This window comes from Silene latifolia, chromosome 6 (assembly GCF_048544455.1).
Source record: "Silene latifolia isolate original U9 population chromosome 6, ASM4854445v1, whole genome shotgun sequence".
Taxonomy (NCBI): Eukaryota; Viridiplantae; Streptophyta; class Magnoliopsida; order Caryophyllales; family Caryophyllaceae; genus Silene; species Silene latifolia.
In genome coordinates this window covers 17,783,329-17,854,096 of record NC_133531.1, presented here as the reverse complement: position 1 = coordinate 17,854,096, position 70,768 = coordinate 17,783,329, and the positions used below count along the sequence as shown (strand labels likewise).

At 37.2% G+C, this 70,768-nt stretch overlaps 5 protein-coding genes, 1 long non-coding RNA gene and 1 other non-coding gene across 11 annotated transcripts; all 7 read right to left on the bottom strand.

Moving 5' to 3' along the window:
* Nucleotides 1-10,298: 10,298 nt before the first annotated feature.
* LOC141586465 (pentatricopeptide repeat-containing protein At2g01390-like) lies at nt 10,299-16,480 on the bottom strand. Its single transcript, XM_074407681.1, has 5 exons — nt 16,409-16,480; nt 14,749-15,596; nt 12,663-13,917; nt 12,200-12,339; nt 10,299-10,809 (listed from the first exon to the last, which is right to left on the bottom strand). The coding sequence occupies exons 2-3, from the start codon at nt 15,509-15,511 to the stop codon at nt 12,917-12,919; spliced, it is 1,764 nt and encodes a 587-aa protein (XP_074263782.1). The 5' UTR covers nt 15,512-15,596; nt 16,409-16,480; the 3' UTR covers nt 10,299-10,809; nt 12,200-12,339; nt 12,663-12,916.
* A 46-nt stretch (nt 16,481-16,526) lies between these two features.
* Nucleotides 16,527-16,598, bottom strand: TRNAD-GUC (transfer RNA aspartic acid (anticodon GUC)). Its single transcript has one exon. It is a non-coding gene; the product is annotated as a tRNA-Asp (tRNA).
* A 3,352-nt stretch (nt 16,599-19,950) lies between these two features.
* On the bottom strand, nt 19,951-21,201 carry LOC141587675 (F-box/kelch-repeat protein At3g23880-like). The gene has a single exon (XM_074409149.1). It carries the CDS (start codon nt 21,199-21,201, stop codon nt 19,951-19,953), a length of 1,251 nt encoding a protein of 416 aa, XP_074265250.1.
* A 3,623-nt stretch (nt 21,202-24,824) lies between these two features.
* On the bottom strand, nt 24,825-25,799 carry LOC141587674 (uncharacterized). Its single transcript, XM_074409148.1, has one exon. It carries the CDS (start codon nt 25,797-25,799, stop codon nt 24,825-24,827), a length of 975 nt encoding a protein of 324 aa, XP_074265249.1.
* Nucleotides 25,800-46,306: 20,507 nt separating this feature from the next.
* On the bottom strand, nt 46,307-48,975 carry LOC141586464 (uncharacterized). Of its 5 annotated transcripts, none has more exons than XR_012519538.1 (5): nt 48,695-48,975; nt 48,371-48,422; nt 47,383-47,470; nt 46,851-46,927; nt 46,307-46,742 (listed from the first exon to the last, which is right to left on the bottom strand). It is a non-coding gene; the product is annotated as an uncharacterized LOC141586464 (long non-coding RNA). The 5 variants fall into 5 exon arrangements; XR_012519541.1 differs by having other exon boundaries at nt 46,307-46,660; XR_012519539.1 differs by having other exon boundaries at nt 46,851-46,923.
* Nucleotides 48,976-52,858: 3,883 nt separating this feature from the next.
* On the bottom strand, nt 52,859-54,899 carry LOC141587673 (uncharacterized). The gene is made up of 3 exons (XM_074409147.1): nt 54,849-54,899; nt 54,317-54,736; nt 52,859-54,274 (listed from the first exon to the last, which is right to left on the bottom strand). The coding sequence occupies exons 1-3, from the start codon at nt 54,897-54,899 to the stop codon at nt 52,859-52,861; spliced, it is 1,887 nt and encodes a 628-aa protein (XP_074265248.1).
* Nucleotides 54,900-63,238: 8,339 nt separating this feature from the next.
* On the bottom strand, nt 63,239-64,444 carry LOC141587672 (F-box/kelch-repeat protein At3g23880-like). Its single transcript, XM_074409146.1, has one exon. The coding sequence runs from the start codon at nt 64,442-64,444 to the stop codon at nt 63,239-63,241; it is 1,206 nt and encodes a 401-aa protein (XP_074265247.1).
* Nucleotides 64,445-70,768: the final 6,324 nt, after the last annotated feature.

Sequence of the window (70,768 nt, the reverse complement as noted above, 5' to 3'; positions counted from 1 at the left end):
ATTTGGTGTCCCTAGGGTCGTCATTAGTGATGAGGGAATGCACTTTAAAGAAAAGAAACTTACCTCTATTTTGTCTAAGGTTGGTGTCCAACACCGTCGTGGTTTGGGGTATCGTCCCCGAACTAGTGGGCAATTTGAGGTCTCTAATCGAGAGATTAAAGAGATTTTGGCTAAGGTAGTTTCTAAATCACGGAAGGATTGGAGTCTAAAACTGGATGACACATTATGGGCTTATCGTACTGCCTTTAAAACACTGATTGGTGCATCACCATATCGGTTGGTTTATGGGAAGTCCTGTCATTTACCTGTTGAGTTAGAGTGTAAGGCTTAGTGGGATATTCGTGAACTAAACTTTGATCCTAAGTTGTGTGGTCAGAACCGTTTATTGCAGCTAGATGAGCTGGAAGAGTTTAGGCTAAATGCATATGATAGCTCACGCATCTACAAAAAAAAGACGGAGAGATGGCACGACAAGCGGATCATACCTCGAGAATTTCATGTCGGGCAGAAGGTGCTGCTGTTTAATGCCCGACTGCGCTTATTTCCTTGCAAGCTGAACTCCAGGTGGAGCGGACCTTACACAGTGACTTGTGTCACTAAATTTGGGTCCGTTGAACTAGAAAGTTCTGAGGGCAACAAGGTAAATGGCCAATATGTGAAGCATTACCATGAAGCAAATGATACAGATAGCCGAGTTGAAGTCCTGTACTTCGACAATCCTGATGAGCCAGTTAATTGAAGCCATAAAGGTCGTGCGGGACCTCTTAAACCTGCGCTATCCGAGAGGCAACCCGGATTGTTTTATTGTACTTTCGTTCGAACTTGTTGTTTTATTTTATGTTGTGTGTTTAGACTCTAGTTATGAACAAACGCTGCACTATGCGTATTCTTGTTAGTCTCGTGGTCTTGTTTTTTATTGAAATCCAATGATCATTTTCCAATCCATTGTTCTATTTTGAATGCTTTCAAGCCTTTAAATCATTTTTTGTTTTCCATCAAATATTTTCTTCTAGCACTCTCAATATTTAATTTTTTTGCTTGTATATATTTTTGTTTTCTCATAGTCAATTGTTACGAATATTTTTTAATTATCACCCCACTTCTCTTTTTTTGTCCATTTCTATATTATCACCCTTTTTCTTTAATTTCTACTTTGGGACTTACTTTTTACCAACGTTTCTTATAACTTTTTTTTTTTAAAATTACAAAATAATGTCATCGTTTAAGGGTAGAATTCTCACATTACTCCACCAATTGCAAACTTTTTCCTTTTATTTTCAATTGCTTTTTATCTTTTCTTAATCTTAATTATTGCACACAAGCAAATAAGGTGATAATTTAAAAAATGGAAGAAGTATAATAATACAAATGGTGTATTCTTATTTCTTTGAAAATCATTGGGATAGGCGTTAAAGCTCCTCACATAAAAGTTTGCCAACAGCAAAAGATATAGAGATGACTCTAATTGACAAGAGATATAGTCGAAATGGAACTAGAATGATGTCCATTGTTTAACAAATACATTTTCTCGTGTATCCTCTCAAAAATTGCTCACATAAAATTTATTTTTAAAATTATTGAATACGTATTTAGTCTAAAGTTTTATTTGTATAAGTCACATGTCATCAACTCCTTGCTAATAATTTAAGTATATCACTTAGGTATTTCGTTATACAAAAATCATTTCAATAATATTTTTCCCAATACGTTGGAAATCAATTAAATTTACAAGGACAATGTTGCAAGACCGACGAGCCGACAAGAATTGTAAATGTATTATTTGTTAAAAGTTTAACAAACTCCATTGCATTTAAGAAAATAAACTTGTAATTTTAACCTAATTAGTAAGATAAACATAAGTTGTATTTTAACATAGCGCTTTCTCATTATTATTCATATCGTCTCTAATTGACTAAAGGCAATATGTAAAATTCAGTTATAAAATATCATTACCATCCATTCATTTATATATTTTACATATTTACTTTATTTTACATTTCTTTTTTCATTAGAATACCTTAGGTAATAAGGAATAGAATTAGATGTCCAAGTGTTCAACATTTTGTTTCTTTGTCGGATAGAAATAGGACCAAGGTTCTCCGAACGCACCAAAACAACACTAAAAATAATTTATCAAGTACTAGAATGCCAAAAGTCGTCAATGTTGAGTAAACTGAATAACCACCATGACAAAGCCAAGCGCCCTCGAAATCCAAAGACAATCTAAACACCGTAAAAAGAAAAGTACAACAAAAACAAAAAGGGACTAACAAAGAATTAACACAACAAGACAACATTGAATAAAAGGACAAAGACAATGAGGACCGTAGAAAAATAAGAGTAGTTTTCAAAGTTAATATTCCACTGTTTGAATGCAATTTTACGTTTCCCATAATTTGTGTTGACTTTCCTTATAGGCTTTGAGAATAAGTTGTTTAAAGTGCTCTAATGAAACAAAAGGCAATACAATTTCCCATTTAATTTATATGCAATACCAGTTTTCAAAATCAGATAATGGACATTCGTATATTCTTTAAAATGAGGGATTCAAGTAATTACGATAAATATAGCCTTGTTGCTGAATATAGCCTTGTTGCTGGGTAAGATTATCGTCGTCGGACCTAAGATAGTGAATAATGGTGTTTGAATGATGAATATAGCCTTGTTGCTGGGTTATTGAGGGTGGGCAAGGGAATGTCACGGTCCGCTACTTTTGCCGGATCGTGGCGCACACCCTTGCCCGTCTCAAGGCAAGATGCAAGCGACAAGGATCTTCGTACTAATGAGGGATCGCCCACTAGCACGATACTCGGGTCTCGGGTCGGTGTGTGTCGGGAATCCTAGTCACGATTATCAAGTCCGGCACACGAAAGCAATAAAAGTAAGCAATACGATTATTGAAAGCAAGCAACAAGCTTTTGGATGAGAAGCGGTTTTTCATTAACTAGCACCTCTCATAGAGGCAAATTTGATAGTTTGGTCCTGGTAGCAGGAAACATTGAATTTACAAGTTTAGTGTAGAATAGCGATATACCTATTTATGGAAACCTATTCTAAAACTACTAAGAAAATACTTACTACAAATGTACAAGGAAAATGAAATTACATAAGCATAAATAAATCTAAGGGTTCGAAGTGTGCGGATTGTCACACAAGGGCACTGAATTTAGCCATTGTTCCCGGCCGGTCTGCGGTAGTTTGGGTGCTATAAACGTATTGGTCGCTTGGTCTTTGGCCTTGAGGAAGGAACGAAGGGTGCATTAAACTCAAGTTGCTGTTTCAATGATTTGCTTTTTAAATCTACACAAATTCTCATTGAAGACATGACATATCCGTCACAAGCTGAAGACGGATACCATTTTACCTCACAATGTACCCACTTTTTCTCTCTCTGCAACACTATTCATGTGTTCCCCTTTCTCCACTAACCCATTTTGTTACCATTTTATCTCACAAAATATCCGTCACAAATGGTAACCCGTCACAAGGAAGACCAATTGTTAAATCTAATGAATGACGTGTCCATTGTTCATTTGTGGGTAACACCACATCACACATATGAGGTGGTGTTGCCGTAACACAGGAAATTTACTCGGAGATGGGTGATTGGTGTGGTCCAAAAACATTTTCACATGTTTCCTTAATCTTTGTGTCAAAAGAAATAGATAACTATTGAGTGGGACGGAAGGAGTAAATATTAGTTAGAAGTTATACTTCATGGTTTATTATTGGGTAAATATCAGCCGATATAATAATAGTTATATAAAGGTTTTATGAGTTATGATTAGTACCTAAGTTACTAATATTTTTATATTCTTAGTCCCTTCATTTTCTATAGGCGTTTTTAGTACGCTTTATATACCTAGTTTTAAACTCGTGTAATTTTGCACAGGAATGAATAAGCATCTTGGTTGTATGACCCCCTGCATGTGCACACATACATGTAAGGCATTTTTACATATGTTCTATTATACAATCGCACCTTCAAGTACCCACCATTATCTTACGCGTTGCATAGTATGGTATTCAGGTCTTTACAAATCACAATATCATAGTGTACAACCATTTTACTAAATACTTGTTATACATCAATCACGGGCACATGACCAAACCATGATAGCGAAACATGTATTCCGTTGTATTGTAGTGCAGATTCAAACAAATTTTAAAAACGTCATGAGAAACATCATCAATTTCGGTGGGCATACAACTATCACCAGATCTTTGATCGATAACTACAAATCTACAATCCAACAAATAATTCTAACAAGAAACAAAGACACCAATTGAAGCAGTGTTATACATAATACGCATGCATCAGATGCCATGATACACACCTAGTGATTTAACCAAACATCACAAGATATAGTAATACAATTATACAAATACATAATATGTACTTCTATGAATCAATTTGCAATTCACTTGAGTTTACGCGAATTGGGCAACCCTTTTACCACACTGAACCATACACCCAAACATTATTTAGATACACATATAATTCTAAGAACACATCAAATTGCTTGAAATGTCATAAATGTGAAGAAGGGAACCTAATCACCAGCCAAACAAACCCAAAAAAAAAAAGCTCAAATAAATAACAAGTCAGCTCATTGAAGACGGCGATATCCGTCACAAGCTTGTGACGGATATCATTTTCTCTCATAAAATACCCATGAGAGGTGAGTGCGGAAGCACATGGGGGTGCCCCACCTTATCCCCTCTCCCTTTTTGTGAGAGGTCTTCAGCTTGTGACCGGATTAGCCCGTCACAAGCAAGACGCTTTCATACAACACAAATTAAACAAATTTAACACAAATTCTCATTAAAGGACACTTTTCGACACTTTAAAAACACATCTCACACGCTGCAAGTGGGAGAGCAAGTGGGAAGGGATTGGGAGAAGTCTTTTTGAAAAGACGGTCACAAGTGAGACTTATTGCAAATTCAATCACAGCAGCGTAATCTACATAGTATAAAAGCCAAGTTTTTTCTTGTCATTTAATTGGCTACTGAATTTATATATGTGGGTCCCCCCATATTTCATATTCTATTTAATTAGTCCCTCTCCTTAACCTAATTCTTATTCATATCTTCTATTCATATTTTAATTACTTATGTTTAAGTTTATAAGTTAAAATGTTACAATTTACATAAAATGTTACAATTTACATACATTCAACGAGTCTAACATGTCAAATACCTTTAATATAATTCTAATAAAATACGGTTGTATATTATCTAATATTTATCAAATATTCGAATCTCAAATATGGACCATTTATATTGTCACGTTATTGAACACTTAATCACGCTCAATTATATGTTCATGTATCTAATGATAGCGCATGTTATTACGACCCGTGCATTTTTTGCACGGGTCTAAAACTAGTAATGAACTAAAATGCAACAAATATAAACTCTGCAAATAATTAAACCAGAATCAATCATCGTAAAGCAGTTAATTACGGTTTCTATTCTTTGTGAGAGGTATTTTAATCAAAGGTAAGCAAATGATCGAGATCGGAGTTAGTACATTTAGAAGCAAGTGGATTTACGAGTTTCTACTCACATTTGAAACCACCATTAATTCCATAGGAATGTAAATGATAATGCTGAAAATACCGTTGAGAAATTAAGGATGATGATTAGAAAATTGAGAGGGGGTAAATTTGCCAAAGATTAAATTTCAATCATCGTCAGATTCGTCACTCTTGTCGAGTGAGGGGGAGGGTAATGGGTAGAGAGAATAATAGATTAGGAAAAAAATGGAGTGTGTTCATTGGGCCGAGCCGGTTCGGGCCAAGGGCGTGGCGGCTGGCGAGATACGGGTTAAGCAGCCCGAGCACCACACTAACATATTTTCGGGCTGGGCTGGGTCAGTGCTTGGTTGGTTTGGTCTAGCACTAGCCCAACCCACTTAATAGCGAGCCAATATCAGCCCGGGCCGGACCTTCATAATTTTTTTTCAGCAACTCTCCTATAGGACCGCCCTATGTTATAGGACGGATCCAATAGAAGATTTAGCCCATTAACAACAATGAAAACCGCGAACAAAATATAACCCACGCCACCTTCTGACCTTCCCCTACCTCATATGCTTCATTAACTCCATTCAATCTCACCTCCATTAACCCCATCCCAGCCCTCTCCTCAGTCCCTGCCTCCATCACCCCTGTAATCACCGAATTTTTGCCCATTACCTCCCCCCTACGAACTACCCCATCACCCTTCCATAGAAGAACGTTGACGCACTCGACGGCAACGATCGTCTTTTCACCTCCGAGCCATTGTGATGACGATTAACAACAATCAGGTTTGAAATATAATGGTTTTAACTTGATTAATCATGTATTTATATTGAAAACTTTTGATTTATCATATTATGGGTTTTCTATTTGAAATGAATTACTGCAAAAATAGCTTTTGATTTAATGGGTTTCAGATTTTAAAATTAAAATTCAATGCTTCTAAACTTAAATACGTATACTTTTATATTACAAACTCGGAATTTTAAGTTGAAAACTAATAGGTTCCAAATTACTAACACTCATACTTTTATGTTGCAAACTCTGAATTTTAAGTTGACAATTGATGGTTCCAAATTACTAGCACTCATACTTTTATATTGCAAACTCTGAATTTTAAGTTGAAAACTGATGGTTCCAAATTACTTTTATATCACGACTACATTTAACTCTGGATTTTGACTTGCTCATAATACAACCAAAATTTTAAATTTGAGAATTCCTAATTTTATACAGTAGTATTTTGTTAAGAATATTGCTTTATTTTTATCATATACTAAGGCTTTTTTTTTTATTTTTTGAAGGAAAATGCCTAAATGGCATTACTCAATAGAATTACGATCGGAAATTACAGCAGCATTCGCAGATGGCGGCAATCCCGCGTCCCAAATAACCTTACCTATAGTACGTGGAAATAAATGAGCTAACTCGTGCGCAACACAATTGTTTGCTCGACTAACATGTAAGCAACTAAACGATTCGAAACGTAAACTAAGTTCTATAATATCATCGATAACTAACGCAAAGGCACTTCGACCAGTCCTCCGCTCTCTTATAACATCCACCACGGGCAGGCAATCGCTTTCGACTTCGATTTTGGTAATCCCACGGCTGACAGCTTCTTCGAGCCCATCCATGATAGACATAACTTCCGCATAGTGAACCTCCCATTCCTGCATGCGATGAACAGACAAACCCCATAGCACCAAGCCTCTCGAATCCCGACATACCACTCCCGTCCCAACCCCTTCACCCTCTTTCACACCCGCGTCCACATTGAGTTTCACATGGCCTTCTTTTGCTGGTTTCCAGCCTTGCTCCTCTCCAATGTTCCTCCCTCTTCTTCGTTGTGCAGCACGCATCCCAAAGGTCCCCTCCCCCGAGTCTCCCACACCCTCAGTAATCACGTCCCTAGTACGTCTCACAATCAGCTCCGGATCCACAGCCACATTATCAAACACTACTTTGTTACGGAATTCCCACATTGCCCAACAACCGGTCAAAAACTTCACACAACCATCTTCATCCATGTTCCTCCAACATTCCTCCACCCAGGATTTAATATCCCCCCTGCTGCCGTCACTCCCTCAACGCCCAACCCATCCCACACCAAATTAGCGACCCCACAATCTCTAAATAAATGAACACTCGACTCAATATGTGAAAGACACAAAGGACAAGAAAGGAACTCACCTCCAAGTCGAGCTGCAATATTCGCCCTTGTCGCTAAAGCTTCATTACACAGCTGCCAGGCGAAGAGTTTGATTCAGGGCCAAACCGGAGTGCTCCATAGTCTGTTCCAAAGCCAACGTTCTCGTTCCCAACTCGATCCACCCGCCATATCCCCCGGGTCCCTAGCAAGCATTTTGTAAGCACTACGAACCGTGTAAATCCCATCTTTTTCGAGGCTCCAGTACCATATGTCCCTCCGACTCACATTGCTAATACGGATATTGAGGACCCGTTCCCGTTCGAACGGTAAAAGGAAACCCAGTTTCTCTAAGTCCCAGCCCCCTCTATTCGGTAAAAGCAGCTCTGCCACCTTCATGCTCTCATTGCCCGGTAAACACGGTGAAATTATCCTCCCCGATTGAGTATTAGGAATCCAGGCATGCCCCCACACCATCGTCTCCATCCCGTCACCAATTCTCCTTCTCAAGCCTCGGCTCAAAGCTTCCCTCGCCTCCAAAATACTACGCCATGTGTAACTTGGGTTGTGTTCCAAATTAGCAGTCATAAACTCTCCGGTTGGGAAGTATTTAGCTCGCATCAATCTCGCCCATAGGCTGTCCGTATTAGTGGCTACTAATTTAATTTGAAACTGAATGTTTTAAAGGAGAAATTCATGGCCGGAGTTACGCCAAGGGGTAGTCTGGAGTTACGTCAAGGGGGTAGCAGTCTGCATCACTGAGGTGGTATCACTGGGATGACGTACCATGAGAGCAAACATTGAAAGGTTGAGAGAAGGGAAGTTAATGTAAAATCGAGGGGTGTTGGTTTCGTGATTTTGTTTTTTATATTGGGCTATTGAAAAATGGGCTGGTCTTATATTAAGAGACCGCCTTATACAACAATTTGTGATTTTTTTTATTAGTGTCTTAACCGGGCCGGGCCAAGGAAATTGCGGGCCTAGCCCGGCCGGAGGGGATATATGGGCCGTGCCGGGGCAAGCTTAGTGTTGGTCGGGCTATTAGATGTCGCCCCACAAAACAGTGTTGGGCCGGGTCGGGCCGGGCTAGCTCGCTATGTTGTACACCTCTACGTGGAAGCGATAATCGAAAACAAAAGTCAAGCACCCACCACCAACCTCTAGAGGTGGTCAAAAGTGCGGGTCACCCCGTCCCGACTCACCTACCGGGTCACTTTTGTCCCGACCCGACCCTACTCACCCTCTATCTCGGGGAAATTTTGGGTCCCCCGTGTCAAGTTGCACCAGCTCCGACCGGACACGCCATATGCCCACCAAAAAACCTGCCCCTCGAGTCACCTTTTGTCTGCCCCGCCACCAGCTCGACCAGACCTGCCCCTATCTCGAGCCGATTCCGAGTCCATCAAAGACAACCCCGACCAACCTACTAACCTATACCACTTCACACTACCACAACCGTGACTTGAGTCCATCCCCCGAGCATTCAACTGACAACCATCCCAACTATAAACCACCTCACTAGTCACTCCCAAAAAAAAAAACCTAAAGCATGCTGATGAGTGGTCATTTGGCCTCGCTTTCCCCCTTCTTCCCTATACATTTTGTCCTAAATTTAGACGGTTTTGACCTCTTTAGCTTGCATTTTGTAGCTTTAGTCCCGCACTACGAGTTTATATCTTTTCATGCAGGTTTGGGACCCGAGAGGACTAAAGAAGCTAGTTAAGAACATCACGGGACAAGTATGAGAAAGAAGATTGAAGAAAGGCGAAAAAGGGCTCCCAGCCGGTCGGCCGGCTGAGAGTCCCTCCTAACAGCCGGTTCAGAGCCGGCAGCCGGTTGACTGGCTCATCATACCTGGCATCTCAATTTTGGCTGAAAGTTACAGCGGGTTTTGTGCCGGTCCAGGACCGGCGGCCGGCCAACCGGCCGAGACTCCTTTCCCCGCATTTCTATTTCCTTGTAATTTTCGGCCCATTTGTTTGTAAAACTATAAAGTAGAAGCGAAATGTGGGTGGTATCTATAAAATGTCATCTACAATTTAAAAACCTATCCTACATAAATTCTAAGAATATGTATCACTCTGCAGTCTGCAATACTGAAGATTCAAAACAAAAAAGAAGCAACCAGTAAAACTAAGCAACTACACCTGTAATTCTGTAACTTCACCTATTTAGGTTGCAAAACAAAGGAATTCCTCTAGTAAACTCCGGTATATTTAGTTACTCTTGGTACAAACAGGTATAAAACTCCTTCGTACTTTAACCTCAAGCCGGAAATCATAACTCCGTAAAAACTAGAGTAAGGTATAGACTGAGAGGGCGGTTCTCAGAATTGGATGTGTTATGTGCTCCACTTTCAAGACCTTTTATGCGTTGCCTTGATCCTTGCATTCTTTTGTTCTTAAGGTGTCAAGTCATGCAAGTACGGAAAATACAGAAGGTGAGCTGACACTTGTCGACTTTCCACAGTTTGAAAAGTGAAAATTGTACATTCTTCTTACTCGGAAATCTGGGTGTAAATTTTCACATTTCACAACTTAACAACGCTGTTGCAGCTTGTCAGTAGAAACCGCTCAAAGGATGATAATATAATCTGCAACATTTCAAACAATTTGTGCGAGTTTCTCAAAATTCTCTTCATTTTCAACGTTAATTGTAGGATTAACATATATAAAAGCCAACCACCAAACACTGATACACACCATCTCTAAGCTCCGTAATCCCATAACAATTAGTGATTGGAGACTCGGAAAAACTGTCAAATTATTCATCGTGGGTCCATCAATAATACATCTCATATCATTGCAGTAAAAAAAAAGGCCAGGAGAACAGAGGTTCCTTAGATGTTCTAAGGAAGAATGTATAACCGAGCATGAAGTAGGCGGAAATCACGTAGAAACAAATGGGCTCCATCACATCCCATGAAAGTTCCCAGAATGTTAACCTCATAAAGCCTGCAGTTTGGACCACCATGTAGCCCAACCCAGCCCATAGTTCCCGACGAACTAATGCATCTGCCTTTTGGTTAATTTCGGCTTTCTGCTCCTCCATTAGCGCCAGCTCTTTCCTGCGAGGGTCGTTGGGGTCTGCAGACAAGGGAGGCGTGACTAGGCTATGAATGGCTTTAGCTACCTGTAATCAAAAGATACGGCACAAAAAATATTTGGGTGAAACCTGTCTAAACCTACATTAGCAATATGTTGTTAAAGCCTAATTGCCTTTGCGGCTATGGACTCCGTATGATTTAATGTTATCGGCTGACCAAAAGACACGCAACAAATAACAAACGCCAATAATGAATGTGAATGTTTTACATGCCTCCATGGACGTCACCTAACTACCGAGAAAATCCTTGACTATTGATACCTGTACGGCTGTACCTAAGTAGAAACCTGTCGACATTAGACTACTCTTGTAAGTTGTAATCCTCTCTAAGAAGACACGCATACACGATGAATTTATCCCGTACCTCTACCTGTCTGCCTTCACTCGTCCAAGACGGGTAGAAGAGTCAAATGAATGGATGAAATAATTAAATATGGAATGCATGAACGAGGACGAAATAATGGGGTAGATTACAACATATCAATTGTCGCCATACTGCAACAGGACCAAGTTCATTTTCAATGAAAAAGGTCTAGTAAATTTGGCAAAATCATGGAGAAGATGATGACATATTATTATGTTTACTCCCAAAACTGGTAATTTTTTAGTCTCCTTTTCCTCCAAATCTCGAAAATTCATCTCATTCGATTTTTTTCACTCTCATAAGGTTAAAAGAATCAATCATTTTCCACCAAATAATAGAAGATTCAATATTTTCTTTCCCTCATATTTTTTTACCTCCCTCCCTCTTTCTTTCTTCAATTCATTTTCTTTTCTCTCTCTGTTTTTTTTTTCTTTCACCATCCAATCCAAAAACTAAACTTTGTCGAACAAAGGAATGAATGTGAGATCTCAAATCCGAAATCGGAATAGCCTTTATGAACATTAGCGACCAACAAAGGAATGAATGTGACTAATTTTACGCTTACGAGAATGTCCAACAAAGCCAGTTACGCAAGTTTCTGGGCACATAAATCGTATGGACTATTTCCATATATTGGGAGAAAAAAAAATGTGTAAAATATGTGTGGTTTACAAGACCTATTTGTCCCACCCAAAACACAGAATTGCAAATTGCTAATGTAGTAAAATGTTTGCAAAACAAACTTTCTAAAACCCAGGTCCGGCGGAGTTGTACGATATTACCCTGAACTCGACTCAATCCGTCACTTGACTTATTGGCGAATCGCATTGCTAGGCAACAAGCATGGGAAAAGGCAAGTGCCAAATGCTTACATCAGTGACTGGAGTCCATCCATCAACTTGTAACGCAAGCCAACGATTCAACTAATAATGCATGTTAATCAACACCATCCCCCTGACAATGCATGCTTACAGAGTTGCAGTTGATAAAATTATCGGTACAAACCGAAACCTTAAGCTATCTAAACTGAACATAGTTTGGTGGAATCAATACCGTATAGGCGTATACCCTTGCGTTTCAATCATGCAATCATCTGCAATTTCTTATCCTCGTCCATTCATCACTTCACTGGCTTCTTTAGAAGCAACCTGGACCGCCCAGTTTTGCAGGCCCGTTTTACCTCGTACCTAGCACTGGCACAAATAAATAGGGTTAGCCGGTATTACTTCCACCTCGTGTATATTATACTCCGTTTGTCTCAATCATTTGTATATCTTTGATCAAAATAGCTCTCGAATAATATAAAAGGTAAGCAAAAAAAGTTATCATTTGACTTTGATGGTTAACTTCATAATTATTTCAAAAATAAACGTAAATGTATAGAGACAAATTTGGACGTTTAATTTACAAAAAAACAGTTTTTATATTATAAAGTTGCACATGCTGTATACTAGAACTGATTTATCCATGAAGCAAATGACATTAACAATGTTAATCAATTGATTAAATTCCTTACCAAGAGTTAGTGGTCTCCGGTCAGCAATCAAGAAAATAATCACCGGGTCCGGGTGTATGACAGATCCACTTGGCGCTTTTCATGTGGCTAAGAATGCGTGTTGCTATTTTGATATCAGAGAAGGATTTCACCCATCATGTCTTTCAAGAGTTTACTCCGACTCTTTATATTATGGGCATCTGACACTTAAGAAATGCATCCGACATACTCTGTGAAGTTATAACCGAGTCTGAGTAACATAGCCAATCAGTGTTTTATGACACCATGTAACCTGCAAATAAGGTATCACATAGTTTTTCCTCTATAGAAACAGCATTCGGAACATGATGTTTTGTCTCCATACTTCTCTTTTCCCTTCTGTAGAATTGTGCTTCATCAGCTCGGCCACACATTTCAAGACCCCTTATGAGAACAGTGTACGTTGCTGACGCTGCCTGAATATCTTTCCTTGTCATGGCTTTAAATGTTTCAATAGCTTTATTCCGCTCTCCAGCTGAGAAGTAGACGTCAATTAATGCAGTATATACAGAAGTGGTCTTGATCTCCTCCGCCAATAAACTGAATATTTTTACAGCAATATCAAGCTCTTTGGCTTGACCAAGCCTATAAATCAGAGAAGCAGAAAATGCTGGTTCTAAAAACGATTTGAGAGAAACCATTTGCTCTACCAGCTGCAATATCTTTGAAAACTCACTGGTTCGCATCAGAACCCCGATTATTGAAAGAGAGGCTATCTGCTCAATGACAATTCCCATTATTTTACTGTATTCAAAGGCCAATAAAGCAGCATCTATCCTGCCATGATCACAATTTACCTCTATAATTTCTGAAACCAGCTTGGAGTCCAACAATTTACCATGAGATATCATCCCGGTAAAAATGCAGTCAATGGCACCAAAATTCTTCTTTCTCAAAAAAGCAATTAGGAGTCCCTTATCTATGACAGAGTTGACATCAGACTCCATCTCCTCTGGTTCTAAAGTTACACTCTCATCATAAATAGTGATATGGGGATTAACTTGTCGAAGAAGCATATCATCCTCACCGGCCATTTTCAGAGTTTCTTGAGCTTGAAGATATATAGGATATCGTAGAACAACAGAATTTTCCTTCATATAATGAAGGATTTGGATAATGGCCCACGCCTCTCCAGCTTTGCTAAATTGCTCTACCAAAATATTGCACATGGCTTTGTCAGGTTGCACTCCAGTTTCTTGCAATTTTACAAAGACCTCTAGAGCTGATTTGCATTTGCCTGAAACAAATTGATTATTAGCTTTGTACGATAATGCCAGAAATGCATCACATTTGTGATCTTTAGTTAAAAATGTTATTAGAAGTGTAAAAAATATCCTAACAACTAAGCACCTAATAATATGTAAGATGTCACTGAACAACATGAAACCCATCCTATCCTACCTGGTGACTCGAAAATAGCCGTTATTGCAGTTTGTCGCTGGACTTCAAAAACTACCGTCAAACTAGGGGTCCACACTGGTAAGAAATTTTTAACGATAACTAATACCGCCATTATGCCATCAAATTAAGCTTCAATCTACCAATAGAGAAAATTGTACTTACATATGAACACATCTGAGTAAATCCTCTATGCCAAAAGGATACTATAAGATCTCTATGTATGAGCTACCTGAACATCACTAAATAAGTGCATTTTGCTTTTGATTTTCCACACATATCCTAATAATAAAGAACTCTTGAGTTGGGCGATCAGTATTGGGTGCTTTGACCGCTTTCTAAAAAGCTAGGCAAATCATCAAATTCAATAATCCATACAATGAATTATCAAATGATTCAATAAAAATTATCATTTTTAACCAGTAAATATATCTTCCATCACAAGTGCGTTGAGCAGGAGGGCCTCAGAGAAACCTCTGTACTGTAAAATGTACTCCGTAAATGCCATTTGACAATCAAGAGATGCTTAAATAAATTAAGGTGATAATACATATACAGTTCGCCAACAAGTAAGCTTATGCCTAAAAGACGGTAGCATGCAACTCGGCAGAAAAACTCAATAATGTACACCAGAAAGAAAAGGTAAAACCAATTCTTTACACCAGCTTACCAGAAGAGATGAGATGCACCATTAAGATTGTATAAGTGTGACAAGTAGGAGTAAGTCCAGACTGAAGCATCTCCTTGTACACCTCAGTGGCCTCTTCAGCTCTGTTATTATCAAACAGAACCTTCATGAAGGCGGTATAAGAAACAGCAGTAGGATGACATCGCTTAGCTTTCATCTCCTCCCATATCTTCACAGCCCCATCAAAGTCTCCGCTTTTTGAAAGCCAATGGAGAACTGACGTGTAGGTAACGACAGTAATCTTTATTCCTTTCTCCTGCATCATCTGAAGGACATACTTCATCGAACTTATCCTATTTGCCTCTCCAAAAATATCAAGCATGGTCGTGTAAGTAAACTGATCATGCTTAAAACCCTTCTTAGAAACCCAATTAAAGAATAACCAAGCCCTTTCCATCGGTGGGTGCGTTTTTAAAACTTGATTTACAGTAAAAGAATCCCATTTGACACGGAACTCTTGAAGCCGTTCTTGCGCAGATTCCCAAGAGGAATCCCTGAGTATATTTGAAATTTTCCTAACGACATCTCTCATGTATACTTTCGGATATAAACTAAGGTCTTCTTTAACTTTAACCTTTTTATTTATACCTCTCCAAACTGATTTAGAGGGCTTTCTAGATCTTAATGCAGGACAGATATACTTTCTAGACGAACTTTTACATCCTTGAAAGTTTAAACTCCCACACCCAGGCACCAACGATGCATATTTTCGGAAAAGTCCTCTACTAGCAAACTGTCGCAACATGAATAACAAACAGCCTTGACAGAGAAACAGTTCATACGTATAGCTTATACATAGCGCTAAACATCAGTAATATTTGAAACTCAACCTGCACAAACATACATTTCATAAGATCAAATGACATAAAGCAAAATAAGAGGCAACTGGTTTCACGACAGAGAGTCTCTGAACATCACAGGAAAACTACGCCAGTTCAACAAAAACCAGCATTACCCCAGTACCTCAAGAGATCCCACTGATTACTAGGTAAAGGGGTAGGAAAAACGCAGCCTTAATTGTATTAGGAACACATATAGGCTGTTTCCAAATGACCATTGATGAAAATTGCGCAGAAAATTGCATCAGATGACGACTACTTCACAATAAAAAGAAGTGCAACCAATTTAGATAACTACTCCCTCCGTCCCGGTTATTTGTTGTCCTTTGGTTTTGGCACAAAGACCAAGGAAAGGGGGAGGGGGCCAATTACTAAATGACAAATGGAATAAATTGAGTGTAAATGATCAAATTACTCATCAAATTCATTCTTAAAATAGAAAGGACAACAAATGACCGAGACAAATGACCGGTACAGAGGGAGTATTTTACTTTAATTTCCCACCAACAACAAGATTACCCCCAAAGCCTTGTGAGTTCCCGCCTAAGACGGGGTAAAGGGTCGGATGTACGCAACCTTAGCGTTTTGTTACGAAACACAGAGAATGAAACTAGAAATAACTCAAACAAGCCGTGCCAATTAGCTATTAGTATGCTGGTGTTTTACAATGTTGTGGTGGTTTATCAGCAAATCCAAATTAATTTAAATAACATAAAACTATTAAATAAAAATGAACTTGAGAAATAATAAATTAGGGTTTAAATAATTTGGATATGGATTGAAACAACAAGTAGAGAACTTACCCAGATTTTTGGGGATAACACGAGAGAAGGAGAGAAGGAGAGTTCCTGTTAAACTGCTAAAAAAATTAACACAAAATGCTATTTTCAAAGTAAAGAAAAGCAAAATTAAAAATTAAAACGCCGTTGCCGGGGATCGAACCCGGGTCACCCGCGTGACAGGCGGGAATACTTACCACTATACTACAACGACTTTGTTAATTACTATGATAAAGCTCGATTTTAAACTAACGGTCCGTTTTTCTTAAGACCATTGCTTTTGGTCTGAAATAAGACGGGTAACATGTCATCATTTTACAATAAAATGTTGTTATTTTTTTATAACATGTTACCATAATTGTTCACATCATTTTCAGGGTAAAAAATGACACCTCTAGTCATAACATTTTGTGAATTAATTGGTTACATTTTCTTAAAAAATGGCAACATTTTATCCGTCTGACAAATAAGACCAAAAGTGTCCGTCTGAAACAAGAATTTGTGTTAAACTAATTACCTGTAACCTATTAAAGCAGAAAACTAACCCAAATCTACTCTTTTATGAGAAGTATTTTGACAATATGCATATTTGAATTTAAAGGAGAACGAATAAATTAAATTAAGAGCAAATCTTTATTTGTGACAATACAATTTACAGTGAAAATGGTACTAAAAGTAATTAAATATACATGTAATTTAAAATGGTGTACTGTTAAAAGTATTATAGAAACATAATAAGGGTACCAAAATTTGTAATATGCAAGCTCTTAATAATAAGCTAGATAATGTCACTCACAAGTCCTTAATTAAATACACGAACAAAAGGTGTAAAATAAAAATCTAAACCACATATTAATTTAAATGCCTCGCTATTATGTGTTGATAACTTGAGCTGTTGAGCATGATTCATAATATGAGTGATAAATAATTAAATATCTTTTTTTTCATATTGGCAGTCGCGTAAAGGCAGAGTTTGGTTGTCATGAGCTTATTGATTGAGGATTTGGGGTCTTGTTATTATGGGCCAGAAAGAGTGGAACGGGAAAATATGAGGTTGTTTCTGTTTATTATATTGTATAGTTTATGGGTTAGGTAATTGTTAGGGTGTAAACCCTTGTCCCATGATACATGCAATTTATATAGACTTTTTAGCCTCTTATTGCACGCATATCTATGCCTTTTTGTATCGCTTTATATTGCAAAATGCCCCGAATTGGCTACGTTTGTTATGTCTTAATTGCATATATGGACCCAAAAGTAGTGAAACCGCGCCTTATTCATCCCATTTAGCATACGTAAAAATAAAGAAAGTGACAATTAGACCTAGGCCTCGTTTGGTTTCCCGTTGGAATACAACTCCACCGGAATATCGAATTCATGAGAATTAATCTCCCACATGAAATTCATGTAAATTAGCTATATCCGTTTGGTTGTCGACGTAGGAGTTCAATTACACAGGAGTTTGCAATTACCTAGGGGGCCTAGGTAATTCAACTTCTCCATTGTGGAGGAGTTGGAAACTCTTTGGAAAATTGAATTTCTACATTATGGCATAAAGTAGGCAACCAAACAAGTCCTAGTTTTGTAATTCATGGGATTTTGCAACTCCCATGATTTACAAAGGGCAACCAAACGAGACCCTAGTAAACAGGTTAATCCAGGCCGGTTCGGGAGGGTCAATTTCAGGTTCTCGACAGTTTGAATCGAGTCGGGTTATTTATGAAAAAAAAAATTCCCAACAATAAATATTTGGGTCGAGTTATAGTGAGTCGGATTAATTCGGATTCGAGTACGGGTGTTGGGTCCGGTTATTCGTGTCGGGGTCATTCGAGCAGATCAGTTTTGCTGGGTCTAGACGGGTAAAAATGGTAATGGAGTATAGAATAGATTTCATTATTAAATTATTTAATTGCAAAATAAAATATAAATATATGTTAAATTTGGGCCATTCTTAATTTGGATTAGTCATATGTCAAAGGACGGTTTTATAAGAGAGAGGTATAAATATATTCGAACCATGAATAGATGAGAATTTGTGTGCTTGGATATACTCAATATGTGAGTGGTTTGAATTACAGTTTTACACCAAGAAGTTAGTGCACAATATTTGAGTATTAGCTTTGTGTTGCGATTTGCGAACACTTCATCCATAATGAATGAAGCCAAGCAGTAATAACTTAGTCCCACAACAAATATAGTTCTCGTCAATCCTCTTATAGGTGGAGTCAGAATCTTTTACATGTGAGGTCTATTTTAATGTAATTGTTAATCATTTTTTATTACGGGGTTTTAAAGACATAAAATTTTCAAAACGGACAAATTTTAATGGTAAAAAACGTCAATTGTCGGAAAATTGTGGGATCTCAAGACCCCACAACCATATATGTGGTTACGCCACTGCAGTTATAAGTCGATATAGAATTAACTTTAAATACCAAACATCATTTACTTGGACGTCTTGGAAACCTAAATTGAAAAAGACGCAAAAAATATCGTCAACCTAAAAAAGCGGTGTTGAAATTCGAGGGGGTTGGTTTATAACCAACAACAATAAAACGAAAAACATTAAAGCCAAACAACAAGACGGCCGTAACAATTGCTTTCACCTTTGGGCTGCAAACACATACTGACATACATAAAGATTATTGTCGGAAAAACCAACAATGAATAAAGCGTAGCAGTAACAAAATAACAACATTATGATAGAAATAACAGTAATTCAAGCTAATGACTGCCATATCCATTGTTTCCGAACAGAGGGTCTTCTTAAAGCCAAGCAATGAATCAAGCAAGCAGTAACAAACTAACAATAGTCGATTACTGAGTTTCTAAATAAACAACCTTATCCACTGACGTGCTACATTGCTACCTAATATAACGATATTGTCAATGAGGTGACCACGGAATACTAAAGATGGCAATATCGCAGACTTGCCCGTTTACATTGCTTAATAGACGTTGTGTACTCCCACTCTCGTAATTCTCGCTTCATATTGTGAAACTTCAAACAGTCATTTGCAACTTAGATATGCAGGGAACAATCATAACATTAGGAAACTTCAGACCGTCAAAATGAGTACACAAAACATCCTAAGTAACCAATTCAGATCATTTGTGCCAATATTTATACTCCTAATACTCAGCATGTATACACATTCATTCCACATAAGAAAGTTTCGCAGATGTACAACAATTTATCGGACTTCATGTTAACTCTCAATAATGACAGCTAGTTTCATATATATCACAGAGCTAGAGCATATGCAGCAAATATTCAGTAATGGTTTTAACATAGGCAGCTGTTTAATTGTGAAAATGGGTGAAGAATTCTATTAGAAATCAACAATCACGAAGGAAAAAGAAGCTAAGGCAAAAGTACCTATGCATACCATAATGTAAATATGTATCTGAAATATTCAAGACATACACAGACAAGGAATGCCAAGTAAAAAGAAGCTAAGGCAAGATGCTAGAAATAACACGAATTCTAGCTTCTCAAAGAGCAAGAGGCATCATCACAATTGATACGTTCAAGGTTGGTTAACTAACAGCCAGAAATCTCTTATTCATGAGAAGGACCTCAAATCACGGGCTCCGTATGCATTGGACAACACCAAGCTCTCCGAATACGTTTCCAGTTTTAAATGAGAGCTCATATATCTTTTGAACGGTTGTACTTTGCCACTAGCTATATTATAAGCCTTGTTCCCGCAAACTAAATAGCCACCATCACTCTCACAATAGAACACCTTGATCATTCGCTCTTTTGCTTCTTTTTCCGGGGAAAGGCTAACGAGCCTGGCCTTTTCAAGATTAGCAGAGCACAACTCGAATGCTTTATAACCATCCAGAGTTGATTTCCCTGAAAACCATAGAGTCCACGGCCTCTTTTGGTTGTCGAGGTCTAGCATCCATATGCTGGAAGTTACTTCAGAAATACTGAAAACGGCTAGCGACCCCCGAAGAAAAAACAGAAACCTCAAGGTGCCTTTTTCTTCGCAAGTAAATGGCAGTTCCAAAAAGGTTATTTTTTCGTGATCAAAGTCAAAGGAAGCAAGATGAGTAAATGCATGCGTTAGGTTATCAATTATTCCAAGCCAGTGTACTGCACCTCGAAAGAAAACAGCTGTTGATACAGAGTCAAATAGCCTACACCTATAATAATTATCGAGAATAGGGACAGTGAGGGGATCATTTCTGATGGTCCATTGTTGATTACTGAGTGTATAAACTGCAATATACACATTTCCAGAATCTTGATACTTGTCAAATGCGAACTTAACAACTTTATAATCCTGAGTATGAGGGGCGAACCCTAACACATACCAAGTAGTGTCATCGTTCAAATAGGAGCGAAGTGGGCAAGTAGGAAGTATCAACAATTTGCGAATACAAGGGTTCCACAATCTCAATTCGTGGTGACAAGTACTCCTATAATTAGATCGTTCAACTAAAAGCAAACCACTACAGCTACCTAAGATACGGTACCTGTCCGAATGAATTCTAGCAATTCGATCAATTTTAGCAAGAGTTTGAGCATCACAAACTGTCAACACACACCCTTCATTTCCATAGTGTCCCATACCCTCAAGGGTTAACAATAATTTATTACTCATATTATTTTCAGAATTGATTTGGGAATGTTGAAAATGCATGTGAACGAAATCAGGGTTATCGATAATAGAACGCCAAGATTTACATACGCACCTGAATCGTAAAAGGGTTTTCGCCGGTAATGTTGGGAAAATCTGAATCCAAATTTCGGATGGGATATACGGCAATTTTGATGATGATGTTGGATTCTTGCTGCTGCTCATTGTTGTTTTTACAGCACTAATGTTGTTATTACTCAGTAAACGTCAAAAAAATTGAGGATGGTGGTAAACTCTCAGATCTAGAGATTTGAGGAATAGCGTGAGGTGCCGGTGGTAAATGGTAACTGTATGGTTTAAAAATAAAGAGGTCGGTGGTTGGTGACTTGGTGTTGGTGGTAATTGTGTGGTGTAATTAAAGGGGTGGTTGGTGGTATTTGTTTTTTTTTTTTTTTGACAATGATGGTGGTATTTGTTACGCCACCTTCATTTGACTTCTCAGTTCTCACCTCTTCGGCTCTTCAACACTTATCCTATTCACTTTGGGTTAAATGGGTCGAGTTTATCTTAATATGGGTCGTTTTTGGGTTAATGATTAAGAGAAAAACAAATATTTTTTGAATTTGTGATTTATAATTTACTATTAAGTGTGATTTTTTCCTCAAAAAAAATAAAATATTAAGTGTGATTTTAAAATGGATTACTTACTCCGTACGGTTATTTGTTGTCATTTTTTATTTTATGGTGTCTCAATCAATTGTTGTCATTTCTATTTTAGGTTTACATTTGATGAGCAATTTGATGTTTCAAACTCAATTTAGTCCACTTGTCATCTTACAATTGGCCTTCTCCCCTTTCCTGGGTCTTTGTGCCAAAACCAAAGGACAACCATTGACCAGGACGGGGGAGTATTTCATAGAAATAATTCATACTCCTTCAAATAGTCCGAATTACATATTAACTTAAAATAATCCCAACTTTATATACCATTCTTAAAATAGACTCGACTAATTTTTAGTTGTTATATCAGATGACCCGATACTGACGTAGCAGTAATAAATAATTATAATAACAAACAAAAATAAAAGTAAAATAAAAAATCTTCCCACCACTTTAGCATACAAAACGTTCAAAAAACTAATATTCGGCTCAATATACTCCCTCCTATTCGGGGTTTTCTTTATAATTCGGAGAGTACTTTTTTTATTAATAATTCGGTTAATGACATGATTAAACAGAGACAGTTGTTTCATACCCGACTCAATATAGTACCTTTTTGATAGCTTTATGCCTGCTGAAAAAAAAACTTGTGTAAAAAATGTTCTGCCTTATCTGACATTATTCGTTACCTCAAGCCATAATGAGAATTCTAATAGAAACAAATGTCAAACCAGAATCAAATGTATCAGTATTACTCCCTGTGAGTCTCTGACCTTACTAGTCCCTGCTACCTGATACGGAGCATTGGACGGTGACGTGACTTACAAGCGACAGAATCACCTGTTATCTACTAGTCTTGTGCAGTTACCGCCTTATCGGGGAGAACGTAATAGTCCGGACAGCATATCCACTACTTAACATCAAGCTTTCCATAACTAGACTACTCTGAAAACCAGAGTCTCCTTAATCACTATTGGCCACCCTTTTCTATCATCCACATACGCCAACTGACTGACGAAATACTAGATCGCTAGTGACTCCCCAAGAAGAAAATGACATCGAGCCGTTTCCATGCATAAAACTGTTGACACCAACTAGGCAAATCAAGTATAGCTCAGCTCCTCGGTATCAAAGTCAAAGAAAGCAAGATCATGATCACACCAATATTCACCACCTACAGATTTTGGTCCTCCACAAATAACAGAGGAGTTCCGAAATTTCAACTAGTGACCAAATCCCGGCAAAACCAACGCATTTCTACTCCTGAGAACCTGCATAATTCTGGTTTTGAAGAGATGAATACCTTTCCTGAATGTGATAGTTCTACGAATTGTAAACCTAATTCCTCTGAAACCATCATACTCCAAGCATCCCATGGCGAGATTTTATTTCTTCTCGCAATTGTCGTATAGTTTTAGAAGAATGTAATAAAAAAGTGTCATCAACTATAGAGCATCAGTATTTACAGACACACCTGAATCTCAGCAGAGTTTATTTGACGGATGGCCAGCCTTGGGAGAATTTCCTGAGCCCACAGCTTCTCATCACCATACAATACTTAACTACTCGGCAAAACATAATAAAATACTCGTACAACGGTATACAAAGTACTAAAGAATAGACTACACATTTGAATTCTGTTACTCTTGCTTTTAACTAAACTATGCCCTTTCTGAAAAATGAAAAAGACGCAATAAATATCGTCAACATAAAACCTAAGTAATGGAGGTTCATCTAGGCTAACCAGACATCACAAAGTGAAGAAACGATGTTAAAATTCAAGGGGGTGGTTTAGGACCAATAGCAATATAAAGAACAACATTAAAGCCAAACAACAAGGCCGTAACCCAGGATATGCAAAATCTATCATATCAGCACAATTAAACAACGATGTGGACTAACATTGATTAATATAGGACCCAGAGCTGTCATACTGAGAAACCAAAACATGATTGCCTAGAAAGGACAAAATGAGTGATCTTCTAAACTGCAGTACTGCACTACCCGAGTGTCAGCTCATGACTATGGTGGAGTACGATACGATATGTACAGCCTTTACCTTTGTGCTGCGGAGTGTGAACACATAAAGACTATTCTCGGAAAAAAAAGCATAATGTATAAAGCCAAGAAGTAACAAACTAACCAGTATGACAGAACTAACAGCAAATTCAAGCTAGCGGAACAGCAAGAAGAGTGTAGTAGCGACTGCTAATATCCATTGTTTCCCAACCGTGGGTCTTCTCAAAGCCAAGCAATGAACCAAGTAAGCAGTAAAAAGCTAACAATAGTCGATCACTGAGTGTCTAAACTGCCACACTCACCTTTTGTAGCCTCTAGATCCTCACTTCCTACAGTCGTGATCGCAACGACTTATCCTTTCTTTGAAAAGCAAATCAAAATGCACATCTAAATAGACAACTCCAAAGAGATAGGAAATGGGCAAGGGGAAAATAGCAAGGATTTTCTCATTTCTCTTAAAAAAACGCACATTTCAACATGGCATCATCGATCATGAAGCAAGTAGTTCACACTTGACTTCACATAAAGTGATGAATTAGGACAGCAGAGCAGGTTTTGAATTGAACCACAAGCTACAAACAAACCTGAAGAAAATGTTTTGTATAACTGGTAATTTGCACTTAGAGAGGCAGAGAACAATCGTAATTTTAGGAAGCTTCAGACCGTCAAAATGAGTACCAAAAACATCTTAAGTAACAAATTCAGATCATTTGTACCAATATTTATACTCTTGCTACTCAGCATGTATGGGTCATTCATTCATATAAGAAAGTTTCGCAGATGTACATCAATTTATCTGACTTCATGTTAACTCTAAAGAATGACGGCGAATTTCATATATATCAGCTTATGCAGCAAATACTCAGCGGTGCTTTTAACATAGGCAGCTGTATAATCGTAAAAATGGGTGAAGAATTCTATTAGAAATCAACAATCACGAAGAATCTCTAAATAAATGGGAGAAAGGAAGATAAAAATACCTATGCATACCATAATGTAAACACGTATCTGAAATATTCAAAGACATACACAGCCAAGGAATGCCTAAGGAAAGAGCAGATAAGGCAAGATGCTAGAAATAACACGAATTCTAGCTTCTCAACAAGCAATAGGTATGATCGCAATTGATATATTCAAGATAGGTTGACTAACAGCCAGAAGTCTCTAATTCATGGGAAGGACCTTAAATCACGGGATCCGTATCCTGTGGACAATGCCAAGCTCTCCGAATACGTTTCCAAGTAAAAATTAGAACTCATTGATATTTTCAGCGGCTCCACTTTGCAACTAGCTATATTATAAGCCTGGTCCCCGCAAACAAAATAGCCACCATCAGTCTCACAATAGAGCACCTTTCGACATTTTACATAGCACAAATTGAATACTTTAAAACCATCCCAACTTGATTTTCCTGAAAACCGTAGAGTCCATGGCCTATGTTTATTGTCCTGATCAAGCACCCATATGCTGGAAGTTATCGGAGAAATACGGAATATAGCTAGTGATTCCCAAAGAAGAAACAGAAACAGAATGGGACATTTTTCATCCAGACTAAAAGGTAGTTTCAAACAGGTGATATTTTCCGTATCAAAGTCAAAGGAACAAAGATGAGTTAATAATCTCCTTTGTTTATCATTATTTCCAAGCCAGTATGTTGCCCCTCGAAAGAAAACAGCAGTTGATAAATTACAAAACAGCCCATCCATACTAATAATGTTGAGATTAGTGAAATTGACGGGATCATTCCTGACAGTCCATTGTCGATTACTGAGAGTATAAACTGCGAATAACATTTTTTTACCCTCTTCACCCAAAGTATCATCAATCTTAAACTTAAATGCAACCACATTATAATCCTTACTACGAGGCGCAAACCCAAACAAATAGCAACTAAGGCCGTCAAGTAAATAGGGGCGAAATGGGCAAGTGGGAAGTAACAACGATTTGCGAATACAAGGGTTCCACAATCTCAATTCTTCCTCCTGGTTACAATTATATCTAAATTGTGCTACTAAAAGCAACCCATTACAGCTAGTTATAATACGGTACTTGTACGAATGTGTTCTAAAAATGCGATCGAATATACCAAGAGTTTGAGCATCGCGAACTGTCAATAAATACCCTTGATCCCCAGAGCATCCCATACCCTCGAGGGCTACCAATAATCTATTATTTTCAGAATTGAATTGGGAATGTTGGAAATGAATTTGAACGAAATTAGGGTTATCAATAATCGAACGCCAGTATTTACATACGCACCTTAATTTTAATAGGGTTTTCGCCGGAAATTTTGACAAGATCTGATTCCAACTTCAGGTGGTAAAAATTTGGATGACGTAGTGGTATTTTTACTTCTCTTCATTGTTTTTACAGCAATTAGTTTCGCAGTAAACGGCGAGAAGCTGGGGATGGGTATTGAGTTTAATGCCAATAAAGAAAGTAGAAGACTGCATTCATTGTTGGAAGAGTTTTGGTTGAGTTTTCTGATGATGAATTCAATAATTTTAAAAGTGTGTTTGTACAATCCTAAAGACTTGAGTATATACTCCTAAAGTAGGGTAATAACCATTGAACAACTAAGTTAATTAACTAGTCTAATCGAGTTGATAAAGTTGATGGAGGACAGACTAAGTACAACTAAGAATCATCTATTAACCACCGTCCTTCTTTCTTCTTCTCAGATAAATGCCATGGACTGATGGTCCATGATACTTGCTTGTTACTTACCAGGACCACTTAAGGTATGGAAGTGCTACCATCTCGGTTACCCGAGGCAATGATAATCATAAGACAATAAAGAAATGTACTTTAAAAGTAAATATAGTTTAAATGATTACATGATCAAAACCAAAACTGATAAACTGAAATGCAACATCCTCAGACGGTCTACTACAGAAACTAACAAAGCTTTAAAACATCGTCTCACACAAATGCGGAAGACTTCTAATCGCCACATGATGACTCATCCAGCTATCCCATGCGCGTCATACAATACCGCTCAATAACTCGCTCACCACCCCGAATGGATCACCACGCTTTTAAAACATTTAAACGGGGTCAAGATTAATCACACAATTTATATAAATCAACAACACAGTAAACAAGCAGCTCACACGGTCACACACACAATCACACCCACTCCAATCAATCTCCGTCACCGACTGTTCACTGGACCAGCCTGCCAGTGGGGGACCGCAGCCGTACCCACCAAATCCCCGCTCATCCTACCGAGCGATAACCCTGTCCCATTAATGTGCACATCGAACTAGAGCGTGAAGTCACTCCCGCTGAAGCAAAACAAATCACCTTAGGCATGTTTTTACCCGGTTTTGGTCCCTTGACCAAAATAGGGTCCAAATAAGAAATCCGTCTAAGAAATATGGAGCTTTTTTGGCTTGAAAGTATTCCATGAAGAGTCTAGAGTATTTTTGTCCAAGAGCTTGTGCCTTGGGAAGGAGATAATCAAAGAGAAAAGCAAGGAACAAAACCGGTGGGGCTAGGACTACACGGTTTGCAATGGTAAGTACAAGGGTCGCTTTCAAGTCCCTTTCGCCCTTCCTAAATTAACCAAGACATCCACAAGGCTCCTTTTGTTGCTCTACTACTCTTGCACAAGAATGGCCGAACCTCTTTTGAAGCTTCCAAGAGTCCTAATTATCATTGTCCTCATTAGTTTACTTTCTTTTTTTTCCTTTAAGATTTTTAACTTGTGTAAGGCCTTGGGCCACCTTTTGAAACCGGTTTCCTAGGGGTCTTTTGGGCCGTTAGATTACTAGGTTAGATGAATGGATAGGATTATTTTGCTTAGTCTATAAAAGCAAGGCAATCCTTAGTGTAAAAATCAGAATTTGATGAATGAACAAACACAAGTTAGAAACCATGATTTCTACTAAACCTCTTTTGCTTAGTGCTTAGAGTCGGGTATTCTTCTTTGCTGTGTGCTTGAAGATAGTCCTTGGGTATTTTTCTTTGTTGTGTGCTTGAAAATTATCCTTTAGTCTTAACCTAGTGGCTGTGTGCTTGGGTTAATTCATATCCCAATCGCATCCTCTACTCTATTCGATTGTAGAGTTCTGGAACCGTGATTTTTAAACAGTTAAATCTGTTTGTTGATTGCGCCTTCACTGCTTTGTTGAGTTTTTATTCGTTTTTATCACAATTAAACAGTCCCTTTTACTGTCCAAATCGTGTCCTTTTTAATCAAAACCCGAGTCTTGAAGATTTCACTTCAAATTGGTTATCAGAGCTTTAGGTTTAGCACAATTCCATTGTTGTGCTAGTCTTGGGTTCAACCTTTGTGAGTTCATCTTCCTACCTACATCACAAACACAAAAACAACCATGAGTGAAGAAATGCTACTTGGAATTGAGACTCAAGTAACACAACTCTCCGAGAAATGCGACCTAATGATAGATTCCTTCAATGCTATCATGGCTAACATTCCCACACCACCAAGGGGCCGAGGAAGACCTCCACCTTACCGTGGTAGAGGACGTGGCCGAGGGTTTGGAGTAAGAGACCACGAAGCCAACCATGAAGAGGAGGACGTGCACTCGGATGAAGAGGGTTCTTTCATGGAGATCGAGCATGAAGAGCATCCTAAAGACCTAAAGGTAGAAATTCCGGACTTCCATGGTAGTTTAAATCCCGATGACTTACTAGATTGGTTTAGGTCAATTGAAAGAGTCTTTGAATTTAAGTCATACTCGGATGCTAAGTCTTTCAAGGTTGCTATTTTAAAATTCAAAGGTTATGCATCTCTTTGGTATGAAAACATGAAGAGTCAAAGGAAGAGGGATGGTAAAGAGCCCATAAAATCTTGGTCGAAATTGAAAAAGAAGCTTAGTGACAAGTTTATTCCTAAAGAATATACTCAAGACATGTTCATTAAACTTACTCAACTAAAACAAGATCAACAACCACTTGAGTCTTACATTAGGGATTTCGAACAACTCACTTTGCAATGTGAAATCAATGAGAAACCGGAACAAAAAATTGCTAGATTTGTTGAAGGGTTGGATGATAAAATTGCTAGTAGGGTCCGAATGCAACCATTGTGGTCTTTCAATGAAGCCGTGAACTTGGCTTTAAGGGTGGAAAATGGGGCAAGGGGAAACCGTCCACTTCAAAATTGCCGACCAAAACAACCACCAAGACTACCTATGCCGAGACCAAACCCAAAGAAATCCACACCCCAACCGTGACCCCCACACTTGACAAAGGAAAAGGCATTGACTACTCACAAAGAAAGACCTTACCCCTAAAAAAATGTTTCAAATGTCAAGGTTATGGTCATTTTGCCAAAGAATGTCCAACTCAAAGAACCCTTAGTAGCTTTGAAGTGGTTCATTGGGGAGAGGATGAGATTCTTGTGTGTGATGAGGATGAGGAAACCGAGGAAACTAAGGATGAGGAGGTAGTGTTGCCGGATTCCGGGATGAGTCTAGTCACTTGGAGAGTGTTGAGTGCTCAACCATTGGAAATGGATCAAAGACAACAACTTTTTAGGTCTAGGTGTACCATTGGAGGGAGAGTTTGCAACCTAATCATTGATGGAGGTAGTTGTACTAATGTGGCCTCTAGTGTCCTTGTTGAGAAACTTTCCTTAACCACCCAAAACCATCCATGTCCTTACAAATTAAGGTGGCTTGACAAGGGAGCCGAATTGAAGGTTGACAAACAATGCCTAGTATCTTTTTCCATTGGCAAGAATTATGTTGATAAGGTTCTTTGTGATGTTCTACCCATGGATTCTTGCCATCTCCTACTTGGTAGACCTTGGGAGTTTGATAAGAGTGCGGTGCATCATGGAAAGGATAACACTTATTCCTTTGAATTTGACAAGAAGAAGATCACTCTAGCACCTCTTCCACCATCATCCATGCTTGAACCTTGCAAAGAAGTGATGCTAATCAAGGAGGCCGAAATGGTCCCCGAAAGGAGTAATGAGAAAGGTGTTCATGTTCACTTTGCCGAGGGTGTACCCAAGGAACAAGATGAAACAGTCCCTAGCATGGTTCAAAAGCCGAACAAGTTCTTTCAAGGTGATCCACCTAATGTCGGGCATGTGTCCAAGGAGCAAGATGAGCCGTTCACCAAAATGGTTCGAGCAAGGGTCGAGGTCCATGAAAATGTTCCTCCAATTGCTAATCCAAGAATGAAGGACGAGACCTCAAAAAATCCTTGGTTCGACTATGGTATCCATAAGTTCAAAGGCAAACTAGGGGAGTGTTCGGATAGGAAAAAGGAATCCAAGTGGAGTAATACCAATGAACAAGTTCAAGGTGAACCCTTTGCCAAGATTGGGGCCGAGAGTACCATTAATGGAATGCAAGTTCATCATCCCGTTTCTATAACCACTAGTCCAATTGGGAATGAAGGCAAGGACAAGTCAAGTGCCTACTTGGAAGATCAAGGAGAAAGGGTCAAGAAACGGGTTCAAGAAGGGGTCCTTAACAATGTCCAAACCGTGAGTGTCTAAGGTGGTGTGCATTGTGACTATTCCGTACTCCCTATTACAAGTTCAAATGGATATGAGCACAAGGCCAATGACATGGGCAGTGAGAATCAGACAGTCAAGGAGAGTGTTCACTCAAGCAAGCAAGGGAATGGTGTCAAAAAACGGGTTGAACGAGGGCTCATTCGTCATGATCAATTCGTGGCCAACAAGGAAAGGTCCAAGGACTCCAAGCAAGGGACGAAATTCAGGATTGGGGATCAAGTTTGGGTCCGTTGGTGCAAGTTAGGAACCCTTGCAAAAGGGGATAAGCTCATGTCAAGAGAAGGAGGTCCGTTCAAGGTCACTAGTCAAGTCGGGTGTGATAAGTATAAGATCAATTTGTTGGGAACCCATGCCACATTCCATGCTAGTGAATTAAGTCTTTGTGAAGAAGAGCCTAGTGATGAAAATGCCGAGGATTTGAGGACAAATCCTTTTCAAGAGAAGGAGTTTGAAGCAAAACAAATCACCTTAGGCATGTTTTTACCCGGTTTTGGTCCCTTGACCAAAATAGGGTCCAAATAAGAAATCCGTCTAAGAAATATGGAGCTTTTTTGGCTTGAAAGTATTCCATAAAGAGTCTAGAGTATTTTTCTCCAAGAGCTTGTGCCTTGTTAAGGAGATAATCAAAGAGAAAAGCAAGGAACAAAACCGGTGGGGCTAGGACTACACGGTTTGCAATCGTAAGTACAAGGGTCGCTTTCAAGTCCCTTTCGCCCTTCCTAAATTAACCAAGACATCCACAAGGCTCCTTTTGTTGCTCTACTACTCTTGCACAAGAATGGCCGAACCTCTTTTGAAGCTTCCAAGAGTCCTAATTATCATTGTCCTCATTAGTTTACTTTCTTGTTTTTCCTTTAAGATTTTTAACTTGTGTAAGGCCTTGGGCCACCTTTTGAAACCGGTTTCCTAGGGGTCTTTTGGGCCGTTAGATTACTAGGTTAGATGAATGGATAGGATTATTTTGCTTAGTCTATAAAAGCAAGGCAATCCTTAGTGTAAAAATCAGAATTTGATGAATGAACAAACACAAGTTAGAAACCATGATTTCTACTAAACCTCTTTTGCTTAGTGCTTAGAGTCGGGTATTCTTCTTTGCTGTGTGCTTGAAGATAGTCCTTGGGTATTTTTCTTTGCTGTGTGCTTGAAAATTATCCTTTAGTCTTAACCTAGTGGCTGTGTGCTAGGGTTAATTCATATCCCAATCGCATCCTCTACTCTATTCGATTGTAGAGTTCTGGAACCGTGATTTTTAAACAGTTCAGTCGACTGTTCGATTGCAGTCTTCACTGTTTCTGTTGAGTTTTTATTAGTTTTTATCACAATTAAACAGACCCTTTTACTGTCCAAATCGTGTCCTTTTTAATCAAAACCCGAGTCTTGAAGATTTCACTTCACCCGCAAGTGACTCCACTCAGCCGAGAACGCATCTCGAGAACCAGAGACAAACAATCACAACCATTAGACAACAATCAAAACCAACAACCGTCACAATACGAATACGATAATATTCAACAACCACAACACACCAACAACACATTATGGGACTAATACTGAGTAGGGAAACCCTACCTGGAATGCAACACAAACATCAGACGATCTAGCAATTGTCTCAAAACCTTTCATCTACGAACCCTTCTCCTATACACATAATCATACAATCACTACCACATCAACATAAACATAGAAAACCCTCAATCCCAAAATTAGGGTTTAAACAACCTTAACCAAATGCTATAAAAATGGTACGTAGGACTTACCCTTGACGCAAGGATCACAATGATACAAAGAACGATGAAATCCGACCTCTCAAGCTTCGGGATTTGTCAGTAACACGGATGAATGCGAAGAACGTAACTTGAATCTCTTTTCAATGTGATTAGGTTTGTAAAAGTGTATTGTAAAGATGACGGAAAGATTTATATATATTAATCCGTGTTATTAACAAAACCCGACAAAACATCACTCGTAAACCGGGCTACTCGATCGAGTAACTGGCCTACTCGATCGAGTGCCAGCTACTCTATCGAGTACCTAAGGCTACTCGATAGAGTACCCTACAGGTCAGAAACTATTTTAAAATGCAAAACACCCTTACTCGATAGAGTAAGGTCTACTCGATAGAGTACCCATAGACTCATAAAACCGTAGTATTACAGTCTTCCCTCCTTAAAAAGAACTTCGTCCCCGAAGTTCAACCCATACATAAAAAAAACAAACATACTAACTCGGTCAAGACGCAACAAAGCTACTAAGAATTCAAAAGAAAACCCCAACTTATAAAACATGAAACCATGAACTCTTAACACCAACTCCACCAACTATTCCTACCTCCACACATCGCTCACGATGTCGTATCAACTACATCATAAACTCTCCCGACACTAACTCCATACACTACCAACTACCATCCTCTAACGCTGCTAGCTTCATAATATATCATCCACTACCAAATCCCATATCAAGACACTCATAGACATCAAACGGAATGTTACATTCTACCACCCTTAAAAGGAACTTCGTCCTCAAAGTTTACTCACACTCATAACCTCATCATCCAACTGTCAACACTAGTGAAATATTCTCACACTCCTAAACATCACGCTACTACAAGCACGGTCATGACCTTTAATAAAATCACCCACAACACGAATCAATCTTTTATTCTACATCAAAACTCAAACTTCCAAATATATTACCATATGCACAACCATCAAAATCTCTTTTATCGCATCCTACTCCTCTTAAGACAAATGTTACGTCCTCGTAACTCACTAATACTAAATCCTAGCTATATCTTCTCATTATCCTCATCACCACCGCATGTCAAAAATAACCACTTATACTCTAAACACTCGTCATGCATATATCCAAGGCTCTTTTACTTAAACAATTCTCATACTTCAATTCACTCGTCACACCACCTAACCTATACCTCAAAATCTTTAGCTTAACCCAAAACTTCAACTCTTCCACATTACCACAAAACTCATACATAACTTAACATGACACCAATTCTCAATACCCTGCACTCACTATCTTAACAAAAGATTATGAACCACCTGTCGCTTTCAGATCATTACAACACATGTTCCACGAATCACTTGCCATGACTATGACTACCGATGCCTCATCTTAAAACAAGATCAAAATTACTGCAACAACTTCTCACAACTATGTCCCATCAACAGAATATCACTATATCATGACAACAACGAAAACATATACAACTCTCTTTCATATCATACTCTACCCTCACACCTAAGTCAAATCGGTAAGAAACATAAACAAACAAAACAACAGTCTACATGTTCAACCAAAACTCACAAGGAATAACAGCAAACAAAACAACAATCTATGTTTAACTGGTATGTACTTTCGAAAACTCGCATCATAATCATCTCGCCTACTCCACTACAACCGGTGACGGCATCGCAACACCGCCACCAACAGCCACACCGCAGTGCGAAAATACCCGCATCACAACACTAAGTACCGTGCCCGGATCACCATCCGAGGCACCACAACCACACCGATAGACATCACAACAGACACAATCCCATAAACACTGACTCAACATAACTTCTTGGACAAGAAAAACTTACTCAAATCCACTTTACTAAATCACAATGCAACATATTATATGAATTAAACAGATAATAACCTCATGAATATCACCCCCTTACCATATCACGGAATAACATATATCATGAATACATACAAGTATAACCAGTCATGCCAGATCAATCAAATTATTACCTTTTTTAATATCATTCAATTAAATTACCGTGTCCAACATATATTACAGAACATTCAGATAACAACTTTATAACTATCACACCATACCACTTCCCGTGAGGTCAGAACCTCGCACAAACATTTATACACATCATAGACCCGTAATCACATCCAACTAGTCAGTCCTGATCACGTAAGTTACCACTCGATAAAGGTTACCTGTCGCCCGAGCTTAATTCATATGCTCCTCATAACATATTCCCCCATTCGCATAACCATCACCTCATGCCAAGTATAACCATACCATTACTATTCAACTATTAGCACCCGCCTCATCTAACCACATCTTATACTTCCTTACAACCATACATATCAATCTGGCCTCTACAAAATCAACCTCATTAGAATTGATACCTTTCTAATATACCCTCACCCTTAACCACTAGTCACAAACCATAACACTACCACTGTCCGGGCATCAAACCTCTTACACTCATCTCTAAACATCACGATTTCTTTCCTATCTGTGGTTAACATCCCCAATAACGAACATCAAATCCATCAACAACATTACCTCAACATTCTTCCCAATACTATCCTTAATTGTATAGTCACCCGACTCACCACCAAAATCTCGTATCATGCAAATTCTTTACCCAACTTTTACTTTCTTTAATTCCTCGAAAATCATGATTATCATGTTGTCCTGGAACTTCTATATACTGTAAAATCAAATCCTCGTGATAGTATCATACATCTCGACAATTCCTTACTTTTATATCACATAACCTCGGTGAACATGTTCTTAGTTTTACTCCCCTCATTCTTTTCGTTTACCCTCGACAAAATCCCTTAGTAATTCTACTCTTCATTATTTCTATCTAACTCCCTAGTGCTCCGGTTACCTTCTCATTTCTCCAAAACTCACATCTCATTATTTTATATCGATATCATCTCCCTCTTTATTACCATCAGTCTTTTCTTATCTTGCTATCATTCACCCTTGCCACTAATCTGTCCATAGAATCAACGTTTAATGTTCAAACAATTGCATCTCCTTTTTTTTTTACATCAGAAATCAAAATTCCTTTCATACCGCTAATTGCCCAAGGAAATCCCACAATAGTTTCACCTCTTAATAGACCAAATCTCCCAAACTCACTCACTGTCTACAAATCCACCTCGCGCAATGGCGTCGTTAGAGGGGGTGCGGTGGATGCACCCGCACCCCCTGAAATTTGGAAATGTATACATTTTAGATTTCAAGATTTATCATTATTCTGCTCTGGTGTGACTTGTGAGATATTATCATGCCACCTTTTCTGACTTCTAGGGTTCAAATCCCGCTGCCCACAAATTATTTTTTTTCCCCAATTTACATTTATACGTGTATGCATTTTAGGTAAATATTATTTTCAAGTTGTATACACTAATACACCTATTATTCATTAAAAATACTTTTGTAGAACGGTCGTACCCACGTTTTCATAAACAGGGTTTGTTTTTAATAATTTCTTTTACCCACTAATATGCGTATGTTGGATTTGTTTTACAAAAATTTGATATAAAATTGCCTTACACAAGACTAATGATTACGATTTCATGCCAAAATTATGGGTTTATTTTTTAATCAATGTTACGATTTCATGCTATCATTCTTAGTTACTACTCACGAGAGCTATTTTTTATTATAAATAATCTCTAGCATTGATGTCCTCTAAGTCTCGCTACTAACTGACGTATTCTAGTTAATGAATTTTTGCACCCCCACCGTCTAAATCCTAGATACGCCACTGACCTCGCTACATGTCTCCACAAAGTTCACTATATACCACTCTTCTCAACTCCTTTAAAACGAACTTTCACTATGTATATTCTTAACCCACACGACTCCTAACCATCTCCCTCCATAATTCTTTACACATCTCAAGTTGCCACTATCCACATCCTTACTCTTAATCCTTTCATTCTCACGTTCCTTAGACTCACATCATCGCTTGCCCATATTCACTTACTTTTACGTTACTCAACACACAATCATATCACTCATCTCATCTCATCTCAGAAAACATGCTCTATGTCTCAATTAAGCCATAACAATCTTCCTTTTCTTTTTCCACTATCTATCGCAACCACATATAACTCATGTCCTCCCAGCGAATTCATACTCACCACAGGTGCCACTCATTACACCACAAGATTGGGTAACTTAAGCGTCAAGACCAACATACATGTAAAACAATGCATAAAGAAGCAAAATATGTTGGAGCTTGTGTCCTTCACAAATTAGTGTGATAACATTTGTAAATCTCTTACAGGTTCACAAGGCTATACTTCGTATTTTAATCAGTTGATTAACGATTACCTAATAATGGTTGGCTTGCTAGAAAGTTTGACGTTATTATCATACAGATGGCGGTGATCAACTGGTCCCTAAAGGTCACACCTATAGGATGTGTTTGAGAGATGTGGTTATAGAAATATGATCACATTGATACCTAATATGACTAAACAGTTAGTCAATGTGTTGATGAGACAATTATTTAATGAAGATTAAATAATATTAGTTGAGACGAATTAATCACAATTCGTAAATTGAATATAATAAGTTATATTTAATTAAATGTATGTAATGTTAGCTTGGACGAATTAATCTGTTAATTCGTAATTAAATGTAATCGGTTATATTTAATATCAACAAGATGAATGTGTCATAGTGGTAATAGTGAGGGTACACAAACCAAGAGGTCATGGGTTCGATCCTCACTAGATGACAATTTAACACATTTTATACATTTTTGGAATAACCGAAAATAAGGAAATTGTACTCCTTATTTCGGTGAAATGGGCCGAGAATTAATTGAATATGATCTACCCTAAGTACTTCCTAATACACGGTTTATAGGGGTGAGGGAGAACATTATTCTAACCTAACTTTTTTCTACTCATTCTCTTGCCTCCTCTCATCGAAAGAAACACAAACAAAACCTAAAAATTAATCTGTTAATTTTTGGATCGATTCTAGCATAATCAAAGGGTATTTCTCGGAGCATCTTGGGTGCAACTAATAGGCGAATATCATTGCGATATTGTTCTTAGGCCGAATTTGCTAGGACCAAAGGTTGTTTCTTCATCCACTTCAATTTTGTTTATGCAATTTTATTTTTATGACTAGTGATCATCTTTATAAAATTCGTTATAATCCTTTAAATTAAAGGGATGCATACAGATAAATCACACAAGTGGTATCAGAGCCAAGGCCACGAATTTTATTTTGATGATTTTCATAAAATTGTTTGTAAACAATTATTAGGGTTTGCGAAGAAAAAAATATAATCGGCTGTTTTTTTTAGCCGTGGAATCTTTTTTTTCTTTCTGTTTATGTACTGTTCACGGATGAACAGTAATTTTTTTTAAAAAAAAAATCTGTTTTTTTTTTCCTTTCGGTTCTTCCTGAAAAACCGATTAAAGTTTTTTTTGCGGCTGTTTTTGTTTATGCCGATTTGAAAAGCATCCGAAATTTTTTTTTGTCACTGTTCACGTCACTGTTACTGTTCACAGGGCAGATTATAAAAAAAAAATTTGATTGTTTTGTTTCGGTTTTTACAGAAAAACCGTGTTTAAAGAAAAGTAACGGGCTGTTTTTTCCTGTTTTGCCGAGAAAAGAAAAAAAAATTTCTGTTACTGTTCACGTCTCGGTTACTGTTCACGTCCAGCAGCATTATAAAAAAAAAATTTCTGTTTTTTTTCCCTTTCGGTTTTTGCTGAAAAACCGAGGAAAAGTCTTTTTAATGGGTTGTTTCGGTTTTTTACCGAGATAATTTTCAAAAGAAATATTTTTTGTTTGTTTTGGCAAATTAATTATTGTGAAGTGGTTCATAATTAATAGATACCTAATTATTTTAAAGAAGTTTAATATATTGATGGATTAAATTCATATTACAAGTTTAATGTGAATTAAGATTGAAATTAATGTGATTAATTGAGGAATTGTCACTTAATTTGATTTAAATAGGTGGTTTGGATAAATTAATCAACATAATTAAGGAATTGTGTCATGTATGTTTAATTTATTTTTAATTGATGCATTTTATTTTAGTTGAATGAATCGATTGAATGAATTTAATTTACGTATTTTTACAATCAGTTGTAATTTGTAATACTTAGTGTGGCCTTAGTTAATTATGTTTTCGTAATGAAGGAAACATAATTTTTATGTAATTATGAGATCTCGAATCTCCTTTATTTTTCTTTAATTTTGGGTTTTGAAATTAGGATGTAATAAATAGGTTTATTATGTAAATTTTATTTATTGTATTTTTCAAAAGAAGAGTAAAGATGGAGATTGGAGCTCACTCCCGCTACATGGTTCAAGATGGAACATCAAGACAAGCTTCTCGGGTCCAAGGATGGATTCCAAACTTGTATTTAATGTTTATTTTGATAGGATAGGCCACACTAGGACTTTTATTGTTTTACGTTTACATTCATTTTGTTTTTCATTCACATGTTAGTTTATGCATCATATTCCGCCTAAAACCAAACCACCTACTACTAAAATGCATGAAAATTGACTCATATAGGTTGTATGTTAGTTTTCATGGACATACAGATGTCACAGTCTTATTAAGACATCACCTTAGTTTATTCATTCTCGCATGCTAGATATTAGTTCACTTAAAATGAATTAAAATAAAGTTGATGGGATCTTCCTCTAAAACGGAAATTGAGATTAGTCTTTATAAGGGCAAACAACTATGAATCCCTTCTTCGTCGGTAGGCATAATATGACCCCTTCTACGTTGGGTAAGTTGTTGTGTTGGCTTAGTTTACCTCAACATTATAGTCCGAAGAGTTTCCCGTGATTATGATGGACTAAAGATAGTATTTACAGAAATTTATCGACCAAGAATTCTAACGGTAGAATTAGCTAAAAGGTTAGCTTATCAATTTGCAGATAATTGAATCTTGGGATCATTTATATAATTCTTGAGGGAGGTCGATTGTATAAATGTTTTGAGTTTTCGCGTTATGACAGTAGTTCATTAGACTTAAAAATATAAACGATGCACATGCTTATTATTTTTATTCTTCTTCTCATGATGTAGAACACATATATTTTGATAATATCATTTTACAACTAAATGGCTGGAAATAACGCAATCCCAATGCTTAGTGCCACACTTGGACGCGAGTCCTGGCTGAAAGCTTTCATGGACCACATGAATCAGTCCACGCGACTGAAGAATGATGGGTCCAACTTTGCGGACTGGGAGGCGGCACTACGGAATGCTGCCATTGCTGACGGTAAGCTCAAGTACTTAATCGAGCCAATACCGGTCAACCCAGCCCCAATGCGAGAGTCAACGAGTCACTCGCTTATAGTGACTTCGTTATGGAAGCGGGTGCGATAAAGAACGTACTCATCTTTGCAATGGAAACCAATTTGTAGAGACGCTTCATTGCTCAGGGTGCAAACAAGATTTTCACCACGCTCACTAACGAGTTCTCAAAGGCACCGAAAATCGTTACTTATGAGCATACCTGTCGCTTCTTTGATGCGAAACTCCAGAAGGGCCAACCGATTAGCCCACACATTCTTCACATGATTGAGAATGTCGAGAAACTGGAGGCACTTGATTGTAAAATCAGTGAGAGCATTGTCATAGACCGAATGCTTCATTCTCTTCACGATGGTTTTGCCCTTTTCAGGGCGAACTACTACATGAATGACTTGAAAAAGAGTCCTCATGAGCTACACTCCCTTCTCGTACAGACCGAGAAGGATATGAAATTGAGTGGGAGCATGAAGCAGGATGTTCTCACGATTTACAACAAGGGTAAAGGTAAGGGCAAGGCTCATGGCGACCTAGCTGTAGGTAAGCCAAAGTTTAAAAAGCCAGGAAACGGTAAGAGTGCGCCTGGTGAGACTAGTGGCTCACAGGGCAAGGCAAAGAGCAAAGGCGGTGACATTGAGTGCCACCATTGTCACAAGACTGGACATTGGAGGAGGAACTGTCCCGTGTACCGTGAGGACATCAAAGCAGGCCGCGTCGTTCCTGTTGGTATGTCATCTTATATTCACATGATTGAGATTAACCATGCAAGTTTCGGAACTTGGGTACTAGATACTGGTTGTGGTTCTCATCTGTGTAATCATTTGCAGGGTCTAAATAACATCATACCTCTCGAAAAAGGTGATGTGGACCTGCGAGTCGGGAATGGAGCACGAGTTGATGATGTCTCGAAGGGAACATACGTAATCCAACTCCCTAGTGGTTTTGAGTTATTTTTATATAACTGTTACTATGTACCTAGTTTGTCTAAGATCATTATTTCAGTTTCCGTACTTGCTAAAGACGGTTTTGCATTTTCAATAAAGGATAATAGCTGTATTTTCTCTTTCAATGAAATGATTTATGGCAAAGCAGTTTCCATGAATGAAATTTACATTTTAGACCAAACCACAGAAGTATTACACGTGAATAAGAAGAAAATAAAGGTTGGTGACAAAGATCAAACCTATCTATGGCATTGTCGAATGGGACACATAAATGAGAAACGCGTGAAGAAACTCGTCGATAATGGGACTATTCCCGCATTCGATTTTTCTACATATGGCACGTGTGAATCATGTCTCATTGGCAAGATGACTCGAATTTCCTTCAAAGGTGTTGGAATGCGCGCTAGTGACCTATTAAGACTCATACATACTGATGTTTGAGGACCTATGTCAATTACCGCTAGAGATGGCTATAGATATTTTATCACTTTCACGAACGATTTAAGTAGATACGGATATGTCTACTTAATGAAGCATAAAAGTGAGTCCTTTGAGAAATTCAAGGAATACTTGAATAGGGTACAGAACCAACTGGGTAGAAAGGTTAAAACACTCCGTTCAGATCGGGGTGGCGAATATCTTTCAAATGAGTTTGATCAACACCTTAAAGACTGTGGAATCGTTCTACAGTTAACTCCACCTGGAACACCTCAATTAAATGGTGTGTCCGAACGGAGAAATCGAACCTTACTTGATATGGTTCGATCCATGATGAGTCACACGGTAGTGCCTGATTCATTATGGGGTTTTGCTCTTTGTCACCGCTCTTATACTTAACCAAGTCCGTCTAAAGTCACGACAAGACTCCATATGAAATGTGGAAGAGAACGGTCCCTAACTTGTCCTTTATTCGGGTTTGGGGCTGCGAGGCTTATGTCAAGTGGAGACACGAGGATAAGCTCGGTCCGCGATCGGTCAAGACATACTTTATAGGTTATCCAAAAGGAACATTTGGTCATTACTTCTATTCGCTCACCGAACATCGAGTTTTTGTTTCGGCTAGTGCGACGTTCTTAGAGAAAGAATTTCTCGAGAACAAGACGAGTAATAGAACCTTCGAGCTGTCAGAGATTCCAGAACCAACAACCGAGGAACGGATGGAGGAAGTTGTTCCTCCAACTGATGACACGGTTCATATTCCTGAGGAAACTAGGAGGTCGGGTAGAGTCTCTCATCCTCCAGACAGATACATTGGTATGGTCGAGGAGAATGACGTTTTACTCCTAGAAAGTAATGAACCCGCTACCTATAAAGGTGCTATGACCTGTTCCGACTCAAAGCTATGGCTCGAAGCCATGCAATTCAAGATGGACTCCATGTATGATAATGACGTATGGGATCTAGTTGATTTACCTAATAACGTAAAACCTCTACAGTGTAATTGGCTTTACAAAAATAAAGCGTTCTGTAGACGCGCAACCAGATACCTATAAGGCACCACTTGTGGCAAAAGGTTTCACTCAAGTGCACGGATTGCATTATGATGAGATTTTTGCACCTGTAGTCATGCTACGTTCCATTCGGATAATCTTAGCGATTGCCGCATTTCATGATTATGAAATTTGGCAAATGGATGTGAAAACCGCCTTCTTAAACGGTTATTTGGAGGAAGAGTTGTACATGGTGCAACCCGAAGGTTTCATAGATCCTGAACATCCTAAGAAAGTATGCAAGCTTAAGCGTTCCATTTATGGACTTAAGCAAGCTTCTCGGAGTTGGAATCATCATTTCGACCAGGTGATAAAAGAGTATGGTTTCACTCGATCGGTCGAGGAACCATGCTTATATATCAAGTCGAGTGGGAGCAAGATTGTATTCTTGATATTGTATGTCGATGACATACTCTTGATTGGGAATGACATTCCTCTCCTTTCTTCGGTTAAAGAATGGTTGAAGAACCATTTCCAGATGAAAGATCTGGGTGAGGCACAGCGCATTTTGGGAATCCGTATCTACCGAGATAGATCACGACGGACGTTATCACTTAGTCAGGAGTCTTATTTGGATAAGATTCTTGAGAAGTTCAGCATGACCAACTCCAAGAAGGGGAACCTTTCAATGACGGCTGAGATGCAGTTGAGCAAGTCTCAGTCACCCACGACGCCTGAAGGGGTTGAACGCATGAGTCGTATTCCTTATGCATCTGCAATAGGATCGATCATGTATGTCATGATATTCACACGTCCAGACGTGGCATATGCATTGAGTATGACGAGTCGGTACCAAGGCAATCCAGGCGAAACACACTGGATAGCTGTTAAAAACATCCTCAAGTACCTACGGAGGACTAAGGATTAGGTATTGACTTATGAAGGAGATACTAAGCTATGCGCAATCGGTTACGCAGATGCTAGTTTCCAAACGGATCGAGATGATTCAAAATCTCAGTCCGGGTTCGTCTTCACTCTTAATGGTGTTGCGGTCAACTGGAAGAGTTCCAGACAGAGTGTTGTAGCAGATTCTACTACTGAATCGTTGAATTATGATAAGCATGTAGGGCACGTTATTTCCATGGGAATTAAACGTGTTCCTGAGTTGTAGTAGTTGATTATGGATTTGATACATTATCGTTTCATATACTATTTATAACTTCATCGTTTTAATATATAATATTTTGTTTTTCATGTGGATTGTACTGACAACATTGAACGCCACAAAGTGAACTGAATTACATTATATTTGTTTGGTCCGTAATCGTCAATGTGAGCTGATAACTCCGGCTACTATATTGTGTAGTCGATTGATGGTGGGTTCAACGAGCCATAAGTCAAGCAGTTGACTGATCGATCATAGATGCGAGATTATAACGATACCTCGTAGGACAAATTTTTGTGACAACGTAATGGAGTCCTAAATGTTTAAAAACATTCGGTGCCGGGTCGTGGATTGGACGTCCATTGTGTTCCTAAAGTCGATTCTTTTGACTATCGACTGTCTCTTGAGATTAAGGCAGTTTTTGGGTGACTTTGGTTTCTTTCTCACGGTCTGCCGTAAATGGAGACTAAGTAGATTTTTTCCGGGTCATTTCATACTGTGCTTACATCTGCAGGATTCGAGTTGAGGAAAATATCCAACCTTTATCAGGTATAGTTATTTCTCACGGCCACTCGAGGAGTTGTAACTGAAATGCATGGCCATGCTCGAATGATGATTCGTTTATCAGTTAAGTTACTCTCTAGTCGGGGAAACCACTCTTGATGCAGATCACTTGTAAAATACGACCTTTGTGAATACGGAATTTGCAAATTGTTTTACATTGAGTGGGAGAAATTTTAGGATATGAGAATCGGTTATCGCACATACACTTGTGAGGACAAGTGGGAGTTTGTTGGAGCTTGTGTCCTCCACAAATTAGTGTGATAACATTTGTAAATCTCTTACAGGTTCACAAGGGTATACTTCGTATTTTAATCAGTTGATTAACGATTACCTAATAACGGTTGGCTTGCTAGAAAGTTTGACGTTATTATCATACAGATGGCGGTGATCAACTGGTCCCTAAAGGTTACACCTATAGGATGTGTTTGAGAGATGTGGTTATAGAAATATGATCACATTGATACCTAATATGACTAAACAGTTAGTCAATGTGTTGATGAGACAATTATTTAATGAAGATTAAATAATATTAGTTGAGACGAATTGTCAATTCGTAAATTGAATATAATAAGTTATATTAAATGTATGTAATGTTAGCTTGGACGAATTAATCTTATAATTCGTAATTAAATGTAATCGGTTATATTTAATATCAACAAGATGAATGTGTCATAGTGGTAATAGTGAGGGTACACAAACCAAGAGGTCATGGGTTCGATCCTCACTAGATGACAATTTAACACATTTTATACATTTTTGGAATAACCGAAAATAAGGAAATTGTACTCCTTATTTCGGTGAAATGGGCCGAGAATTAATTGAATATGATCTACCCTAATTACTTCCTAATACACGGTTTATAGGGGTGAGGGAGAACATTATTCTAACCTAACTTTTTTCTACTCATTCTCTTGCCTCCTCTCATTGAAAGAAACACAAACAAAACCTAAAAATTAATCTGTTAATTTTTGGATCGATTCTAGCATAATCAAAGGGTATTTCTCAGAGCATCTTGGGTGCAACTAATAGGCGAATATCATTGCGATATTGTTCTTAGGCCGAATTTGCTAGGACCAAAGGTTGTTTCTTCATCCTCTTCAATTTTGTTTTGCAATTTTATTTTATGACTAGTGATCATCTTTATAAAATTCGTTATAATCCTTTAAATTAAGGGGATGCATACAGATAAATCCCACAAAATAACGCCTTTGAATTAAACATAATATGCAACGAAGTCAAAAGATAAGCATATGACCCAAAATAGGGGTCACTAGATCGAGTACAGGCCACTCGATCGAGTAAATGACTTACTCTATCGAGTAGGTGAAAGTTAGAGACACATATAACAAATTATCCGGGGCTACTCGATCGAGTAAGGGGTACTCGATCGAGTACCAAGGTGCACTCGATCGAGTGTGGGCCACTCGATCGAGTACCGCATTTCTCAAAGATCGTCAGTTTCCGTAAAACGGTCATAACTCACTCGTTTCTTGGTCGTTTTGGGCGTGTGACCTATCGTTAGAATCGTAAAAGAACAAGCTATCACCCCCAATTGGAATCATATTAAAATCATTTATACATCTCAAATTATAACAGTTTAAAGACAACCTCTTTATAATCGAAAAACACAACTACTTGATTTTACTTCCAAACAATTTAAACGACAACAAGGTAAACAAAAACAACCCAATACTCATAAAACCAGTAGTCCCAATCACATGTTACTATTTTCGAAAGTAAAGCAACAACATTCATCATGCAAATAATTTATTTAACTTGCCAATCATGACTTACCCACATGCTTTTATTCTATCACTTTTCGTAAACAAAACATACTCATACATTACAAATCCTATTTCCATGTTAATAATACAACAATATTACAAATACAATTCGTCACCTAAACATATTCATAATCACAAAATTCATATTCTCATGCAATTGTCACTCCATCTTTTCCAATCAATTCATCCATTTCTACCACATTCTTCATACAACATATACATATGAACAATAGTAGACATGTATAAGAAATCATTATATACAATTACACAAACAAAATTATGTATAATCATATCACATATGAACTACTTCCTTTTTCCACCACATTATTACTCATCATTCTCATACACTTTTCTAACAATTCCAACCAACATTGTAAACCAACTATCATGCGACCTGCTTTCAACCAACAACATATGAAATCACATCATCACCATCTTTTCTACACATTCTCCATTATCCACATACGTACATCCACTGATTCATGTCACACATCACTATATAGATACACAATTCACAAGATAAACACATAGCGATCCCGACTCATATCCCATGGTGACTGGTTCAAAATTGTAGGGCGAGTTCGCGACTTTAGGACGTCTCACTACTACACATACCTTGCATTGGTGACGCTTTTTCAGGCGTTTTTCGACGCTTTAAAGCGTCAATTTTTTTTTTATCGACACTTTATAAAAGCGTCAAATTTTGGGCCGTCGGTATTTTTTGACGCTTTTTTTAGTCAATAATTATGACGCTTTTTAGCGTCTTCATGGACTATTGACGCTTTTAATTGTCAACAAATTTGTCGCTTTTAAGCGTCTTCAGTGATTATTGACGGTTTTTATTGTCAATATATGTGACGCTTTTAAACGTCTTCATGGACTATTGACGCTTTTAATTGTTAACAAATTTGACGCTTTTAACCCGCCGCGACCATTGATGGGTTTTTTTGTCAACAAATTTGACGCTTTTAAGCGTCTCCAAATGACTATTGATGCTTTTATGTGTCATTAGGCATCAACTATTTATATATTAACACTTTATTGTCACAATATAATTTCAGCTTATAGGTTTTTTAGATTTTAATTTCCTGATGAAATCGTAGAGATTACTTAAATAGACCTATAAGTACGTATTGGTACTACTAGCTATTACTAAATCATGAAAAAACATAATGCAATATATATATATATATAGAATGATGTAGTGAGTACGTACGTACCCACGTACTTTTATAAATAATCATATGTTTGATACATATATCGTCTCCGTCGTCACAAATACTGCTAGCATTGAAAATTAAACTAATATAAGCTAGTTCGTACTTTATAGTACGATAAAATCAAATACCAAAAGGGGTCCGGATGATAGTAAAATCCAACATAAAACTATCCAAAAAAATCGTAAATAATGCTAAGTAACTAGCTAGACAAGGACACTTGGTAGTTTGAACGTGGTAGGAGCTTCAATCATATAGGCGCAATGTCAAAGGGGCTTCAATCAACATATGAAGGCGCATCTTCACCATATGACAAATCTGAAACCTATAACGGGCAAAAATGCTACTTCAGTTGTTAGCCTTGACAGTTGACACCACTAGATGGCCTGGTGATTCAACATTGATTCCTAGAGATTGGGTGAGTTCAACAAATGGACAGAATAGCTAATATTGTAAGTACCAACTGCTTAAAGAGAGCCAATGAAACAATGCTTGTAGTTACTAAGGGAAATTACCAACTGCTGATCACTTGAAGAACTAGCGTCAGCGGTAATTACTTGACCCATGGCACTCCTATACCGCTCAGAGCTGTCTGCAGAAACACAGAAGTTCAATCCGTAAGCAGATGCTCCATTTAGCTCTAATACTTAACTAGATGTGACAATAGTGTTGGGATTAGTTTCACAGTGACAGCTGCATTGGATTGGGTACACTGTATATAATAATTGGGTACACTGTAGATATGGCGGTTTTCCAAAAAAAAATTGGAGGGTTATTTATGGGTCCACGCTTTATAAAAGCATCAATAGAAAAATGCCATTTATGTAAGGGATTTGTAGTAGTGGTATTAAGATCATAAATCGTAAGCTTATAACTAATATGGTCATCTCCACTGCTGGTATCAAGTTCCAACAACCAGAACTTAAAGAATACTCAATGATAGAGCACTGAAGTTTGATAGACTATAAATATGAGCTGAAATTACCAACTATAAATAAACGGAAGAATAAGCAAATAAGAAAAACAACCAATAGTCAAGATGATTACATAATTTATACTTGGTATTTAGAAAAGTGAGTGACGTCCATGGGTCAAAGCGTGATTATGAAGATTTAATCAAGTTAGCTAAGTACACCTGCAAACCCATGCCAAAAAAAACTACTCATTATCTTAGTCATATATGATAATAATTTCGAGGGGCATGGTAAGAACCATGGACCACTACTAAACACTACTCCTATATGTATCCATAAGTAATCTCATCATCTCCTAGCTAACAAGAAAAAATGCTAAACATTTTATTTGCAGTATTATACTTTCAAGTATCGGCACAAACTATGCAATACATGCCATCATGCTGATAAAAACAGCAAACTTAACAAATCCTAATCGATTGCATTGTAAGAAAACATACTCATGATATATACTACTTATTTATTCCCTCCGTCTCAATCATTTGTTTACCTTTCATTAAAGTACCCTTCACAAATAATTAAAAAGGTAAACAAATGACGAGAACGAAGGGAGTAAATACAAGTTGGTGCAATTGGAGACCTAAGTATTTTACTGGAGTAAAAGTTTAAAACTAAGCATGCCACAAAATTAAATATTTCATAGACATTCACACCTATAGTCAAAACGATTATAAAGACTCATTCAAAATCTGGCAATACAACCTACAAGCACTGCAAACAAATGATGCTACTATAAAACTTAAATTTCTCGTTTTAGTGTTTTTCCGAAATTAATCCTATTTATCAATCTTCATCAGACCCAAGTCTATTATATCAAAAATCCTACATGATTAAATCAAATCAATGTGAAAATTAATAATACTCATTTGCTAATAACTGGTACAAACAGACCATGTCAGGGTAATAAGTTAAATAATATAATCATAACCGAGACAAACACTCATTAGAATAGTAGCTTGAGAAAAATTAGAAATAAATTAAAAAATAAAGAAAAATACTTTGGCTGGAAGGAGGCAACAGATCTGAGGTAAGTTGAGAAATGATAGTTGTAGTATCATTACCTGTGTAACCCAAGATTCAACCCTTGATTTGGACCATTGTAACTTCATTTAGCTGAAATTGAAAAAAAAAAAAAAAAACAGAACCCACATTATTAGACAAAAAAGCTTGGATCTTATGGTAGGTAATACATGTGAAATCTATCAAATTTTAATTCGTAGAAAAGCATATCCCCTCGCCCAAATTAAATTACCTAATTAAATAGATGAGGAAGAAATTAGAGTGACATGAGAGAATCACAGAAAGTAGTATTGAATTTTGTGATGTTTCGACGATAAGGAGTTTTGAAACTAGGAATCATAGCGCAAAGAGATGGAGAAATGAACCTGAAATTGCATAATCCATGGACATATGAGAATCTCGAACGTTCCTTTTAAATTCTTTAGAAGATTAATTTGTTTGAGAGAAAGAGAGAAGAAGAAGAGGTGGATGTGAGTAAGGGTGGTTGGCGGTTTATGTCTGTCTATTAGGGTTTGGAAAGATTGTATTATGATTATAGCCTTTTTAAGCGCTAAGAAGCCCAATACCAAGTAGCTGCCCAGTAAAAGACCTCGACGCTCTATTGAAGCGTAGATCAGGATGTGTCAATATTTAGAGGGATTTGTAGTAGTGTCTCCCAAGTCTTCGCATTAGCTCCTACAACTTCTACCCCGGGTTCATTTTAATTAGACTCCCTAGGTTCATTAGATTCATTGGTTACAGGTTTCAGGATCGTCGCTCTGATACCATTGTGTAACACCCCCATACTCCAAGTGCCTTACCAGGACCACTTAAGGCATGGAAGTGCTACCATCTCGGTTACCCGAGGCAATGATAATCATAAGACAATAAAGAAACGCACTTTAAAAATAAATATAGTTTAAATGATTACATGATAAAAACCAAAACTGATAAACTGAAATGCAACATCCTCAGACGGTCTACTACTAAAACTATCAAAGCTTTAAAATATCGTCTGACACAGCGGAAGACTTCTAACTGCCATGTGATGACTCATCCCAACTATCCCATGCGCGTCATACAATACCTGCTCAATAACTGCTCACCACCCCCGAATGGATCACCACAGTTTTTAAAACATTTAAACGGGGTTAGTACTAATCACACAATTTATATAAACCAACAACACAGTAAACAAGCAGCTCACACGGTCACAAACACAATCACATCCACTCCAATCAATCTCCGTCACCGACTGTCCACTGGACCAGCCCTGCTAGTGGGGGACCAAAGCCGTACCCACCAAATCCCCGCTCATCATACCGAGCGATAACCCTGTCCCATTAATGTGCACATCCCCTCCCGTGGTGGGTTCCACGGAAGACGAAACTAGAGCGTGAAGCCACTCCCGCAAGTGACTCCACTCAGCCGAGAACGCATCTCGAGAACCAGAGACAAACAATCACAACCATTAGACAGCAATCAAAACCAACAACCGTCACAATACGAATACGATAATATTCAACAACCACAACACACCAACAACACATTATGGGACTAATACTGAGTAGGGAAACCCTACCTGGAATGCAACACAAACATCAGACGATCTAGCAGCTGTCTCAAAACCTTTCATCTACGAACCTTTCTCCTATACACATAATCATACAATCACTACCACATCAACATAAACATAGAAAACTCCCAATCCCAAAATTAGGGTTTAAACAACCTTAACCAAATGCTATAAAAATGGTACGTAGGACTTACCCTTGACGCAAGGATCACAATGATACAAAGAACGATGAAATCCGACCTCTCAAGCTCCGGGATTTGTCAGTAAGACGGATGAATGCGAAGAACGTAACTTGAATCTCTTTTCAATTTGATTAGGTTTGTAAAAGTGTATTGTAAAGATGACGGAAAGATTTATATATAATAATCCGTGTTATTAACAAAACCCGACAAAACATCACCCGTAAACCGGGCTACTCAATCGAGTAACTGGCCTACTCGATCGAGTGCCGGCTACTCTATCGAGTACCTAAGGCTACTCGATAGAGTACCCTACAGGTCAGAAACTATTTTAAAATGCAAAACACCCTTACTCGACAGAGTAAGGCCTACTCGATAGAGTACCCAGAGACTCATAAAACCGTAGTATTACAATAGTGGCAGCTGTACATGGAAGCTTTTTTTCTCTACACTCCCCCCCTCAAGATGTAAGTGGAGACCAGATGACACTCCCATCTTGGACATGAGGTAGTGATGATGTGACACGGGACAGGATTTGGTGGATATCTGCAACCTGCTCTTTGGTATTAACATAAGAGGTAGTGAGAAGTCCTTGTTGGATTTTTTCTCGAATAAAGTGACAATCAACCTCAATATGTTTAGTACGCTCATGATATACGGGATTAGCAGCAATGGCCAAGGCAGCTTGGTTGTCGCATTTCAAATGAGCTGGTCCTAAGTGAGAGAGCCCTAAATCCTGAAGCAAATGAAAGAGCCAAGTGATTTCACAAGTGGTCATGGCCATTGCTCTATACTCAGCTTCAGCTGATGATCTGGATACAACTGATTGCTTCTTGGATTTCCAGGATATGGGAGATTGGCCAAGAAGGACACAATACCCTGTGGTCGATTTCCTGCTGTAAGCACAGGAGGCCCAGTCTGAGTCACAGTAAGCAGCGAGTTGAGCAACAGAGGAGCTAGCAAAGAGAACTCCTTGACCTGGGGCAGACTTAAGGTACTTGAGAACTCTTCTAGCCGCCTGCATGTGATCAGAGGTTGGTTTTTGCAAGAACTGGCTCAACATCTGGACTGAGAAAGAGATATCAGGCCTAGAAATGGTGAGATAAACCGCTTTCCCACCGTTTTTCAGAAATATCAGGTGGGCGGCAGGGAGTCCCTTTGCCAGGTTCCAATTTAAGGACAGGATTAACAGGTAGCCTTAGAGCCTTGGATTTGTGCATGCCAAATGTAGATAACAAGTCCAAGGTGTACCTTCTTTGTGAGATAAATATGCCAGCACTACTCCTGGCAATTTCAAGACCTAAGAAATATTTCAACTCTCCCAAATCCTTCATAAGAAATGCAGAGCTTAGTTGAGCCTTTAATGCAGCTATTTCAGGCAAGTCATCTCCAGCAATAACCATATCATCAACATAGACCAGTACAACAGTGGTTTTGCCATGGTGTTGTTTGATAAATAGAAAATGATCAGCCTGGGATTGGTTATAATGGCATTCTAATAGAACTTGGGACAACTTTGAAAACCATTGTCTTGGAGCTTGTTTGAGTCCATACAGTGACTTTAGCAGTTTACATACCTTGCCAGAGGACTTAGGATCACACTCCCCCTGCCCTGGCAAAGTGACCATGCCATTGCAGTAACCTGGAGGGAGTTTCATGTAGACATCCTCTTCAAGGTCTCCATGTAAGAAGGCATTAGAGACGTCCATTTGACAAGTGACCCAGTTTTTCATAGAAATGACAGCAAGTAAGGCCGTCACAGTGGACATTTTGGCCACAGGAGAAAAAGTCTCTTCATAGTCAAGGCCATACCTTTGTCTGAACCCTTGTATAACCAGACGAGCTTTATACCTCTCAATGGACCCATCTGGGTTATATTTGGTCTTATAGATCCATTTACACCCTATGGCTTGCCTTCCCTTAGGTAAATCTATGAGTACCCAAGTGTGATTAGCATCCAAAGCTTGGAGCTCCAAATACATAGCTTGAACCCAGACCTTGTCTTGGACTGCGTCACTGAAATGAACAGGATCACTTTTGGTCAAAACAGCATGACCAGCAAAAGTCTTAGCATCTTCTTTGGTGAGATGAAGTTGGGCCACATTAGCTATGGGGATGGGGGCCATAACACGATTGTCAACAACAAAGTCCTGGGCCCATGCAGGAGCTCTTCTAGCCCGTGGGGGTCTAGTGGCTTCAGCGGCAGTCTCTCTTGTGACAGAGCCATGTACATTTCTAGAATCAGGGTCAGCAGGTGGCTCAGTAGATGAAGGAGAAGTGAGCATTGGGGCATCATCAGCTACAAAAATCTCACTGTTAACAGGAGGGGATAACTCAGGTTGCAGTGAGTGTAAATAAGCTCCAAACTTCTTTATTTTGCAAGGAAACACCTGCTCAAAGAACTTGACATCCCTGAAGACAAAAACATGCTTCTTGACTATGTCGTAAACTCTGTAACTCTTCTGAGATAGAGGATATCCAAGAAAGATACAAGGAATATCCCTTGGTTGAAATTTATCTTTGTCCCTGCTGGGATTATAGACCATAGCCAAACATCCAAAGACTATGAGTTTTTGATAATCAGGTGTCTTTTAAAAGAGCATTTCGTATGGGGTTTTATTGTGGAGTACTTCTATGGGCAGTCTATTGATGATGAATGCTGCAGTGAGCACACAGTCTCCCCAAAAAGAGAGAGGCAACCCAGAACTAAATCTAAGAGCCCTGCTAATTTCTAACAAATGCCTGTGCTTTCTCTCCACCACTCCATTTTGTTGAGATCTGTCCACACAGCTGGTTTATTGCCATATCCCCTTAGACAACAAGAACTTTTTACTTTCTCTCTCAGTAAGTTCCAGAGCATTATCAGACCTCAGAATCTTGATATTTTTCTCAAACTGAGTTTGGACAAAATGATAGAACTGAATTAGGAGTTGAGGCACTTCAGACTTGAGTTTCATTAAGTAAACCCAAGTGGCTCTGGAGTTGTCATCTACCAGAGTTAGGAAGTATTTGTGCTTGTGCCTAGTTTCCTTTCTGTAGGGTCCCCAGACGTCAACATGAACCAGATCAAAGATATGGGAAACTTTGCTCAGGCTGATAGGGTAGGATAGTTTGGTTTGTTTGGCCATAGAGCAAGTGATACACGCCCTGTGATTATTTTGGTGAAAAGATGAAGCCACACAAGGTATATGTTTCAGTTTGTGATGACTTGCATGACCCAACCTTAAATGCCAAATATCACCATCCGTTTCATTAATAATTGGCAAATCCTTACACAAATCCTGAAAGGCATCAGAAGTATTGAAAATGATGCCTTCTGTTTCATTCCTACCAGTACTAGAAACAAAATAAGAGTTAATATTACATAGTTCAGTGTTACATTTCCCAACAGAAATACTTGCTAGACTAGTTTGGGGTGAGCTAGCACTATTAACTAGGTAGTAGATGCCTTTGTCTTCTTTGCCCAGAGCCCTAATCCTCCTGGTGTGAGAGTCATGTAGGGCACAAGCACGCTCATAAAACAACACAACACATTGTTCATCCTTGATTAATTTTTGCACAGATAACAAGTTATGTTTGAATGAGGGAACATATAACACTTTATTTAGTTTCATTCCATTTTTCAGTTGAAAAGAACCAGTGTGAGAGACATGTGAGGCACCACCATTTGGCAGGTTGATTTTGGGTTTTTCTGTAAGTTCCTTGCAATTTTCTAAGAGACTTAAATCTGATATCATGTGATCAGAAGCTCCTGAGTCAATTATCCACTCATGGGATCTGACATTGACATTGTTACAAGAGTTGAGAGCCATACCTGCAAAGTTGGTCTCTATTTCATCCTTAGTTTCAGGATAAGTGCTCATACCTTTCCCTTGTTGGTTGCTCATCAGTTGCTCAAACTGTTCAGTAGTCAGAGTAATAGCACCAGCCATCCCAGCACTCCCTTCACCAGTCATAGCATTGGCAGCCATTCTCCCTTTATTGGGATATTTCTGGAACTTGCCTTTGCTTGTCCCAACTTTGTGTCCCTTGAAGCCAGTCCCAGCATGTTCATGAGTGCTCTGGAAGTTAGCAGCTTCAGGCTTTGCAGGAAAGTACTTGGTCATGGGATGACCAGCTAGATAGCCAACCACTCTCCAGCACTTCTCTCTGACATGGCCTTTCTTTTTGCAAGCAGGGCATTGAGGTCTGGTGTCAGGTGGAGGTGAAGTCTAATTAGCAAAGAAAGTAGCATTCTCAGTTTCAACTTTCACACTGGTCTTGTAATTTATCCTCTGTGCTTCTTCCTGCTGGAAGATGGCAGCAGCCTCCTCAGCTGTTGGGAGAAGATTCATCATGAGTACATTGCTTCTCATGGTGTTATAGGAAGGATTCAGGCCATTGAGGAACTGAAAGAGTTTCCTTTCTTCCTGCTCTTTGTGCTGAGCATTAAGGAAAGCCCCTATCTCAGGGGTCATTTCACTCAGAGGGGGCCAATCATTCATCAGCTCTATGCTCTGCCACAAAATTCTGAGATCTGTGAAATACTCATAGATGGTCTTCTCTCCCTGCTCCAGATCATCCAGCTCCTTGTTTAGTCTGAATTTTCTGGCTCCATTGGTCACAGAGAACTGCTTTTGCAGATAATCCCACATTTCGTTTGCAGTTTCAGAATACATCACAGATCTCTTGATCTGTGGTTCCACATTGTGCAGGATCCAGGATATCATAAGACTATTGCAAGTCTCCCAGGCTGCTTCCCTTAAGGTATTGTTGGTAGGCTTCTTCACCAAACAGTCAACATACCAAGTTTTCTCTTTGTGCAAATGTTGATTTCCATTTGCCTTTTCCACTCATGATAGTTCTCAATTCCAGAGAGTTTAGTGTCCACCACTATAGGGTGTGCACTCTCAGCTGGGTGGAGATAGAGAGGGTCAGAGGTTTCTATGATTGCATTTGCGGAAGGAATAAGAGATTCATAGGTACTCATTTTGTTGTGAAGGATAATTTGAAACTGAAGGATAAAGATAAGAAGAAAGGAAGAATAAAAGGGAAGCTTGTGAATGAATGAGTTTCAACAAGCCAACGTCCAGTTTAAATAGACTGGATCATTACTTCAACCATTAATGCTCAACCACAATTGGTTATCAGTCTCCTCATCCTTGAGACTCTTATACCATATTGAGTTTAATGCCAATAAAGAAAGTAGAAGACTGCATTCATTGTTGGAAGAGTTTTGGTTGAGTTTTCTGATGATGAATTCAATAATGTTAAAAGTGTGTTTGTACAATCATAAAGACTTGAGTATATACTCCTAAAGTAGGGTAATAACCATTGAACAACTAAGTTAACTAACTAGTCTAATCTAGTTGATAAAGTTGATGGAGGACAGACTAAGTACAACTAAGAGTCATCTATTAACCACCGTCCTTCTTTCTTCTTCTCTGATGAATGCCATGGACTGATGGTCCATGATGCTTGCTTGTTATAGTGGCAGCTGTACATGGAAGCTTCTTTTCTCTACAGCGATTAGGGATTTTGGGGGACGGAAATGGTATTGCCTTTCAATTGATTTTAAAGGCTGATTGGGGAAAGTTAATATAATGCAATGGAGGAAATCAGTAAATGCAATGCAAAGATGAAATGCTTCGAAAGTGCGTTGATAGAAAATTTAGGTTCAGTCCGGAGTCCACTAAAATGGACCGGACTTGGTCATTTAGTCTTGACTTAACTCGGATCTGAATTCTTAGATCAGGTTTTCGGTCCTTGTCTTTTGGAGTTTTGGTTTTCGGTCTGATCTGGTTTTACACCGATTATTTTAGGTTCGAACTGAATGGAGTATATGACTTTCACGTCTATTTTTCGTTTTGTAGGTGAATTAAATATTTTACGCTAAAATCTCACTCTAAAATCAATAATAGCAATTATTTAAATTAAATAAATAGTTCAAATACCTATCAATCAATCAATCAATACTATATATTAAATCCAGAAACCAAGGGATTTCCATGTAATTAAAAAAAATTATACAAATTGATTATACTATATAGTTTTAAATCAATAGCACCGTGTGATGGACCCGATTAAGAGATCTCAATGCAAATATTATATTGTTTGGGTTAAAATTAAATTATATAGAAGCTTGATAATTTTCCTAAACATTTGTAAGAGACTAAAACATGGTCAATTTTCTTAAAATAAAATAATAATTAATTAAGATGGTCAATTTCCTTAAAATAAAATAATTAATTAAGATGGTCAATTTCAAGGAGACTAAAAGAAAGAAGATGCTTGGTAATTTTCCTAATTCTTTATAGAAGACTAGAAGATGGTCAATATCCTTAAAATAAAATAATTAATTAGTATAAACATGCCTACTTATGCTATTAATTATAATAATAATAATAATAAAATTATATATTAAATTTTAAATCTATGCAATTTTATTAAACTTTATAGTTTATTAGATGTATAGAGATGTTAATTATTTAACATACAAAAATATAATATAAGTAGGTTATAAATAATTCAAGTTAGATTCCATAATATACAATATTACATAATTGTTTCGATTTGATATATGTAATATATCAATACTTATATATTAAATTCAGAAACCAATGGACTTTAATATAATTAAAGAAATTTATACAAATTAAATATACTATATAGTTTAAAATCGATAGCACCGTGTGATCGACCTGATAAAAGGACCTCAATGTAAATATTATATAGTTTTGGTTAAAAGTATAATATAAACATGCCTTGATGAAGAATATTTATGGAAACTACATTAAATTAATGTAATCAAATTTAGAAAACACAATAATATAGTGATTTTCCTTAAAATTAACATGCCCCACTTATGGAATTAATTAGTATCATCATAGAATTATAAATTAAGTTAAATATAGTAAAAGTAATAGTAGCTGCAACGAGATTAATAAAATTAACGGTATTAATGTGAGAGTAGTGACAGTTATAATAATGACAGTAGAAGTAGTGAATGTAACAACGAATGTAGTGAAAGTAACAGTGGTAACAATGAGAAAAAGTATGAACAATTAAATAACCAATCGACTCAAGGAAATATTTTATTTATTTAAATATAGGCCGGATAAAATTAACGGGAATAATGAATTTAACAAAAAAAAAATAGAGGAATTAGTAAAAGAAACAATAGTAACCACGGGAGTAGTGAACGTAATGATATTAACAAAAAATGTCGTGAAAGTAATAATATTAATAGCGGGGTAGTGAACGTGTCTCATAATTTGAAAATAAATTTTACATTTCATTATAATTACAAAATATGTCATAGAAAAATATTTTACTAATAGTAAATGTGTGAGTTAGACAACTCCAACATAGTTTATTTCATTGAAAATAAAGTTTAACGGTAAATAAAGGTAGCCCGAGCGAAGCCGGGCACCAAACTTAGTTTATATAAATATAGAATCCTCTTAAAACTGCATGCTTAAGTAGTAAAAGTAATTTCGCCAGTAAAGAAAATAATTGTAATAACATTGGATATAGTTATATGATAGTAATCACTCATTTGAATAGTAAAAGTAACAATATTATCAGCGAGATTAGTGAAAGTGGTAGAAACAACAATGGGATTAGTGAAATAATCAATATCACAAATTCTTGTTTACATCCAACCCAACTAACACCTTTTTTCGGGGTGATTGGGTGATACACCCCTCCGTTATAATTTACAACGGTTATAAGCAAGACTAATTGAATCAATATTAATGCGGCAATAGTGAAAGTAACAATAATTACGGGGGAAGTAATGAAATTATCAATATTAATGTGGTAGTAGTGACAATAACAATAATTATTACGGCGGGAGTAGTGAAGGTAACAATGATTACGGGAAAGTAGTGAAATGTTATTAATATTGTTTCATTAATAAGAGTAAAATATTAATACCGGGAGTAGTGAATTTGTCTCAAAATTTATTTAATCGTACTTTATGATATGTCGTAAAATAATTATATTAATGATAAATTTATGGGTTATGCAACTTTAAGTAATTTTATTTAATGAAAAAAAAAACTAATGGTAAGTAGAGGTAGCCCGAGCGAAGCCGGGCACCAATACTAGTACTATATATTAATTCCAGAAATCAAGAGACTTCAATGTAATTAAAAAAATATATACAAATTAATTATACTATATAGTTTTAAATCGATAGCACCGTGTGATGGACCTGATAAAGGGATCTCAATGTAAATATTATATAGTTTTGGTTAAAAGTATAATATAAAGATGTCTTGATGAAGAATATTTATGAAAATTACATTAAATTAAAGTAATTAAATTTAGAAAACACAAGAATATAGTGATTTTCCTTAAAATAACATGTCCCGCTTATGGAATTAATTAGTATCATCATAGAATTATATATCAAATTAAATTCAGTAAAAGTAATAGTAGCAGCAACGAGATTAATAAAATTAACGGTATTAATGTGGGAGTAGTGACATTGATAATAATGATAGTTGAAGTAGTGAAAGTAACAGTGGTAACAATGAGAAAAAGTATGAATAATTAAATAACCAATCGACTCAAGGAAATATTTTATTTTTTAAAATATAGGCCGGATAAAATTAACGGGAATAATGAATTTAACAGAAAAAAAAAATAGAGTAATTAGTAAAAGAAAAAATAGTAACCACGGGAGTAGTGTAATGATATTAAGAAAGAATGTCGTGAAAGTAATAATATTATAGCGGGTATTGAACGTATCTCATAATTTGAAAATAAATTTTACATTTCATCATAACTACAAGATATGTCATAGAAAAATATATTACAAATATTACACGTGTGAGTTAGACAACTCCAACATAGTTTATTTCATTGAAAATAAAATTTAACGGTAAATAGAGGTAGCCCGGGCGAAGCTGGGCACCAAACCTAGTACTATATATTAAATCCAGAAATCAAGAGACTTCAATGTAATTAAAGAAAGTTATACAAACTAATTATACTATATAGTTTTAAATCAATAACACCGTGTGACGGACCCGATTAAGGGACCTCAATGCAAATATTACATAGTTTGGATTAAAATTAAATTATATAGAAGCTTGTTAATTTTCCTAAACATGGTCAATTTCCTTAAAATAAAATAATTAATTAAGATTGTCAATTTCCTTAAAATAAAATAATTAATTAAGATGGTCAATTTCAAGGTAACTAAAAAAATGAAGATGCCTGATAATTTTCCTAAATATTTATAGAAGATTAGAAGATGATCAATTTTCTTAAAATAAAATAATAATTAATTAGTATAAACATGCACACTTATGTTATTAATTATTATAATCATAAAATTATATATTAAATTTAAAATCTATGCAATTTTATTAAACTTTATAGTTTATTAGATGTATAGAAATATTAATTATTTAACATACAAAAATATAATAAGTAGGTTATAAATAATTCAAGTTAGAATCCATAATATATGATATTGCATAATTCTTTCGATTTGATTTAATGCATATATGTAATATATTTATATAAATATATAATCCTCTTCAAATTGCATGTCTAAGTAGTAAAAATAATTTCGTCAGTAAAAAAAAGAATTGTAGTAATATTGAATATAGTAATCACTCATTGGAATAGTAAACGTAACAATATTATCAACGAGATTAGTGAGAGTGGTAGTAACAACAACGAGAGTAGTGAAATAATCAATATTAATGCGGCAATAGTTAAAGTAACAATAATTACGGTGGGAGTAGTGAAATTATCAATATTAATGCGGCATGGAGTAGTGAAAGTAACAATGATTACGGGCAAGTAGTGAAATGTTATTACTATTGTTTCATTAAGAAGAATAAATATTATAGCGGGAGTAGTGAATTTGTTTCAAAATTTATTTCATCGTAATTTTAGGATATGTTATAAAAATATATTAATGATTAAATTATGGGTTATGCAACTTTTAAGTAATTTTATTTAATGAAAAAAATATTAATGGTAAGTAGAGGTAGCCCGGGAGAAGCCGGACACTAATACTAGTGTTGTTTGGTTTGATGAATTTAAAATTCAATAATTATACACTAAATAGCGACAAATAGTATTTTTCGGTCCATGTTGGTCAAAAATCGGCCCAGACAGAAAAATTCGGGTTTGCTCCGGTCCAAGACCGAAACTTTTAGGCGGGTCTTCGCTCCACTAAATTTATTTTTTCGGTCTTCGGTCCGGTCCTTCAATCTGTTTTTGAATCGATGCTCAGCCCTATCTAGACCATGCAAAACTAATCCGAATATCCGATCCATATTTGACCTGTAGCACCCGAGATTGACTCGTAACTTAAAATGACTCGATCAATATAATCCGACCGAATGTTTATTGTATTTTTTAATGGAGTTTTTCTTATCACGAAACTAATAATACCAAATATAGTAGTATTACTTTATACGGGTATATATGCCAAATCATTAATTAATAGCATAAAATAAAAACTTCTCAATTTTAAAGAAAGAAAAACTTCTTTTTAATAAACGCATTATATCACGGATAAGGATCGAATCTCCAACCTTATGATTGAAGTAAAAATATTTTTCTTATCACTTAAACTAACTCTCTTGTTCTTAAAGAAAGTAAAATTTCTAGTTCGGAATAATGTGAATGGTGTGAAGTGTGAACCAAACATGTAAATTTGTGAGAAGACACGGCTAATTTTACCAACGAAATCATCACCATGTTTTTCCATGAGAAAAAACAGGAGTTGCAAAAAGAGCTACAAGAAGTGATGCCATCGTTGATAATATCCCCTGTACTCGTAGCATATTGCGCCGTAGCTGCGTTAATATCTCCGATTGCATCTCACTCCACCGAAAACCTCCAATCATAGTTCATATAGAATCACTTGCCATTCAACAAAAGTAGAAAAGCAGCTAAAAAATATGCTAACAATTAATAGTAAAACTGGCCAATTACAGTAGAAAAGTTTAGCAAACAATGTTTCGTACTCCATAATCAGCTCAAGGCGAAACTCTGTAATGTACTAATGTGTGAAAAGGGATCATATTCACTCCAATATGCAGCTCCTTGAAAGTAAATAAAACCTATTCCCTCTATAAAATCATGTTTGGAGAAAGCTATCTCTCTACAGATTTTGGTCCTCCACACACCATTGAATGAGTAGATTGTGAACGACACCTCCCTGGTTCTTGAACAAGAAATTTTAAGACTAACCTTCACTGTCAGCGAAAGGATAAGAGAGGGGGAGGCGCACATTTTTTAACAAAGGGGTTCCGAAGTTTCAACTGGTGACCAATCCCAGAAAAACCAACTCATTACTACTCCTTAGCAACCTGTATAATTCTGAAGTTTTGAAGAGATGAGTAACTTTCTGTAATGTGAGAGCTCTACGTATTGTAACCTACTTACTCCGAAACCAGGGTCATCAACAGAGCACCAGTCTACAGACGCACCTGAATCTCAGCAGAGTTTTGACGGACAGCCTTGGGAGAATATCCTGAGCTCACAGCTCCCCATCACCATACAATACTTAACTGCTCAGCAAGACATTAAAATACAATGCAATACAAAAGTACTAAAGAATAGATTAAGACAATTTACAATATTGGACAGTTCAACCAATATTCCACCATATAAACATCTAATACTTTTGTTGTGTTGCATAGACAAAAGAAAGTTATTGAAGCAAGTAGTTCAAACAAACTGATGAATTAGGACAGCAGATTAGCTTTTGAATTGAACCACAGACTACAACAAACCTGAAGAAAATGTGCCATATAACTGGTTATTTATTGGTTAAATAGCCACAATGACTAGTTTGATGCGGACAGTTTGAGCTATGGACTTATGGGTACCACTCTAAACAACCTTATCAACTGGCGTGCTACATTGCCACCTAATATAACAATACTGTCAATGAGGTGACCACTGAACGAACACTAAGTAGACAATACAGCGACTAAACTGTTTACCTCCAAAGGAAAAACATTGCTTACCAGAGGTAAGAGGTTGTATACCCAACTCTCGTAACTCTCGCTTCAATTCATATTGATATTTTCACGTTGCAAGGAAAAGGCACACTCAAATGAACAAACATAAAAAACCAAAGCCCCTTGCGGACGAATCACTCATATAATAAGATGTGAAACTTCAAATTAGGGGTGAGCAAGTTTAGGTCCGGACCGGAAAAATGGACCGGATCGGACCATTTGGTCTGGACCAAACCCGGATCGAATTTTTTAGGTCCGGTCCTCGGTCCTCATTTTTTGAGTTTTCGGTCTTCGGTCCGGTCCAGACCAAACCCGCATATTTTAGGTCCGGACCAAATGGACCGAATTTTATGTTTCTAAAGACTATCATTAGAATACTATAAACTAAATTACCATTTTATCTCCACATGACTTTATAAATTAATATTGGGCATTTTTTTCTCAAAAACAATCGTCTAATTATTCATCGACATTTAATTTAGTGAAACTTAAATGTAATTATCATACACGAAATAGTGAAAGAATTAGTTCTAGGTCCATTTCGGTCTAAGACCGGGCCGGACCGAATATTTCGGGTTTGGTCCGGTCCAAGACCGAAAGTTTTAGGTCCGGTCTTCGGTCCACAAAAAAATTATTTTCGGTCTTCGGTCCGGTCCGGTTTTGGACTGATGCTCAGCCCTACTTCAAACCATCATCTGCAACTTAGAGCTGAAAAGAACAAACTAACCAGAACATATCAAGTAACCAATTCGGATCACTTGTACCAATATTTATAGCCCTATTACTCCGAACGTAATTTATCTGACTTCAGGTTAATTCTCAAGAATGACAGCGAGTTTCATATATATTGCAAAGCTGCAGCTAATATTCAGTAATGGTTTTAACATAGGCAGCTGTTTAATTGTGAAAATGGGTGAAGAAGTGACCTTATATTCCATCAAGAATTCTATTAGAAATCAACAATCACGAAGAATATCTAAATAATGGGAGAATGAAAGATAAAAATATGAGTACCATGATGTAAACATGTATCTAAAATATTCAAGACATACACAGGCAAGGAATGCCAAGGAGAAAGAAGCTAGCTAAGGCAATATGCGAGAATAACAAGAATTCTAGCTTCTCAAAGAGCAGGAGGAATGATCACAATTGATATATTCAAGGTTGGTTGACTAACAGCCAAAACTCTCTTATTCATGGGAAGGACCTTAAATCACGGGTTCCGTATCCTTTGAACAACACCAAGCTCTCGGAATACGTTTCCAAGTTTAAATGAGAGCTCATAGATCTTTTGAACGACTCCACTTGGCAACTACCTATATAATAAGTGTTGTTCCCGCAAACAAAATAGCCACCATCAGTCTCACAATAGAACACTTGTTGACGTTGTATATAGCACGAACTGAAGACTTGATAGCCATCCCCACTTGATTTTCCCGAAAACCATAAAGTCCATGGCTCCTTTTTGTTGTCCTGTTGTAGCACCCAGATGCTGGAAGTGGCCACCGAAATACTGAAAACAGCTAATGATTCTCCGAGAAGAAACGGAAACCTAACTGTGTTTAGGTCCCAACTAAAAGGCAGTTCCAAAAAGGTGACATTTTCCTTATCATAGTCAAAGGAAGCAAGATGAGTTAATGCCTGTGTTCGTTTATCATTATTTCCAAGCCAGTATGCTGCTCCTCGAAAGAAAACAGCAGTTGATAGATAATGAAACAGCCCATACGTATTATTAGTGTTCAAATTACTGGTATTGAGAGTATTTCGGACAGTCCATTGTTGATTACTGAGAGTATAAACTGAAAAATAAACTTTTTCGTGCCCTTTACCCAGACTATCGTCCAATTCAAACGCAACCACTTTATAATCCTTACTACGAGGGGCAAACCCAAACAAATAGCGACTATGGAAGCCGGGCAAATAGGAGAGAAATGGGCAAGTAGGAAGTATCAACGATTTGCGAATACAAGGGTTCCACAATCTCAATTCTTCCCGGTCATAAGGAAAAGCAGATCTTTTCACTAAAAGCAACCCATTACAACTACCTAAAATACGGTACTCGTCCGAATGTATTTCAAAAATTTGATCGATTTTACCAAGAGTTTGAGCATCACGAACTGTCAACAAATACCCTTGATCCCCATAGTCTCCCATACCCTCGAGGGCTACCAATAATTTATTATTATTCCCAGAATTGATTTGGGAATGTTGGAAATGCATGTGAGCGAAATCAGGATCATCGATAATAGAGCACCAAGATTTACATACGCACCTGGATTTTAATAGGGTTTTCGCTGGTAAGTTTGACAAGATCTGAGTCCAAACTTCAGGTGGTAAGTAGTTGCATGGTGAAATATAGGGCAATTTAGATGACGTTGTGGGATTCTTACTTCTCTTCATTGTTTTTACATTACTTAGTTGCGCAGTAAACGGCGAGAAGTTGACTAGTTGAGGATGGGAGATTAGGAGGGATTTAAGGGGACGGAAATGGTATTGCCTTTCATTTGATTTTAGGGTAAATTAATCTTTCGTCCTTATAAAAATCGTAGCGTGATGTCCGTGCGTTGCACGGATTTAAAAATAATTGTCTTAAGTGTAAAATGTGTAAGTATGTTTTAGTCTTTATTGTGTAAAAGGGATTATAGATCAATTATAATGCTAACGTATTTGATTAACAATAAATATTGCTTAGATAGTAGTTAATGCTAAACTAATACACTTATTGGATAAAATATTTTTTCGGAGAGGTTTAATTGGTAAGATAAAACAAAAAATGACAATCCATTTGTATTTTATTTCGTTTGGCATTGCATGTGTTACATACAGTATGTACACGTCTCCTCTCTTTTGATCTTTGAATTTAAAGTATGATAAACGACTAATATAGATGCAGTCATACAGTATACCCTTAAGTCTCTTAGAGCACCCACAATAGAGAGGATTGAGCATCCTCTTAACCCTCTCTCTCTTCTAAAAGGACATCCTCTCTATTGTGAGACATATGTTACATGTCCTCTTAGCAAGAGGAAGATGGTTACTTCCTCTAATTTTAGAGGAAAGTAGAGGAAAGTAAACATTGACCCTAATGCCCACTAACCAACCATTTTTTTTTTTTTGTGTCTAATAATTTATTTATTTATAAAATATGAGATTATTTAAAGTAAGATTAACAATTTAAAAGGATCCTCTCTATTGTGATAAGAAAACTAGAGGAGATAAAGGAAGAGGATGATAATAATGAAAAATAAGGTAAATGAAAAGATATTGAGGTGTCATAAAAATAGAGGGTGAGTGAAAAAATAAGAGGAAGGTAACCTCCTCTCTATTGTGGGTGCTCTTAGATCCCTTCTTTTTGGCACAAATTCTCATATGCTTTTGTTTTTATCTAGCCACTTGGGTATTACTTGACATGTCTTCAGCTTGTGACAAATATGCTCGTCTTCAATGAGACTTGCTGTCTTTTTGGACCTATCCTCCTCACCTCAACCATGTATTTCATATCTTTATTATTGTCAATGTCTCTTGAAACGTTTCTGACAATGAGTTTAATGTGCTCTCTTTTTTCATCATCAAAATATTCTTGTTACTCAATTTCTTTTTAGCCCTATTGTGACTTTTATATCAACTTTCAGTGCTACTTTAAAAGTTTCTCGTTAGGCTTGTTTTATTCTAAAGAGTGCTCTTACCCCTCACCTTACCCATCTTTTTATGGCCAACCGTATATGATTATATTGCACATGTACCAAGCATCGTAATTTTCTTTTCTTGTAGCTTGTTTGGTAGGGGTATACTCCCACATAATGTTAGTCTCTCCTCTCGAGGTTTGCCTGTTTCGCCTTCTTCAACATGTGCTACCGTCATTCTAAGAGCATCATCCACATTGTGTGGGTCTGTCCCTCGTTTTGTACCTTGTTTTGTCGGCTCCCGCTTATTTTCTACTCCTTTAATTTGACCTTCATCCTAGACTGTTTTAAAATCTTAATCACTTCAACTCGTCTTGATTTACTCTAATCTTTTCCCTTTAATCTTTTGGTGGTTGTAATCAACTCAGTATTAAATCCCTTGGTCCCGCAGTGACTTTATTCTATACATTTCCATTACTTTTTTTGGTCTATTGCCAACACTTTTAAAACCTGGCCTCAAACACCTGTTAACCCAATCTATTACGCCCATCCTGATTCCCCTGGCACAAAATGAATGTAGCCATGTGCTCTTTTGGTGTGTATTGGTTGGATTGCCCGAGATAATTTAGAGACCCCTTTTGAGTGTATTACTTGCCATTCAAGTTGACCTTATGTCCCTTGCAATCCCGTGGGTGGTTAAAACTTGGAATATTTATGAAAAGGTAGTGTAAACTTAACATTTTTTATGCTAAAATTTCCTTGAAAATGTCATTTGATAATATTTTTAAGATGTTTTTCTAATTGATCAAACCGAATAAAAAAATTCAATTGGCTTTACAATTTGAACACATAAACGCATGTTAATATATAAAGAAACGTAATTAAGAAAACGTTTATCCACAAACGGGGAGAGAAAAATACGTCCAAGTGCTCGTGAAGGCCCAATGTGAATCGAAACCTAATGAAATTTTGTCAAATTAGAAGAAATCAATTCACAGTAATAGAAAGACAACAACTTGAAGTAAAAACCTCATTTGGTTTTTGCAGGATAATAAAATTATAATTATATCATATTAATGTGGAGGTGTGTGAAAAGATGATTATTAACTTATATTTGTCTTACTTCTATTTATATTTTTGCATACTATATGATTATTTTGAGAGATTCCATCAAAAACATTATATTCTGTATCTATTTACGTTATTTTCTATTTGTTTCATGTCTTTATTACGTAGAAGAGTTGAAGATGAACTAATATGAGATATATGATATGGCCTATGATATTATTTTCCTAAACTATACACCGATATTGTAACACCTCCGTTTTTCGACTAATAAAAATTTACATTTTCATTACAAATTTACCGAAATACGGGAATATTATAATCAATATACAAAGTCTCTTTACAAAATGCTTTTTATACAAAATGATACAAAATGAAATAAAACTTTTACAAAGTCTTTAATCAAAAGCTCGTCTTGAAAATCTTTTGACAGTAGTGGAAGTCAAAGTCACCTGAAAATAAACCGTCATCATGACAAGTAGCCCAAATGGGATAAACACGAGCTGAATAATGGATACTACCTCTTGGCAATTTAAATATTAGAGCTAAAGTAAAGGAAGGAGAGAATTCTTTAATTAGTTTAGTATTTCCAATGATAAAACAAATGAACTAACTTTATCTCTACAAAATGGTTGGTTGGTCAGAAGACAATTCGACTAGCACATAAGAGCCTTTTACTTCCTCGAGACTAAGGAGCTAACAAGACTGGCCATAGCCTTAATGTGTACACCTCTATATGTTAGCATCTAACAAGATTATCTAGTGGCTACCAAGAGTATCTAATAACTGGCTGAGGTAGGATTCACTCTACCTCATACGACTAATAAAGGCATTTTCTTATTCTCGGCTCACCACTGCGGGTTATGAGTCATCCTATAATCCTCGGCATACAAGTATGCCCTGCCGCCATCGGGTTATGAGCCAAACTATAATCCTCGACATTTTGGTATGCCCGGCTCGCCACTGCGGGTTATGAGCCAAACTATAATCGGCTCGCCACTGCGGGTTATGAGCCAAACTATAATCCTCTAGTCTTATGACTTTGAATTTTAGCGGATACGCTATATAAATAGAAAATTTCCAAAACAAAGCTTAGTTGTCATATTATAAAGAAAATAGTATAATTACTTCAAAAATTAATATAACTCAATAACTTTGGTCACTCTGGACCGTAAAATACAATATGACACAAAGGTCCCATAATTCAATACTAATAACCAATCTAAATTTCAATATTTATATCGTCAAATGTTTGTTTAAACAACTACTCAACATCCGGAGTAAATTCCGAGCTACTCACCCACAAGCTAATTAAGGTCAAAGAAATGACAACTTAAATACAATAGTAATCAACCATAAAATACAATAGTAATCACAGCTGCGGGACATTATCCATCTGAACAACACCATTACAATTCATATACAAGATTCACGCATCATTGTCCTTTTCATCTTATTTTAAATAAGACTTCCACTATACTGCCATCCCACTAAACTAAAAGAATAAGAGTTGCTCACAATTTTCCCGCTCAATTGATTGATAAATATGATAGGCCCACATTAAAATTATGACTTTTAATTTATTGATTAAAATATTCATCCACGGAATAAAATATTACAATCAAATCAAATGTCAACTAAAAATAGGATTAACACCGCCATTATTCACGCTTAATATACCTGTAGTATACTAATTTGTTCTTTTTTAAGTTCGTGGTTGGAGTTGATAAAGCTTCGATTCTATTTGTTTTTTTTTGTTTTTTTTTTTCTAAAATAAATTGTCCTTTTTTTTTACGTTAACTAATCTTTATTAATATGGGTTGTTCTTAGTAAAGGATAAGGAGTAAGAATCAATAATTCTAATTTTCCTATTAAAAATAAAAGAAAAAAGAATATAGGGGTAAATAATATTTTAGTTGTTTGTAAATCGTCCTTCTAAATGTGTCGTATACTGTTTATATATGTTTCTGTTATAAGGTCAATATGTACTTTATAATAACAGAGTACTGACCCTATATTAGATTATGTTATTCCATAATAGCCAGCTATCATTATTTTTAATAATAAAATTAGATTCACACAAAAATAATTTAATCTAAAAGTCCTTTGAATATTAAACCTTTTTTTTTAGAATTTTATTAATATTATAATCAGTACATTACAACATACTATTATAATTATAACTCATTTATGTAAAAAAAAAATTATTTTTACAAGCTCAATTAATTTAAAACTCACAAATGCCGTGCATTAGCACGGGATCTCAACTAGTTGATGTATAAAAGAAATCACTCTCAACCTTCTAATATTTAATCATGTCTTGTCAGAATAATAAAAACACTCCCCGCTCCCCGTTAACTAATCGGTATCTCAAACCAACTCCATTCTAATTCCATAACATATTAAACTCTCTTGCCCCAATAATTAAACAATTCACAACTCACTACTCCGTCTCACCCATTACTCCGTCTCACTCATTATTCTGTCTCATAATATAATACTCCAAGCCAACCGGATATCGTATTCTCATCGTCGATCCTAAGTCAATGACAAGGGGTGAGTGAACTGGCGGATAAAAACCGCGAAACAATATTTCCATCTCAATATCGATTTCAACTCAAATAACTCAATAACCATGGTCGCTCTGGACCGTAAACATAACTCGGCACAACGGCCCCATAACTCAATACCAGTAACCAATTTCCATCTCAATTTCAATATCGATATTGTCAAAGGTTCAAAGAACTGTGCTCAACACTTAGAGTAAGACTCTAAGCTACTCACCCGCGAGTCAAAGTCGAAAGGAAAGACAATTCAATAACAATACCAGACAACTTAGCGATGAATAACTTACATTATTTCGAATGTTACAAAGTAAGCTATTCGACTAAATAGCACCAGAGAACTGACTACCAACTCTAGCGCTACCAAGCCCATCCTAACGATAACATACACATTAGTAAACATTAAAACAGCCACAGGACGGTCAAGATCCATTAGGGCGTGATTGTGGAAGCAGGATAACAAGCCGCTGGCCATGAAACGAGCATCATACACACGGGAGACCTCCGAATTCCATCGATACATACGAGCTGCAGGGTGACAATACCAAGGTATACTTACACTCTTACGAAAAGAGCGTAGAAAGACAAAGTGGTAAGCAAGACGGCGAAGTCCGCCACCGATGGAGAAGAACCTCCTACACCTTCGACATCGTACCCTTTGATCATAGGACCAACAGACTAGGTAATCTGACATGCGGTGACTACCACGAACACTAAGCCACGGGGACGGAGCATCCATGCCCATAATCAGCTGCAGAATAGCCATAACCCTAATATGGTTCCGAGACACAGCACTACAAGCCACCCCAAAAATTAAGGGACAGGACACCCATAACCCAAGGGAGGTTATTATTAACATAAAGAAAGGAACAAACCACAACATCATTAAAAAAGAACCAAAGACCAACATCAACTAGAAGCAGCAACCACCGCATCCAACATGACCAACAACACAACCAACAACCCGATTCATCCCCTACCAGACACATCTCAAAAAGGAAGACCCATCATCATGACCTCACACCAACCAAAAAAAAAGGACGGACTCCACAGACAAGAACTGAGACAGTCGCACCAAAATCCAAGCAAAGACCACCCGTTTCACCAAACGAATCCTCCCAGGACCACCGACAAGCACGCACAAACAAAAACCACAGCCACAAACGAGACCCATGACAAAAGACCAAAAGGTGGGAGGAATGGGGGGATCACCAATCAGTCCCAATCAGACTCGAAGAGCTATGCTCATGACAAAAACAACAAAGATTAAGGACCGAAAGGTGGGGGAAATGGGGGGATCACCAATCGGTCGCAAACCGACCCGGAACACAACAAGACACAGTCCAACAGCAACGGACCAAACCTTGACCGAAAGCAAGGACACCAGAAACCACGACCGAGAACGAAAAACGGATCAAAACCAGAAACAACGAGCCATAAAACAACCGGCAATAGACCGGAAAGACACTAGA

Excerpts from the sequence above, each read along its gene's own strand:
- LOC141587673 (XM_074409147.1), bottom strand. The coding sequence starts at position 54,899 with ATGAGTGGAAAAGGCAAATGGAAATCAACATTTGCACAAAGAGAAAAC. Across the intron at positions 54,737-54,848 it reads TTGCACAAAGAGAAAACTTG|ATCAAGAGATCTGTGATGTA; the intron begins GTATGTTGACTG and ends GTGGAACCACAG. Across the intron at positions 54,275-54,316 it reads GGATAAATTACAAGACCAGT|ACTTCACCTCCACCTGACAC; the intron begins GTGAAAGTTGAA and ends TTTGCTAATTAG.
- LOC141587674 (XM_074409148.1), bottom strand. The coding sequence starts at position 25,799 with ATGGGATGCTCTGGGGATCAAGGGTATTTATTGACAGTTCGCGATGCT.
- LOC141587675 (XM_074409149.1), bottom strand. The coding sequence starts at position 21,201 with ATGAGCAGCAGCAAGAATCCAACATCATCATCAAAATTGCCGTATATC.
- LOC141587672 (XM_074409146.1), bottom strand. The coding sequence starts at position 64,444 with ATGAAGAGAAGTAAGAATCCCACAACGTCATCTAAATTGCCCTATATT.
- LOC141586465 (XM_074407681.1), bottom strand. The coding sequence starts at position 15,511 with ATGTTGCGACAGTTTGCTAGTAGAGGACTTTTCCGAAAATATGCATCG. Across the intron at positions 13,918-14,748 it reads GGTGCATCTCATCTCTTCTG|GCAAATGCAAATCAGCTCTA; the intron begins GTAAGCTGGTGT and ends AATTTGTTTCAG.